Source organism: Osmerus mordax, chromosome 2, assembly GCF_038355195.1.
Source record: "Osmerus mordax isolate fOsmMor3 chromosome 2, fOsmMor3.pri, whole genome shotgun sequence".
In the NCBI taxonomy this organism is placed as follows: Eukaryota; Metazoa; Chordata; class Actinopteri; order Osmeriformes; family Osmeridae; genus Osmerus; species Osmerus mordax.
The window spans coordinates 8,111,945-8,184,033 of record NC_090051.1 but is presented as its reverse complement, the minus strand read 5'-3'; the positions used below and the strand labels follow the sequence as shown (position 1 = coordinate 8,184,033).

Here is a 72,089-nt window from a genome sequence, read left to right as displayed (position 1 = left end):
ATCAAGTTGCATGTTTGTCTGTACTGAACCACAACAGCTACACCATAGGAGTCTGGAGGTCACCTGGGACATGGTGCACAAATTTGAATGTGCTACCAGAGCACAAAGTTCATGTACTGAATGGCATCAGCTAAGGAGGCATAGATTGACGGCGTCACGTTTCAGGGAGATCTGCCAGGTTGGAGAGAACTCTGAAGAAGGTCTGGCTAACCGGATACTGCAAGGGACACGTCAGACGGCAGCTATGAAGAGGGGGCTCGAATTAGAGGCAGATGCTATTTGGGAATATTGCCAAATGAAAAGGGTCAACCACTACCCCTGTGGATTGGTAATTCACCCTGACGCTCCTTGGCTGGGGGCGTCTCCAGACGGGTTAATCTTTGACCCTTCAGAGCCATGTCAGTTTGGGCTGATTGAGATGAAGTGCCCAAATGTTAAAAGCTATGTGGACTGCCCGTATCTCAAAATGAAGTCAGGCAAATTGGAGCTAAAAGAAAAGCATGCTTACTACTGGCAAGTACAGGGGCAGATGCTAATAACAGGAATGAGTTGGTGTGATTTTGTAGTCTCAGCTGAGGAAGATGTACTCATCCAAAGAATTTACAGAGACAATGATGTTTTGGATATAATCAGAGAGAAAGTAGACAGGTTTTATTTTTATGTCTACTTGCAGAAATGTGTAATGCTTCAGGATTGAGATAAAATATTCTAAGATCTGTTCTTTAATTTTCACTTTTAATGGTACGTTTTATGATTGAGATTATTTTATGTTAATGTTTGTGCATCTTTAACTTTCAATGGCAGATGTTTTCCATGATTAACCTTGCCTTCCCAAAAAGTAAACACAATAAAATGTGTGTGTGCTGTGAGCACGCCAATAAATATTTATTATCTTGATATTAAAGGCAATTAAAATGATTTCATTTCATGAATTCTGTATGTTTAACAGAACAATAGTTATCAAATTCCTCAGAAAAAGATTAAGCTACAATATCAAACTTCATATCTCCATTTCTTGACAAGAGGTCCATTTTGGTGATTTGAGAGGAGACAAGCGACAGTGAAGAGTTGGTTTATGCTCCCTGCAATGGAGAGAGGGATGGTGGTATCAAAGAGTTTATTTTCTTTAACTCTTCTGATCATCCTCTCGACATGCACCCTCAAACGGGCGATGGACTGCGTCTTCAGAACATCCACCTCTGGCATTTGGGCCCTCTTGGAGAGGAAGGCAGGACGATGAACAGTCCCAGGTACAAGGTCATCCACCAAGAATCCCTTGTCAACCATGATGGCCATGTCAGGCGTTAAGAGTGGTGCAATCCCTGACTGACGAAACACCTCCTTGTCACTCATGGAACCCTCAAAGAGTGCTGAAACAAAACTCAGGGCTCCGTGAGGGGACATGCCCACCATGGCCTTAAAGGTGCAGTGGGACTTGTACGTCGAGAAAACTTCGCTCTGAAGGAGCATGGATGACGGTGTTTGACACCGTAGCTCTGTACAGTTGAGGACCACCTGTGTGTCACTGTAGCTGCCATCAAAGTCGCGTGGAAGATGGGCCTTCACAGCTGCGGGAGACATCCATATACAGACTGAGCCCAGTAAGCTGTAGAGGAAGTTGGCCCAGGTCACGATGATTCGGCTGACGGTTACTCGGTGGATGTTAAATCTATGACCCAACTCCCTCTGGGTACAGCCAGTGGACAGGTATGTCAGGAAGAGGAAGAGCTCATCTATTGGCAGCAGTTTCTGTGGGGAGAAGTGTTTAATGAGTGTTAGTTCAAAACCACCCTTTTAATGCTTAGGGATCTGTGTCTGTGTGTTTTTTGGGGGAATGGGTACTTACAGTTGGTCTGGTTAAAGGGCTTTCAGTTGTTGTGCTAGTGGTGTAGGTTTTCTTTGCTCTGGTGACCCTAATTATTTTGGCTGTTGCTGCCTCGATCAGGTTCCAAAACGCCATCAGATGCTCGTATGAGGGGAATCTAAAATACAGTATTACAATTGAAATCAGTTGTCTTGTCATACAAGCTTAAGAATAACATTAAATATCCCATGACATGCTGTTTTTGTATGCTTTTATATAGGCCTTAATGGTCCCCTAATATCTGAAGTCTCTTTCCCGAAATTCAGCCTTGGAACTCATTAATGTTAAATAACCTCCTAAAGTGAACATTTCATGTCAAAAAGAGGAAATAACCTGTCCACACATACGGTACCGCTGGCCCCATAGTCGTGGTCCACGACCATCGGGACCATGGCGGGTTGCTCGCTGTCCTCCTCTGGCTCCGCCGGGTCAGGTTCCGGACTTGGTGGTCGAGATCGGCGCTCCCAAACACCGGCCCGTGACTTACTGGTGTATTTGTTCCACTCAAATAAAGAAGGAACAGAGCCTGCTGCCAAAACCCGTCTACCCTTAGCAGTAGTGACGATTTCATGGTCTTCGAAATGTCGACTGCAAACCTTGGTGTGTTGGGTCACCGAATATTCCACCCTCCTTATTTTGTGCAGCCACCGCGCACGAAGGCAGGTGTCCTTCGGGAAGCAGTGGAAGCTCAAATGGTTGTTATAACGGCCTGAAGCCGAGCAAAGTGGCACACAACAGTGTTCCTTAGACCCACGCACAGTACCTTGGAACTTAAATGTATCACGTACATTATATTTCTTTTTACCTTCTTTTTTCCGTACAACTGCACCACTCATCTTGTTGTTCGTTCACTAATGCGGATGAGGACAGGAAGTAAACCGGAAACTGATTTGCCGAATTTGGGCTACGGCGGAAGTTCGTCAGTACGATTGTGCACAGAGCTTATTGTGGGCTGACCAAGCCCCCACTCATTCCTTGGTCTTTAGCAAAGGCCCATGTGGATCTTGGTGGTATTGCATTTCCGATTTTGTATGCAATGGTAAAAAGTTCTCCAAATCCTGAAACATTGATAGTATAGGCCAAGAGTAACTACCACACCACAAATGGCCCAATATCACCCATAAGTGACGCTACAGGCCACGCCCTGATACACAAAGATACAAGGCTTTCTGGAATGGGTAGGCTCACCAAGCCCCCTCCCTTCACTCCTTGGCTTGAAATAAAAGCCCTTGTGGATCTTGATGCCATTCGCATCCCATTTGTCCCAAAATTTTGAAATTCATTAGATATGCCTTATTTCTCATGAGGAACAAAAAAGCCTCAATAACCTATAACGGCCGCCATATTGGATTTTTTTGTACAATAAAGATTTAGGAAACACGTTTTTTTGCTACTTCTCCTACAAATTTTGTCCAATCTTCCCCAGAATTGGCAGGTATCATCGTCAGAGCAACCCTCACTGAATTCTTCAACAGATTTTTGAATTTCAAAACCGTTTGTCCGGTACAGCCAATCAAAATCGTCAACAAAGCAACCAAACAGGAAGTTGGATCAAATCTCAGCAAATCTTTGAAATATCAACTCCAAACTTGGTAAGATGACTCGGAACCTTCTTCTGAGGATGTCCAATCAATTTGGTGTCATGTGATCGTGTCATGTGATCGGCGTGGCCGCAGGAACCAAAAATATGTTTTGGCCAATAACTGTTGATTTGTTTGCCTTTAGTTCATGAAAACTCTTGAGAATGTTTAGTACACAAATCTCAGAAAAAGTTGACTGTAAGATGAAAAGTTGAACTTTGGTGAATATTTGAAAAATGAATGCTTGGCTAATTGTTAAGGACATTTCCAATGAAATGTCTCCACTGACCCTCAGCGCGCGCGCTCCACATTCTCACACACTCAGCCTTTCCCTTGACACACGCGCAAGCTTGGCGAGACGCATGCACAACATTTCAGGCAATTGTGGGCTGACCAAGCCCCCACTCATTGCTTGGTCTTTAGCAAAGGCCCATGTGGATCTTGATGGTATTGCATTTCCGATTTTGTATGCAATGGTAATAAGTTCTCAAAATCCTGAAACATTGATAGTATAGGCCAAGAGTAACTACCACACCACAAATGGCCCAATATCACCCATAAGTGATGCTACAGGCCAAGCCCTGATAGACAAAGATACAAGGCTTTCTGGAATGGGTAGGCTCACCAAGCCCTCTCCCTTCACTCCTTGGCTTGAAATAAAAGCCCTTGTGGATCTTGATGGTATTGCATTTCAGATTTGGTATCCCATTGGTAAGTCTGCAGCATGGAATTTTACAGTGACAATTTGTAAAGAATATACATTTTTCAGTGATTTGCAATGTTTGGAGGAATCCGCCATTGCTGCTTGCAGTTATATTTAGGATTCCTCCGTAAGGAGGAAACCTATTGTTATTGTTAGTTTTATTATTATCAGGATTCCTCCGTAAGGAGGAAACCTATTGTTATTGTTAGTTTTATTATTATTAGGATTCCTCCGTAAGGAGGAAACCTATTGTTATTGTTAGTGTTATTATTATTATTCTAGTTCCATGGGAGTCAATGGCAGCCCCTAGAACCCTTTGATAACTTTTTGTTAAATTTGGCACACTCATTAAGGACAGTTCCTTCTATACCTACACCAAGTTTCATGTATCCCATCAGACCACTCTAGCGCCACCAATGGGTCAAAGTTGGACTTGTGTTTACACACGCAACTTTTGAACCGTATGACTGATTTTCAAAAATGAGGTACCATTGGATTCCCTGGATCAAGACGAGTTCAACGCACCCTATGACGTCAATTTCCGGTTATATAGATCTTCCGCTATTTCCGGTTGTATCAAAAACCTTTGAAAGCCTACTCCTCCTACATTTTTTGTCATTTCTTCTTCAAAATGACCAGAGATGATCTTCAGACCAAGCCTAACAAAAGTTATCCCATGGCGTTTTGATTTTCTAAACCGTTTGTCCAGCACAGCCAATTAAAATCAGCAAAAAAGTAACCAAACAGGAACTTGGGTCAAATCTCAGCAAATCTTTGAGATATCAACACTAAACTTGGTATATCGGTAGACGACACTACAACATGTTACCATGTGCAAAGGCAACTTCATATCTCAAAAAATGATTGATATAAAGCAAATCGAATTTATCGCTAACGCTAAAATAATGCTTTACACATCCGCCGGTCAAAAACTGATACTTTGATTCAATCACAAGTTCATATGAAGACTCTTGAGAATGTTTAGTACACAAATCTGAGGAAAAGTTGACTGTAACATGAAAAGTCGATTTGTGGTGAATATTTGAAACATGCATGCTTGGCTAATTGCTAACGAAATTTCCAATGAAATGTCTCCCCTGCTTATCAGCGCGCGCGTGCTCCACATTCTCACACACTCAGCCTTTCCCTTGACACACGCGCGGGCTTGGCGAGACGCATACACAACATTTCAGGCAATTGTGGGCTGACCAAGCCCCCACTCATTCCTTGGCTTGAAGTGAAGGCCCTTGTGGATCTTGATGGTAATGCATTTTAGAAAAAGTTCTCAAAATCCTGAAACATTGATAGTATAGGCCAGGAGTAACTACCACACCACAAATGACGCACCATTATCCATAGGTGGCGCTACGGCCAAGCCCCAATTTTCCATTTACAAAGTGATGCCATTCGCATCCCATTTGTCCCAAAATTCTGAAATTCATTAGACATGCCTTATTTCTCATGAGAAACAAAAAAGCCTCAATAACCTATAACGGCCGCCATATTGGATTTTTTTGGACAATAAAGATTTAGGAAACACGTTTTTTTGCTACTTCTCCTACTATTTTTGTCCAATCTTCCCCAGAATTGGCAGGTATCATCGTCAGAGCAACCCTCACTGAATTCTTCAACAGATTTTTGAATTTCAAAACCGTTTGTCCGGTACAGCCAATCAAAATCGTCAACAAAGCAACCAAACAGGAAGTTGGATCAAATCTCAGCAAATCTTTGAAATATCACCACCAAACTTGGTGTGTCACGTGAAAGACACTACATCATGTTCCCATGTGAGAAGGCAAATTAATATCTTAAAAAATGATTGAAATAAAGGAAATCTAATTTATTTCTATCTAACGCTAAAATAATGCTTTACACATCCGCCAGTCAAAAAACTCTGATTCAATCACAAGTTCATATGAAGATTCTTGAGAATGTTTAGTACACAAATCTGAGGAAAAGTTGACTGTAACATGAAAAGTCGATTTGTGGTGAATATTTGAAACATGCATGCTTGGCTAATTGATGACGAAATTTCCAATGAAATGTCTCCCCTGCTCTTCAGCGCGCGCGTGCTCCACATTCTCACACACTCAGCCTTTCCCTTGACACACACGCGGGCTTGGCGAGACGCATACACAACATTTCAGGCAATTGTGGGCTGACCAAGCCCCCACTCATTCCTTGGCTTGAAGTGAAGGCCCTTGTGGATCTTGATGGTAATGCATTTTAGAAAAAGTTCTCAAAATCCTGAAACATTGATAGTATAGGCCAGGAGTAACTACCACACCACAAATGACGCACCATTATCCATAGGTGGCGCTACGGCCAAGCCCCAATTGTCCATTTACAAAGTGATGCCATTCGCATCCCATTTGTCCCAAAATTCTGAAATTCATTAGATATGCCTTATTTCTCATGAGGAACAAAAAAGCCTCAATAACCTATAACGGCCGCCATATTGGATTTTTTTGTACAATAAAGATTTAGGAAACACGTTTTTTTGCTACTTCTCCTACAAATTTTGTCCAATCTTCCCCAGAATTGGCAGGTATCATCGTCAGAGCAACCCTCACTGAATTCTTCAACAGATTTTTGAATTTCAAAACCGTTTGTCCGGTACAGCCAATCAAAATCGTCAACAAAGCAACCAAACAGGAAGTTGGATCAAATCTCAGCAAATCTTTGAAATATCAACTCCAAACTTGGTAAGATGACTCGGAACCTTCTTCTGAGGATGTCCAATCAATTTGGTGTCATGTGATCGTGTCATGTGATCGGCGTGGCCGCAGGAACCAAAAATATGTTTTGGCCAATAACTGTTGATTTGTTTGCCTTTAGTTCATGAAAACTCTTGAGAATGTTTAGTACACAAATCTCAGAAAAAGTTGACTGTAAGATGAAAAGTTGAATTTTGGTGAATATTTGAAAAATGAATGCTTGGCTAATTGTTAAGGACATTTCCAATGAAATGTCTCCACTGACCCTCAGCGCGCGCGCTCCACATTCTCACATACTCAGCCTTTCCCTTGACACACGCGCAAGCTTGGCGAGACGCATGCACAACATTTCAGGCAATTGTGGGCTGACCAAGCCCCCACTCATTGCTTGGTCTTTAGCAAAGGCCCATGTGGATCTTGATGGTATTGCATTTCCGATTTTGTATGCAATGGTAATAAGTTCTCAAAATCCTGAAACATTGATAGTATAGGCCAAGAGTAACTACCACACCACAAATGGCCCAATATCACCCATAAGTGATGCTACAGGCCAAGCCCTGATAGACAAAGATACAAGGCTTTCTGGAATGGGTAGGCTCACCAAGCCCTCTCCCTTCACTCCTTGGCTTGAAATAAAAGCCCTTGTGGATCTTGATGGTATTGCATTTCAGATTTGGTATCCCATTGGTAAGTCTGCAGCATGGAATTTTACAGTGACAATTTGTAAAGAATATACATTTTTCAGTGATTTGCAATGTTTGGAGGAATCCGCCATTGCTGCTTGCAGTTATATTTAGGATTCCTCCGTAAGGAGGAAACCTATTGTTATTGTTAGTTTTATTATTATCAGGATTCCTCCGTAAGGAGGAAACCTATTGTTATTGTTAGTTTTATTATTATTAGGATTCCTCCGTAAGGAGGAAACCTATTGTTATTGTTAGTGTTATTATTATTATTCTAGTTCCATGGGAGTCAATGGCAGCCCCTAGAACCCTTTGATAACTTTTTGTTAAATTTGGCACACTCATTAAGGACAGTTCCTTCTATACCTACACCAAGTTTCATGTATCCCATCAGACCACTCTAGCGCCACCAATGGGTCAAAGTTGGACTTGTGTTTACACACGCAACTTTTGAACCGTATGACTGATTTTCAAAAATGAGGTACCATTGGATTCCCTGGATCAAGACGAGTTCAACGCACCCTATGACGTCAATTTCCGGTTATATAGATCTTCCGCTATTTCCGGTTGTATCAAAAACCTTTGAAAGCCTACTCCTCCTACATTTTTTGTCATTTCTTCTTCAAAATGACCAGAGATGATCTTCAGACCAAGCCTAACAAAAGTTATCCCATGGCGTTTTGATTTTCTAAACCGTTTGTCCAGCACAGCCAATTAAAATCAGCAAAAAAGTAACCAAACAGGAACTTGGGTCAAATCTCAGCAAATCTTTGAGATATCAACACTAAACTTGGTATATCGGTAGACGACACTACAACATGTTACCATGTGCAAAGGCAACTTCATATCTCAAAAAATGATTGATATAAAGCAAATCGAATTTATCGCTAACGCTAAAATAATGCTTTACACATCCGCCGGTCAAAAACTGATACTTTGATTCAATCACAAGTTCATATGAAGACTCTTGAGAATGTTTAGTACACAAATCTGAGGAAAAGTTGACTGTAACATGAAAAGTCGATTTGTGGTGAATATTTGAAACATGCATGCTTGGCTAATTGCTAACGAAATTTCCAATGAAATGTCTCCCCTGCTTATCAGCGCGCGCGTGCTCCACATTCTCACACACTCAGCCTTTCCCTTGACACACGCGCGGGCTTGGCGAGACGCATACACAACATTTCAGGCAATTGTGGGCTGACCAAGCCCCCACTCATTCCTTGGCTTGAAGTGAAGGCCCTTGTGGATCTTGATGGTAATGCATTTTAGAAAAAGTTCTCAAAATCCTGAAACATTGATAGTATAGGCCAGGAGTAACTACCACACCACAAATGACGCACCATTATCCATAGGTGGCGCTACGGCCAAGCCCCAATTTTCCATTTACAAAGTGATGCCATTCGCATCCCATTTGTCCCAAAATTCTGAAATTCATTAGATATGCCTTATTTCTCATGAGGAACAAAAAAGCCTCAATAACCTATAACGGCCGCCTTATTGGATTGTTTTGTACAATAAAGATTTAGGAAACACGTTTTGTTGCTACTTCTCCTACAATTTTTGTCCAATCTTCCCCAGAATTGGCAGGTATCATCGTCAGAGCAACCCTCACTGAATTCTTCAACAGATTTTTGAATTTCAAAACCGTTTGTCCGGTACAGCCAATCAAAATCGTCAACAAAGCAACCAAACAGGAAGTTGGATCAAATCTCAGCAAATCTTTGAAATATCACCACCAAACTTGATGTGTCACATGAAAGACACTACATCATGTTCCCATGTGAGAAGGCAAATTAATATCTTAAAAAATGATTGAAATAAAGGAAATCTAATTTATTTCTAACGCTAAAATAATGCTTTACACAAAGTTGACTGTAAGATGAAAAGTTGAATTTTGTTGAATATTTGAAAAATGCATGCTTGGCTAATTGTTAAGGAAATTTCCAATGAAACGTCTCCCATGCTCCTCAGCGCGTGCGCTACACATTCTCACACACTCAGCCTTTCCCTTGACACACGCGCGGGCTTGGCGAGACGCATACACAACATTTCAGGCAATTGTGGGCTGACCAAGCCCCCACTCATTCCTTGGCTTGAAGTGAAGGCCCTTTTGGATCTTGATGGTAATGCATTTTCGAAAAAGTTCTCAAAATCCTGAAACATTGATAGTATAGGCCAGGAGTAACTACCACACCACAAATGACGCACCATTATCCATAGGTGGCGCTACGGCCAAGCCCCAATTGTCCATTTACAAAGTGATGCCATTCGCATCCCATTTGTCCCAAAATTCTGAAATTCATTAGATATTCTCTTCTCCTGTCTGGCCCCCCAGTGGTGGAATCAACTCCCCACCTCCATCAGAGATACTGACTGTCTCTCCACCTTCAAGAAAAGGTTCAAGACGCACTTGTTCCGGGAGTACAACGGTACTTAGGAATTGTTCGCTTGACCCGATGTTAGGTTCCTCAAGGATCACAATGACTCTTGCTTAGAGACTTGTTGCTCTTGTGGTTAGTGGTAACTGTTTTAAATTTTTGTTCTCGCTGTGATATATAGTTTTTATTACTGTTGCTTGCTTTTTTCCACAGGTACACTTGCACTTATAGCGGTTCATGTTGTTTAATTGTAACTTGTTTAACTACATGCTCTTATGGTTCTTCCCTTTGGCACTTACTTTGGTTGTTCACAATGTGTGCTTCATGTTTTGGCTACTCGCGATGTTTTTTGGCTATCTTGTTGTTATGATCAGTGACCTACGCACTTTGTAAAGCTCTCTCTTGGAAGTCGCTTTGGATAAAAGCGTCTGCTAAATGAATAAATGTAAATGTAATGTCTCCCCTGCTCCTCAGCGCGCGCGCTCCACATTCTCACACACTCAGCCTTTCCCTTGACACACGCGCAAGCTTAGCGAGACGCAAACACAACATTTCAGGCAATTGTGGGCTGACCAAGCCCCCACTCATTGCTTGGTCTTTAGCAAAGGCCCATGTGGATCTTGATGGTATTGCATTTCCGATTTTGTATGCAATGGTAAAAAGTTCTCAAAATCCTGAAACATTGATAGTGTAGGCCATGAGAAACTACCACACCACAAATGACCCACCATTACCTGTAGGTGGCGCTACAGGCCACGCCCTGATACACAAAGATACAAGGCTTTCTGGAATGGGTAGGCTCACCAAGCCCCCTCCCTTCACTCCTTGGCTTGAAATAAAAGCCCTTGTGGATCTTGATGGTATTGCATTTCAGATTTGGTATCCCATTGGTAAGTCTGCAGCATGGAATTTTACAGTGACAATTTGTAAAGAATATACATTTTTCAGTGGTTTGCAATGTTTGGAGGAATCCGCCATTGCTGCTTGCAGTTATATTTATTAGGATTCCTCCGTAAGGAGGAAACCTATTGTTATTGTTAGTTTTATTAGGATTCCTCCGTAAGGAGGAAACCTATTGTTATTGTTAGTTTTATTAGGATTCCTCCGTAAGGAGGAAACCTATTGTTATTGTTAGTTTTATTATTATTATTATTATTCTAGTTCCATGGGAGTCAATGGCAGCCCCTAGAACCCTTGGATAACTTTTTGTTAAATTTGGCACACTCATTAAGGACAGTTCCTTCTATACCTACACCAAGTTTCATGTATCCCATCAGACCACTCTAGCGCCACCAATGGGTCAAAGTTGGACTTGTGTTTACACACGCAACTTTTGAACCGTGTGACTGATTTTCAAAAATGAGGTACCATTGGATTCCCTGGATCAAGACGAGTTCAACGCACCCTATGACGTCAATTTCCGGTTGTATAGATTTTCCGCTATTTCCGGTTGTATCAAAAACCTTTGAAAGCCTACTCCTCCTACAATTTTTGTCATATCTTCTTCAAAATGACCAGAGATGATTTTCAGACCAAGCCTCACAAAAGTTATCCCATGGCGTTTTGATTTTCTAAACCGTTTGTCCGGCACAGCCAATCAAAATCAGCAAAAAAGTAACCAAACAGGAACTTGGGTCAAATCTCAGCAAATCTTTGAGATATCAACACTAAACTTGGTATATCGGTGGACGACACTACAACATGTTACCATGTGCAAAGGCAACTTCATATCTCAAAACATGATTGATATAAAGCAAATCGAATTTATCGCTAACGCTAAAATAATGCTTTACACATCCGCCGGTCAAAAACTGATACTTTGATTCAATCACAAGTTCATATGAAGATTCTTGAGAATGTTTAGTACACAAATCTGAGGAAAAGTTGACTGTAACATGAAAAGTCGATTTGTGGTGAATATTTGAAACATGCATGCTTGGCTAATTGATGACGAAATTTTCAATGCAATGTCTCCCCTGCTCTTCAGCGCGCGCGTGCTCCACATTCTCACACACTCAGCCTTTCCCTTGACACACACGCGGGCTTGGCGAGACGCATACACAACATTTCAGGCAATTGTGGGCTGACCAAGCCCCCACTCATTCCTTGGCTTGAAGTGAAGGCCCTTGTGGATCTTGATGGTAATGCATTTTAGAAAAAGTTCTCAAAATCCTGAAACATTGATAGTATAGGCCAGGAGTAACTACCACACCACAAATGATGCACCATTATCCATAGGTGGCGCTACGGCCAAGCCCCAATTTTCCACTTACAAAGTGATGCCATTCGCATCCCATTTGTCCCAAAATTCTGAAATGCCTTATTTCTCATGAGGAACAAAAAAGCCTCAATAACCTATAACGGCCGCCATATTGGATTTTTTTGGACAATAAAGATTTAGGAAACACGTTTTTTTTGCTACTTCTCCTACAATTTTTGTCCAATCTTCCCCAGAATTGGCAGGTATCATCGTCAGAGCAACCCTCACTGAATTCTTCAACAGATTTTTGAATTTCAAAACCGTTTGTCCGGTACAGCCAATAAAAATCGTCAACAAAGCAACCAAACAGGAAGTTTGATCAAATCTCAGCAAATCTTTGAAATATCACCACCAAACTTGGTGTGTCACGTGAAAGACACTACATCATGTTCCCATGTGAGAAGGCAAATTAATATATTAAAAAATGATTGAAATAAAGGAAATCTAATTTATTTCTATCTAACGCTAAAATAATGCTTTACACATCCGCCAGTCAAAAAACTCTGATTAAATCACATGTTCATAAAGACTCTTGAGAATGTTTAGTACACAAATCTCAGAAAAAGTTGACTGTAACATGAAAAGTAGAAATTTGGCGAATATTTGAAAAATGCATGCTTGGCTAATTGTTAAGGAAATTTCCAATGAAATGTCTCCCCTGCTCCTCAGCGCGCGCGCTCCACATTCTCACACACTCAGCCTTTCCCTTGACACACGCGCAAGCTTGACGAGACGCATACACAACATTTCAGGCAATTGTGGGCTGACCAAGCCCCCACTCATTGCTTGGTCTTTAGCAAAGGCCCATGTGGATCTTGATGGTATTGCATTTCCGATTTTGTATGCAATGGTAAAAAGTTCTCAAAATCCTGAAACATTGATAGTATAGGCCAGGAGTAACTACCACAAATGACGCACCATTATCCATAGGTGGCGCTACGGCCAAGCCCCAATTTTCCATTTACAAAGTGATGCCATTCGCATCCCATTTGTCCCAAAATTCTGAAATTCATTAGATATGCCTTATTTCTCATGAGGAACAAAAAAGCCTCAATAACCTATAACGGCCGCCATATTGGATTTTTTGGTACAATAAAGATTTAGGAAACACGTTTTTTCGCTACTTCTCCTACAATTTTTGTCCAATCTTCCCCAGAATTGGCAGGTATCATCGTCAGAGCAACCCTCACTGAACTCTTCAACAGATTTTTGAATTTCAAAACCGTTTGTCCGGTACAGGCAATCAAAATCGTCAACAAAGCAACCAAACAGGAAGTTGGATCAAATCTCAGCAAATCTTTGAAATATCACCACCAAACTTGATGTGTCACGTGAAAGACACTACATCATGTTCCCATGTGAGAAGGCAAATTAATATCTTAAAAAATGATTGAAATAAAGGAAATCTTTTTTATTTCTAACGCTAAAATAATGCTTTACACATCCGCCAGTCAAAAACTGATACTCTGATTCAATCACAAGTTCATGAAGACTCTTGAGAATGTTTAGTACACAAATCTCAGAAAAAGTTGACTGTAAAATGAAAAGTAGATTTTTGGTGAATATTTAAAAAATGCATGCTTGGCTAATTGTTAAGGACATTTCCAATGAAATGTCTCCCCTGCTCCTCAGCGCGCGCGCTCCACATTCTCACACACTCAGCCTTTCCCTTGACACACGCGCAAGCTTGACGAGACGCATACACAACATTTCAGGCAATTGTGGGCTGACCAAGCCCCCACTCATTGCTTGGTCTTTAGCAAAGGCCCATGTGGATCTTGATGGTATTGCATTTCCGATTTTGTATGCAATGGTAAAAAGTTCTCAAAATCCTGAAATATTGATAGTATAGGCCAAGAGTAACTACCACACCACAAATGGCCCAATATCACCCATAAGTGACGCTACAGGCCACGCCCTGATACACAAAGATACAAGGCTTTCTGGAATGGGTCGGCTCACCAAGCCCCCTCCCTTCACTCCTTGGCTTGAAATAAAAGCCCTTGTGGATCTTGATGGTATTGCATTTCAGATTTGGTATCCCATTGGTAAGTCTGCTGCATGGATTTTTACAGTGACAATTTGTGAAGAATATACATTTTTCAGTGGTTTGCAATGTTTGGAGGAATCCGCCATTGCTGCTTGCAGTTATATTTATTATTATTCTAGTTCCATGGGAGTCAATGGCAGCCCCTAGAACCCTTGGATAACTTTTTGTTAAATTTGGCACACTCATTAAGGACAGTTCCTTCTATACCTACACCAAGTTTCATGTATCCCATCAGACCACTCTAGCGCCACCAATGGGTCAAAGTTGGACTTGTGTTTACACACGCAACTTTTGAACCGTATGACCGATTTTCAAAAATGAGGTACCATTGGATTCCCTGGACCAAGACGAGTTCAACGCACCCTATGACGTCAATTTCCGGTTATATAGATTTTCCGCTATTTCCGGTTGTATCAAAAACCTTTGAAAGCCTACTCCTCCTACAATTTTTGTCATATCTTCTTCAAAATGACCAGAGATGATCTTCAGACCAAGCCTCACAAAAGTTATCCCATGGCGTTTTGATTTTCTAAACCGTTTGTCCGGCACAGCCAATCAAAATCAGCAAAAAAGCAACCAAACAGGAAGTTGGGTCAAATCTCAGCAAATCTTTGAGATATCAACAAGTAACTTGGTATGTCACAAGGAAGACACTACAACATGTTACCATGTGCAAAGGCTATTTCATATCTCCAAAAATGGTTGATATAAAGCAAATCGAATTTATCGCTAACGCTAAAATAATGCTTTACACATCCACCGGTCAAAAACTGATACTTTGATTCAATCACAAGTTCATATGAAGACTCTTGAGAATGTTTAGTACACAAATCTGAGGAAAAGTTGACTGTAACATGAAAAGTCGATTTGTGGTGAATATTTGAAACAGGCATGCTTGGCTAATTGCTAACGAAATTTTCAATGAAATGTCTCCCCTGCTCTTCAGCGCGCGCGTGCTCCACATTCTCACACACTCAGCCTTTCCCTTGACACACGCGCGGGCTTGGCGAGACGCATACACAACATTTCAGGCAATTGTGGGCTGACCAAGCCCCCACTCATTCCTTGGCTTGAAGTGAAGGCCCTTGTGGATCTTGATGGTAATGCATTTTAGAAAAAGTTCTCAAAATCCTGAAACATTGATAGTATAGGCCAGGAGTAACTACCACACCACAAATGACACACCATTATCCATAGGTGGCGCTACGGCCAAGCCCCAATTGTCCATTTACAAAGTGATGCCATTCGCATCCCATTTGTCCCAAAATTCTGAAATTCATTAGATATGCCTTATTTCTCATGAGGAACAAAAAAGCCTCAATAACCTATAACGGCCGCCATATTGGATTTTATTGTACAATAAAGATTTAGGAAACACGTTTTTTCGCTACTTCTCCGACAATTTTTGTCCAATCTTCCCCAGAATTGGCAAGTATCATCGTCAGAGCAACCCTCACTGAATTCTTCAACAGATTTTTGAATTTCAAAACTGTCCGGTACAGCCAATCAAAATCGTCAACAAAGCAACCAAACAGGAAGTTTGATCAAATCTCATCAAATCTTTGAAATATCAACACCAAACTTGGTGTGTCACGTGGAAGACACTACATCATGTTCCCATGTGAGAAGGCAAATTAATATCTTAAAAAATGATTGAAATAAAGGAAATCTAATTGATTTCTAACGCTAAAATAATGCTTTACACATCGGCTAGTCAAAAATTCTGATTCAATAACAAGTTCATGAAGACTCTTGAGAATTAGTACACAAATCTCAGAAAAAAAGTTGACTTTAAGATGAAAAGTTGAATTTTGGTGAATATTTGAAAAATGCATGCTTGGCTAATTGTTAAGGAAATTTCCAATGAAATGTCTCCCCTGCTCCTCAGCGCGCGCGCTCCACATTCTCACACACTCAGCCTTTCCCTTGACACACGCGCAAGCTTGGCGAGACGCATACACAACATTTCAGGCAATAGGCTCTGCACAATCGTACTGACGAACTTCCGCTGTAGCCCAAATTCGGCAAATCAGTTTCCGGTTTACTGGAGGCGATCACCCGCTTTGCCAAAATGTCCGGCTTTAGTAGATGTCTCCAAGACCTGCCTAAAATAAGCGTCAGTGACGTCCATCGCATCGTAAATGCTTGTTCCCCTGCTCCAACAAGCAAGCGGGACAAGGGATTCAAACTTTACATATCCAGTTATCTGCACAACTATGAGGGTAAGTAATTTAATGTGGTGTTCCGGCCGGCTAGCGGCTAAGCTAGTTAGCGATGTGTTCATTTTTAGTGTAGTATAGAAGCTTGTTTTTCTTTATTTTAAACGCTAACTGTCCGTTTTTATGTATTATCATTTGTATTTCTGCCCCTCTCAGTTTCTAATAAAGATCAGGACACAGGGGAAGTCGTGGTCAGGGCATTGTGCTACAGGTCCATGAGGAAAGCTGAGAAACCTCACAGTTTGAGTGTATGGTGAAGTTAGGATTGATAAATTCAAGTTCAGGTTCAGCCAACACTTAAAAGCTTGTTACTTTAATAACCCGGCGTTCCTAACGTTCCTGGGGATTTAGCTAAGGTCATTTACGTTTATTATAACTCTCAAATATAATGATCTTCATTTGGCAGGTAAGTTTACTTAGCTGATCCCCTCCGGGTTAAATGTGTTCTTATTCAAGTTTCCCCCAACTGTCATTCATTTAAGATGCAATCTTGTGGTTAAGGTATTAGGCTATCATGTTTCAAAGAAAAACGATTATGGATGTTGATTTAATGCAGTTGGCATATTATACAACATACTCTAATCCAACATATAGAAATACATGACATTTGATCTGTGATTCTAGAATATTACATTTAGTCATTTAGCATTTAGCATATTAGATATAGAAAATATTGTAAAAACAAGATTGTGTCCTAAAAGAATGGTTAAACAGTGACCAAGCTAAGATAAGTATTTACTATGACATTTTACTTATGCAGGTGGTACTGAAAGATTCCAGTCCTGTGGAGCTGCTTCATCACAGCTGCACATGCGTTGCTGGAGCAGCTTTATGCAACCACTGTGTCGCTTTGCTGTTCCAGTCAGCACATTACGCTCAGCTGAAGGTGCCAGTGGTCCCTCCTGTGCTAAGCTGTACTGAAGGAGAACAGCAGTGGCACAAGCCCAGAACGTTGGTAAGTTTGCACTGTAATTACAGAGCTGTTGGATATATTTTCTAACTATATTTAACTTCTAACTGTATTGTGCTTAACTTGATAGGGTGTAAAGCCAGGCCCTGTGGATAAGATGGCTGTGCTTTCTGCTAAACCAAAGTGTAGAGCAACCAAAGATGGTGTAAGGTAAAACCTGAATATTGTCGATGTATTCCAATATGTTGCCTGTTTGAATTAAAATACCTGTGTGGATATGCCACTTTCCACTCATGAAAGTGTTATGTTCCACACATGAGCACACTCTACAAAGGCCTCAGTGGGGAATTGCCTGATCTTACTGTCCTTCGGGTTAGTAGGGATTTCATATCAAACAATATACTAGTATTTCATGATTTTCTTTTTCCTCTCCTTTTGATTAAATGTACTATGACCCATCAATTATACAAACAAGTATTCTGCTTTTGAAGAAAGAATTGATTGAACTGAAACAAAATAAATGTTTACACAAGGGTTCTTTATTATGAACTTATTTGTAATGGTGTCTGGCGTTGTGCATGATGCGCAACATATTGTGGCCATGAAAATGTATGGTATAATCATTTTGTTTGATATTGCTAATCATTATATTATTACATCCCTAGGTGACAGAGGCGTATAAAGATTTTTCTACAGCGGAGGCACCAATGATCTGCAGCATGGGCATTAGCTGTGAAATTCCCCTGGTTGACTCTGCCCGTGGCAAGGTTCAAGCCGGAAGTCCATTGTCCTACCAACAACCAGCAACAGCAAAGAGAGATCTGTCCTTCCATGCTGCCCCACCACGTCCATCTATGCCTCTTCAGAATTACTGCCTACAGCCATCAAGTTGCATGTTTGTCTGTACTGAACCACAACAGCTACACCATAGGAGTCTGGAGGTCACCTGGGACATGATGCACAAATTTGAATGTGCTACCAGAGCACAAAGTTCATGTACTGAATGGCATCAGCTAAGGAGGCATAGATTGACGGCGTCACGTTTCAGGGAGATCTGCCAGGTTGGAGAGAACTCTGAAGAAGGTCTGGCTAACCGGATACTGCAAGGGACACGTCAGACGGCAGCTATGAAGAGGGGGCTCGAATTAGAGGCAGATGCTATTTGGGAATATTGCCAAATGAAAAGGGTCAACCACTACCCCTGTGGATTGGTAATTCACCCTGACGCTCCTTGGCTGGGGGCGTCTCCAGACGGGTTAATCTTTGACCCTTCAGAGCCATGTCAGTTTGGGCTGATTGAGATGAAGTGCCCAAATGTTAAAAGCTATGTGGACTGCCCGTATCTCAAAATGAAGTCAGGCAAATTGGAGCTAAAAGAAAAGCATGCTTACTACTGGCAAGTACAGGGGCAGATGCTAATAACAGGAATGAGTTGGTGTGATTTTGTAGTCTCAGCTGAGGAAGATGTACTCATCCAAAGAATTTACAGAGACAATGATGTTTTGGATATAATCAGAGAGAAAGTAGACAGGTTTTATTTTTATGTCTACTTGCAGAAATGTGTAATGCTTCAGGATTGAGATAAAATATTCTAAGATCTGTTCTTTAATTTTCACTTTTAATGGTACGTTTTATGATTGAGATTATTTTATGTTAATGTTTGTGCATCTTTAACTTTCAATGGCAGATGTTTTCCATGATTAACCTTGCCTTCCCAAAAAGTAAACACAATAAAATGTGTGTGTGCTGTGAGCACGCCAATAAATATTTATTATCTTGATATTAAAGGCAATTAAAATGATTTCATTTCATGAATTCTGTATGTTTAACAGAACAATAGTTATCAAATTCCTCAGAAAAAGATTAAGCTACAATATCAAACTTCATATCTCCATTTCTTGACAAGAGGTCCATTTTGGTAATTTGAGAGGAGACAAGCGACAGTGAAGAGTTGGTTTATGCTCCCTGCAATGGAGAGAGGGATGGTGGTATCAAAGAGTTTATTTTCTTTAACTCTTCTGATCATCCTCTCGACATGCACCCTCAAACGGGCGATGGACTGCGTCTTCAGAACATCCACCTCTGGCATTTGGGCCCTCTTGGAGAGGAAGGCAGGACGATGAACAGTCCCAGGTACAAGGTCATCCACCAAGAATCCCTTGTCAACCATGATGGCCATGTCAGGCGTTAAGAGTGGTGCAATCCCTGACTGACGAAACACCTCCTTGTCACTCATGGAACCCTCAAAGAGTGCTGAAACAAAACTCAGGGCTCCGTGAGGGGACATGCCCACCATGGCCTTAAAGGTGCAGTGGGACTTGTAGGTCGAGAAAACTTCGCTCTGAAGGAGCATGGATGACGGTGTTTGACACCGTAGCTCTGTACAGTCGAGGACCACCTGTGTGTCACTGTAGCTGCCATCAAAGTCGCGTGGAAGATGGGCCTTCACAGCTGCTGGAGACATCCATATACAGACTGAGCCCAGTAAGCTGTAGAGGAAGTTGGCCCAGGTCACGATGATTCGGCTGACGGTTGCTCGGTGGATGTTAAATCTATGACCCAACTCCCTCTGGGTACAGCCAGTGGACAGGTATGTCAGGAAGAGCTCATCTATTGGCAGCAGTTTCTGTGGGGAGAAGTGTTTAATGAGTGTTAGTTCAAAACCACCCTTTTAATGCTTAGGGATCTGTGTCTGTGTGTTTTTTGGGTGAATGGGTACTTACAGTTGGTCTGGTTAAAGGGCTTTCAGTTGTTGTGCTAGTGGCGTAGGTTTTCTTTGCTCTGGTGACCCTAATTATTTTGGCTGTTCGATCAGGTTCCAAAACGCCATCAGATGCTCGTATGAGGGGAATCTAAAATACAGCATTACAATTGAAATCAGTTGTCTTGTCATACAAGCTTAAGAATAACATTAAATATCCCATGACATGCTGTTTTTGTATGCTTTTATATAGGCCTTAATGGTCCCCTAATATCTGAAGTCTCTTTCCCGAAATTCAGCCTTGGAACTCATTAATGTTCAATAACCTCCTAAAGTGAACATTTCATGTCATGAGACCTTTAAGAAAAAAAGAGGAAATAATCAAGTTAAGAGAAGATGTTGATCTAATAACTAGCTTACCTGGTGTAAAATCTGATGTCTTCAGGAGACGAAGCAAACCGTTTCAGTCCAAAGTTGGAAAGATGATACGTTTGGACCTGCTCTCTCAGCGCCTCGAGTTCCCTCAACATATCTCCATACTGCTCCCTGTCCACACATACGGTATCGCTGGCCCCATAGTCGTGGTCCACGACCATCGGGACCATGGCGGGTTGCTCGCTGTCCTCCTCTGGCTCTGCCGGACTTGGTGGTCGAGATCGGCGCTCCCAAACACCAGCCCGTGACTTACTGGTGTATTTGTTCCACTCAAATAAAGAAGGAACAGAGCCTGCTGCCAAAACCCGTCTACCCTTAGCAGTAGTGACGATTTCATGGTCTTCGAAAAGTCGACTGCAAACCTTGGTGTGTTGGGTCACCGAATATTCCACCCTCCTTATTTTGTGCAGCCACCGCGCACGAAGGCAGGTGTCCTTCGGGAAGCAGTGGAAGCTCAAATGGTTGTTATAACGGCCTGAAGCCGAGCAAAGTGGCACACAACAGTGTTCCTTAGACCCACGCACAGTACCTTGGAACTTGAATGTATCACGTACATTATATTTCTTTTTACTTTCTTTTTTCCGTACAACTGCACCACTCATCTTGTTGTTCGTTCACTAATTCGGATGAGGACAGGAAGTAAACCGGAAACTGATTTGCCGAATTTGGGCTACGGCGGAAGTTCGTCAGTACGATTGTGCACAGAGCCTATTGTGGGCTGACCAAGCCCCCACTCATTCCTTGGTCTTTAGCAAAGGCCCATGTGGATCTTCATGGTATTGCATTTCCGATTTTGGATACAATGGTAAAAAGTTCTCCAAATCCTGAAACATTGATAGTATAGGCCAAGAGTAACTACCACACCACAAATGGCCCAATATCACCCATAAGTGACGCTACAGGCCACGCCCTGATACACAAAGATACAAGGCTTTCTGGAATGGGTAGGCTCACCAAGCCCCCTCCCTTCACTACTTGGCTTGAAATAAAAGCCCTTGTGGATCTTGATGGTATTGCATTTCAGATTTGATATCCCATTGGTAAGTCTGCAGCATGGAATTTTACAGTGACAATTTGTAAAGAATATACATTTTTCAGTGGTTTGCAATGTTTGGAGGAATCCGCCATTGCTGCTTGCAGTTATATTTATTAGGGGCCAAGCAGCGAAGCTGCGAGGCACCTATTGTTATTGTTAGTATTATTATTATTATTATACTTCTTAAGACTGGGTGTCTATGGCAGGCCCTAGAAGCGCTTGGTCGAAAGTTGTGAAATTTGGCACACTCATTGGGGACAGTCCCCTGGTCCAATTCACAAAGTTTCATGTCCCATACTTTGGCACTCTAGCGCCACCAATGGGTCAAAGTTGGAGTTGTGTTTACACACGCAACTTTTGAACCGTATGACCCATTTTCAAAAATAAGGTACCATTGGATTCCCTGGATCAAGCCGAATTCAATGCACACCATGGCGTCAATTTCTGGTTTATAGATTTTCCGCTATTTCCGGTTTTATCAAAAACCTTTGAAAGCCTACTCCTCCTAGAAATTTTGTCAAATCTTCTTCAAAATTACCAGATATGATCTTCAGACCAAGCCTCACAAAAGTTATCGAAAATAATTTTGATCCTCACAACCGTTTTTCCGGTACAGCCAATCAAATTCTGCAGAAAAGCCACCAAACAGGAAGTGAAACCATATCTCAGCAGTTCTTTGAGGCAGTGACACCAAAGTTGGTACGCCTACTCGGACCTTTATTCTAAGGATGTCCTCCAAGAATTGTGTCATGTGACTAAAAGGGGGCGTGGCCGGAAGCATAAACGTGTTTTGGCTAATAACTGTTGAAGTTTTTACCTTAATAAAGTAATTTCTTTGTCTCTTGATGTCTTGTGAGATATCAAGCCTGACTATTAATAACTTTTCATAAACTTCGAATGGACTTGGCCGCCATTTTGGATTTTATGGAAAAGTGTAAAAACCTTTTGCACGCCCCAATTTTTGTCCAATGTTTACCAAATTTGGCAAAGATGATCTTTAGACCCAGTTTCACAAAAGGAATCAGATGAATTTTCAATTTTCAAAAACGTTTGTTCGGTAGAGACGATCAAAAGCGGTGGCAAAGCCACCAAACGAGGCGCAAGAGCATATCTCAGCAACCATTTGCGCGATTGTCACCAGACTTGGGTTCCATTGTTCCCATGAGGAGCAGAGGAGGCCTGCAGTGTTATACCAGAAAAATAACTTTGAACTCTCAGTACTCTTGAACGCAAACATATATTTCAACCAAACTTGGTGTGTTGCATGAGTGCAACAGGTTGTTGTGACTTAATTGTTGCACAAGTGCTATGGAGGCCATGTCCTGCTCTGGACTGCTTGGCCCCTCCATTGCTGCTTGCAGCTATATTTATTATTATACTTCTTAAGACTGGGTGTCTATGGCAGGCCCTAGAAGCGCTTGGTCGAAAGTTGTGAAATTTGGCACACTCATTGGGGACAGTCCCCTGGTCCAATTCACAAAGTTTCATGTCCCATACTTTGGCACTCTAGCGCCACCAATGGGTCAAAGTTGGAGTTGTGTTTACACACGCAACTTTTGAACCGTATGACCCATTTTCAAAAATGAGGTACCATTGGATTCCCTGGATCAAGCCGAATTCAATGCACACCATGGCGTCAATTTCCGGTTTATAGATTTTCCGCTATTTCCGGTTTTATCAAAAACCTTTGAAAGCCTACTCCTCCTAGAAATTTTGTCAAATCTTCTTCAAAATGACCAGATATGATCTTCAGACCAAGCCTCACAAAAGTTATCGAAAAGAATTTTGATCCTCACAACCGTTTTTCCGGTACAGCCAATCAAATTCTGCAGAAAAGCCGCCAAACAGGAAGTGAAACCATATCTCAGCAGTTCTTTGAGGCAGTGACACCAAAGTTGGTACGCCTACTCGGAACTTTATTCTAAGGATGTCCTCCAAGAATTGTGTCATGTGACTAAAAGGGGGCGTGGCCGGAAGCATAAACGTGTTTTGGCTAATAACTGTTGACGTTTTTACCTTAATAAAGTAATTTATTTGTCTCTTGATGTCTTGTGAGATATCAAGCCTGACTATTGATAACTTTTCATAAACTTCGAATAGACGTGGCCGCCATTTTGGATTTTATGGAAAAGTGTAAAAACCTTTTGCACGCCCCAATTTTTGTCCAATGTTTACCAAATTTAGCAAAGATGATCTTTAGACCTATTAGATGGATTTTCAATTTTCAAAAACGTTTGTTCGGTAGAGACGATCAAAAGCGGTGGCGAAGCCGCCAAACGAGGCGCAAGAGCATATCTCAGCAACCATTTGCGCAATTGTCACCAAACTTGGGTTCCATCGTTCCCATGAGGAGCAGAGGAGCCTGCAGTGTTATACCAGAAAAATAACTTTGAACTCTCAGTACTCTTGAACGCAAACATATATTTCAACCAAACTTGGTGTGTTGCATGAGTGCAACAGGTTGTTGTGACTTAATTGTTTCACAAGTGCTAGGGAGGCCATGTCCTGCTCTGGACTGCTTGGCCCCTCCATTGCTGCTTGCAGCTATATTTATTATTATTATTATACATCTGCAATGGGAGTCTATGGCAGCCCTCATTTCAACCCTCTAGCGCCACCAATGGGTCAAAGTTGAAGGTGTGTTTACACACGTTACCTTTGAACCATATGCCGCATTTTCCAAAATGAGGTATCATTGGATTCCCTGGATCAAGACAAGTTCAACGCACACTATGACGTCATACCCAGTCATATAGATTCTCCGCCATTTTGAATGTTAACGAAAAGCGTTTTTTCGCTACTCCTCCTACAATTCTTGTCGAATCTTCTTCAAAATTGCCACAGATGATCTTCAGACCAAGCCTCACAAAAGTTATCCCCTGGAGCTTTGATTTTCTCAACCGTTTGTTAGTTACAGCCAATCAAATTCAGCAACTGATCCGGAAAAAGGGAAGTGAGGTCATATCTTAGTGAATCTTTGATGCATTGATTCCAAACTTGGTGTATGGATTCATGACCCTGTTATTAAGAGGTCCGAAAAAGGTAGGGTCATTTGAGCTCTAGGGGGCGCTACAATAGGCAAAATTGTGTTTTGACCAATAACTGTTGATTTGTTTGTTGTATTTCAGTGATTCCTATGTCTCGTGATATCTTAGGAGATCCCATGTCTGACGCATGTTAATGCGTGATACCAGACGAATTGATGAGGCCGCCATTTTGAATGAATGAATAAAAAAAATTTCCCTACTCCTACACAATGTCTCCAATATTCACCAGATTTGGCACAGATTATCTTCAGACCACAATCACCTTGACATGTCAAAATAGGACTGAATTACAGCTCTTGGGGCAACAATTTGGGCCAAATCTGACCACGCGTGCCACAGGAGAAATGGCTTACTTTTTGTATACAGTAACTGTACACAGCAATTCCCAGCGCTGAAAATGGCTCACTGGGATAAGATGGGCTCCTTTGAAGTGCAAGGTCGTAGGTTCGAATCCAGCCAAAGTCTCAGAATCAGAATGGGATTTATTCGCCATGAAAGTTTGCACAGACAAGGAATTTGCTTTGGCAGGAAGGTGCATACAATAAACAAATACCTAAAATTTAAATATGTGGACTATCTATACTAAGGGTACATAAACTAGCAGTATTAAGTGGGATTAGAATAGAATTAAATATACAATAAAATACAATATAAGTTAAATTACAATATAAAAATACAAAAGTATTACAAAAAATACAAATGTACAAGATACCATTATTGTAATGCAGTGCAAAAAGCAGTGTGCTTTAAGCAAGAAGTCATTAGTTATTATCAGTGTGGTCCCTTGGCCTTGTTGAAGAGGCCAACAGCGGAAGGGAAGAAACTGTGTTTGTGGCGTGAGGTATTGGTCCTGATGGACCGCAGCCTTCTGCCGGAGGGGAGTGACTGAAACAGGGAGTGTCCAGGGTGGGAGGAGTCGGCCACAATCTTCCTCGCTCGCCTCAGGGTCCTCGAGGTGTGCAGGTCCTCGAGGGTAGGCAGATTGCAGCCAATCACCTTCTCAGCAGTGCGGATGATACGCTGCAGCCTGCTCTTGTCCTTGGCAGTGGCAGCAGTGTACCAGACGGTGATGGAGGAGGTGAGGATGGACTCAATGATGGCTGAGTAGACGTGCACCATCATTGTCTTTGGCAGGTTGAACTTCTTCAGCTGCCGAAGGAAGTACATCCTCTGTTGTGCTTTCTTGATGAGGGAGCTGATGTTCAGTTCCCACTTGAGGTCCTGGGAGAGGATAGTGCCCAGGAAGCGGAAGGACTCCACAGTGTTGACTGGGGAGTGATGAAGAAAGTGTTTTGTCCGTCTCTTCATAAACGGAGTGACTAAGTTCAGTTGAGTTCTGGATTTTAATACGTATTTATCAATCTGCAGATTGGGAGAGAAAACCAGTCTTCTGACCATAAATGACAACACAACACCAAGCTTAGGTCTCAACAAGGTCTCTCTCCGCTCCGAAAGCCGGAGGACCATCTTTTATAGGGCACAAGAATGTAAACATAGATTGTGACAGTCAGGCAGGAATGACGTTACAACAGTCTCAGAGAAAAAGATTCACTGCTCCCAACACATGACAACTCTCACACTAGAGAGTTCATAGTTGGAGCTCTCCTTGTAGTCATGACAAGGACCGTTTAGCCAGTACTTTCTCCTGACCCCGAACATCTATTAACCTGACACATAGACACAATATACTGTTATTAATAGCAAGCTTACATGATAAACGTACTAACTAGTATCCAATGACTAATTCTATTGATTAGTGATTAATGTAAGCTCACAGGAAATCCCAATTTCTTCCACAGTCCCCCCTTTTGACGTTTAACGTCAACACAACAAACAAGTTTCATAACATTTCAAAACCTTAACAATCAAACAATACTTTATCTGCTACTACTCAGCACAGCATACATGATTATAGGATTTGAAGAAGTATTAGGTAGTACCCCATCAGGTGAAAAGTACAAAGTCCATGAAGTGAATAGCATAATGTTTAGCTCTCTAGCTAGGGCACCCAGAAATGACCTTAACGCTCCTTCTATTTTCCTTGTTCAAAGTTGCATGGTATTATACACTTTGGTGATATTGTGACCTCCGATTCGTCCTAGTAACACAGGAACCCCCTAGGATCCCACAAAAGAACTATCTTATAGCTATTCACTTCATAAGCAAACAGCATTATGACAGTTTATCAATGATACCAGAAACAGAGGCATATTTCTCTCCTGGACATAACCAAGGGCCATGCTCTCATGAGCTCAACACAGCATGGTATAGATCAAACACTGTTCATAAATTCAGATTATTTCAAACAGTATAAAAGTAATAAAGTAACCACTATCTTTAATTATTGTTCACCGATCTGTGGTTAAGGACAGATCTATTCAGATTGCACACAGCATTGTATATCAGTTGGAAAATAGAAGGAGGCAAATGGCCATCTTTATTACACTGGCAAAATAGTCACTTGGTACTTGAGATTACATATCCGACATATCAATCATTCTCAGGGCAATGCAGTAATCCTCATTTTTGCTTGCTTTTGTCTGTGGCTTGATTTGGGCTACCATAATCTTACTGAGAGCCTACTGCATAGCACTGTACACAGCAGGCAGTACACATCTTCAAGCACAAACCACAATCAGCACAACAACGATTAACATGCCCAATCCAGTGATTCCCATTTGAATGATAGTCGAAAAGAAACCCCCCACAGAGGAGGTCAGCCAGTCAGCAAAATTCCAAGCTTCAGGTTCCCCCAAAGATGAAATTATGTTTTAATGTGAGCAGCCATACTTGTGATATTTGCAGATTCATCGTGGATAAAAGTACAACAGTCATGACTTATCACAGCACAGGTACCTCCCTGAGCTGACAACAGATAATCCAGTGCCATTCGGTTCTGTAGCACTACCTGCCTCATGGCCTTCATCTCAGAAGCAGCCGCAGTTAAGGCGTCGGCTGTCTCATTAGCAATGGACTCCAACCCTACTGCTAAGCTCCTAATATCTCTAAAGGCAGTGATAACACCATACACAGGGAGAATGGCAGCTGAAAACGTGAAAAGTGACTGTGTACTATTGAATCTACGTGATGTGATCCCAGCTTCTTAGCATCTGCATTAATAATACTTCTCTTGTTGCGGTGCCACCATTGTTTGGGAAAGGGGTGCAGGGGCAACCCATCTACAGGTCTGAGGGCTCCTACAATAAACCCAAGGTAACACTTTCCTGACCAGTCGGCCGGCAGGAAATAATAAGAACTCTTACCAGATACCCACATGGTGCCATTGTTAGCTGCATGAGGAACCCAAAATGGTGATGCCCTTATACTTACAGGTCCATCTGCAACAGGCAAATCATGCAACAGGCTGTTAGCATACATACCACAGTGTGGTTACATGTATTTTTCCAAATACCTTCACATAATTATTTAAACATTTAATCAACCATATACTACATCTTCTGGAGTATGCTAAAGGTGTAGGAATAACATAGTTAGCAACATCAGGAATTTATGTCACCCGCCCAAATGGTATACAGGACAAGTAACATTGAACTCAAGATACAATTGAACTTACAAATCATCCAGTAGAGTGTGATCATAAATAGAAACCGTATCCTCACATGTATTTTTTATTTTTTCACTCTCACTGTACCGTACACATAACCATGCAGGTGGGGCATATTCAAGAGATGACTGACTCATTCGACAGAACAGTCACATTTGTAACCTCCAACCCTACACAAGGCCACTTCTTGACCTTACACATATCAGCCATTGACAGAGGGACAGATCCCTGGATAACCTCCAGAATGCTTGGGACTCTAACCACAAACCCTGCAAGGTCTGTCCCCTCTAATGCTGCGTCCAGTCATTTTTTCCGTCCACGGTAAGGTGTTGTTGTACAGATTGTTCTTCATGTGTGCTTTATGATGAATCTCAATGTTCACATCAGTATAATTGGGAGCGTGCAATAGTGACTCTCGGTGTGGCTCATGTATGCGATGTCTGTGGACTCGTGCGTCCAGTATCAGTAAATGTCTGCCAGGTGTGTGCGTCAGTATGTCTGGATCTCATCTCTCATCGTAGCTCAGGCAGTGGCCACGGTTTCCTTGAAACACAGTATCCTCTCGTCCCCGTTCTGGGTTCTGTCATCTGCTTCATGAATCACACATGGGGGAGAGAGGCATGGTAGCAACAGCAACCCCCCTCTGGCTTTCTCCACATGTGACTCACCTTTCGACGTCTTCAACACCTCCGGGTGGGTGCTCTTTGGGACCTCCTTCTCGGCGCCCCTGGATTGGAGTGCTGGATGGCGGGGTCCTGGTTCTGGCTCAAATCTGTCCGCTGGACTGGAACCTGCTTCTGGATCAGCCGCTGCAAACGGGTCTCCACCCCCCTTGGTGTACTCCTGGAGGAGTAACCCAGTGGGGATGAGACAAATGACAAGTTGGAGCAGGCACCATGTGGAGGTGCACCTGCTCCTCCACCGGCCCCTGGCTCTCAGTTGGGACCCTCCACCGTGTTGTTGGATCCATGTCGGACGACCCTCCACTCTCACAGCTGGGTGAGTCACAAAGAGAAACCAGGTATGGACCGGTCCATCTCGGTGAGAGGGCAGTCCTCCGTTTGTGCACTTTCACGTACACGTAGTCTCCCGGTTGATAGGGATGCCATGGCTCCCCAGCGGGCAGCTTTCACCTATGAATGCACAACCCTGGCTGCTCTAGTTAGGGCAAAACAAAAGTTTAACATTGTATCATCCATCTGGTGGATATCCATCTGTTTCAATGATAGTGATCCCTAGATTCATTAAATCGAGGAGAGGTCTAGCCAACACAGCATAATCAAGGATCCACTGACGACAATACCCGGCTGAACCTAGAAAAGATTTGAGTTGTTTTGGTGTTCTAGGCTTCGGTATCAATCGGATGGCCTCCACTCTATCAGGAGTCAAATAGTCGCTCTGTACCTTTGAGTGTATGGCCCAGATACTTGACCTCCTCAGACCATAACTGCAGTTTTGCCTTTGAGGCCTCGTGGCCCTTCTCAGCCAGTGCATGTAATACAGCAATAGTGTCTTGTTGGCAGGAGGCAAGATTCTTAGAACATATCAAAAAGGTCATTAATATACTGCACCAGAGTAGAGCCGGGTGCTAAAGTGACATCCTGGAGGTCCTCTCGTAATGCTTGACTAAACAACGTAGGTGATTCGGTGTATCCCTGTGGTAGAACTGAAATGTATAGTGGACCTGGCGAAACGTGAATGCAAGCAGATACTGGCTCTCTTCTGCAATGGGAACAGAGAAGAAAGCAAACAATAGTCATTCACAGAGCAAGGAAGTGACAAGGTTACTTGCTAAGTATCGTAACAGGGTTAGGCACAACAGGATGTATAACACAGGCATTACCTGCTTATAAACCCATAATAAACTTCCAAGTATTTTATTAGCCTTAAAGGATCAAATTGACCTTAAATCTACCTATGACTCCTTGTTTCAACAAAGCATCAATAACTGGGACAATACCTTTCCCTACTTCTCTATTACTAGCATACTGAGGTACGGTTCTCAAGAGTTGTACTACAATCAATGATAATAACAACTTGGGTAGCATTCTTAATGCGCCCAATATGATTAGTGTGTGTGGACCACAGTAGCTCAGGCCCAGCTTCTAGCAAGGCCACATCTGCGGTCGCTAAAATCTCTGCATTCCACTGCTGGGGGATGTGTATGGGATTGCTAGGCCAAGTGTTCTTTATCCTAAGGAATAGATAAGAAAAAGTCAGTAGTGCATTTCATTTCGGTTCAGTTTGCACAACAAATTCCTTTCCAACAGATTTACTTGTTACTTACTTTTACATAGTTGAAAGAAATACATGTTCATCTTTCAAAGATCCATCTATCCACCCATAAGAGCTAACTGACAGTTGTGTCCACAAGAATCCTAGAAATTACCACTATCATCTCATTGATTTGGGTACTGTGTACTGTTGAACTAGCTAACCTAGTAGCTCTGTGTCTTACTTGAAAAAATAAAAATAAAAAAAATAAAGAGGAGCTCTCTGCCTCCCCTATTCTTGATTATTATTATTTTGATGGTGGCTGTTTACTGTCTGAGTGTCCTTGAGCAGGCCACAGCAAGCTCTTCGTTCTGAAGAAAACGGGAGGGGTTGAGTGCAGTAGTATGGAGTATATGACTGAAGGGTACTGACTATTTCTGTATACTGTGACAATAACCTGCCCTTTGGCGTATCTGTTTACAGAGTATGCACATATCCCTGTCTATCTCTTACTCCCCTTGCTGCCTGCCCCTGGCTCTCCTTTTTCCTTTAAACATATTATTTTCTTTCTGTAAGACATTCATTTGCAATGTCATTAATTTCTCAACTTTCTTTTCTGCATTCTCCAGCATCAATGTACAATTATGTTTGACATAATCCATAATCATATCAACAGTTTTGTTCTCCCAATGTAGAACCTGTTTCTTAACTTCTACCTTGAGTTCAGGAAGCAATCCACATATGAACACATGACAAAGTGGCATGGGGATGCAGCTGCTGTAAAACCAGAATGTTTTTCAAAAATCCTAGTAAATCTTTCCAGATAATCTGTAGGATCCTCATCTTTTCTCTGTTTGCAATCATACACTTTGCTCCAGTCAAGCAACACCCCTTCGGTATTACTGCCATTAAACACCATCAGGAATCTATTTCTCAACACACCGGGCTGGAGTGCAACCTCTAACCCTTGATTCAAATCAATAAAAGTATGTATGGCATTGATAACTATTTGCAAATCTCTTAGAAATGTTGCTGAGTCCTCTCATGTCAGGAAATCCCTTTCCTAGCTCCCTCAGCTCAGTCACTGACCATGGGCGACAAGGTACATAGGCTGTTATACATCAGGACGTGGATATGCACACATAGGGTTCATTGATACCTGGGGGTTCAACTGATAGTTACAGGCCTTTCATGGTTGGGGCTCTCTCTGCTTGATTGACCTGAACCCTTTCCTCAACCTCATAAGCAGTAGTGCTTCTTCTGTTCTTAGGCCTTCCTGACTAACTTCACCAATCATATTTTCTGTGGTATGAACCTCAACCTTCTCTTGTAGATTCTGTGCTGGTTGCACCTGACCAGCTGCTTCCACTAACACTGCATTTTCCCTATCTCTGGCTCTCCTCTGCATAGCCACAGCTATAGCAACAATCTGACCACGTTTTAACCATGACTCCTGGACGCTCTGTCTCTCAAACTGCTCTAGTTCAATTCTAGCAGCCTCTTGTTTGTCTCGCTCGAAACGTTCTAACTCACTTTTCTGTGCATCTTGTCTCTGTTTCTCAAGACGCTCCAGCTCACTCCTAGCTTCTCTATCAGACTCAGTTTTAACTTGATCTGACCGTATTTTCTCAAGATAGCCAACGCCACGCCGTCTCGTAGCTTCAGTTAACCATATCGTAAACATTGGCCAGCTGACAAATTGTTTACACTTCCGACTTGTTTCCTTGACTTTCAAAACCGCTTTTAGACTCTCTAATATTTTTACATCAAACGTTCCCTCCAACGGAAAACAATGTGTCGGGTCATGATTTGTCCACGCATGCCATTTCTCAATGCTTGACACTGCTTGAATTCCATGTAGCTCAAACATATATCTGGCTGGACTGTTCGCAGGTAACAACGTCTCTATCGTTCTCGTAGTGGAAGCTGAGTTACCCATACTGAGTTACAATGTAGGCTATCTGTAACAAATCTCCTAACGGTATGAAGCCAACTCTATTGATTTACTGCAGCAAGAATCACACAGCACTTTTAGAAACAGTCACAAGATCATAGAGCACTGTAACACGGTCACATAGCACTATTGAAGAATAAAAAGAACTACAATATAACTCGCTAGTGAACTACATATATGGCCTTTTCAAGCCAAACTATCCTCGCCTTCCGGGCGCTCAAATCATGGGACGCGCCTACAAAGACCCAACCCTTTTGGGAACGCGCATACAATAATTTCCTCAACTCCGTTACCTCATAAGTAACAAAATAATCACAATTCGTGCTTAAGAGAGACGAGTTAATCCATAAACTGCCAGTCTATCTTTCCCTCAGTATTTGATTGTGTCCCTCGCTGATCATTTAAAGCCAAGTTTGTCAGTAAAAACCTAACTGTCCCTTTACATTGTCAAAGTATCCCTAACTTGTTTAAAACACTTTACCCTTAAAAGTCGGTCTCTCGCATAAAGCCTTTGACCCTAATACATTATGACCGCCCACCTACTGTGCTTGGTCTTTAAGAAAACTCAAAACAACACTTAATACCGTTACAATAAATAAAAAAATAAAAAAACAACAAGATCTCTGTTCAAAAGAGAAAAAAAAAAAAAAAACTTTAAACATGCATCTTAAAACATATACATTTGGTTCACCCCTGGCTGTATATATAAAACCATACACTCTGTTAACAGACCCCTCCCAGGTCAAGAGTATGGACCGTATTCTCTGTCAACAGATCCTTTGCCTCAGATCAAGAATACAGATTTTTACATATTTCTTTAAATACTTCACGTGGCCAGAGTGCTTGTACGCTATCAGAGTTCGCCAACTCTGACCTAGACAAAGTAAAAATAGCAAGTCAATTAATGACCCAAATTTACTAAACCAATACTCTAATATTATCTTCCTCCTGTTGAGGCCTAGCAGACTCTGGTCTGCTAAGACCAGGATCCTGAACGTCACAATAAAAGGTTCTTAAATTGTTTACGTTACCAGCATCGCAGAGGGACAGCAGGCGCACCAAGCATAAAGCAGTCCGTGAATGGGGTTTTGGAAAAGGATCCCCTTACCTTTTAGTTTTGTGCACCACGGGTTCTGCTTTATACTGGTGCCGCCGTGGGTCTCTCCTGGATCTGGTTCTGTAATCCTGCTGCTCGACAACGCCAATTGATGAAGAAAGTGTTTTGTCCGTCTCTTCATAAACGGAGTGACTAAGTTCAGTTGAGTTCTGGATTTTAATACGTATTTATCAATCTGCAGATTGGGAGAGAAAACCAGTCTTCTGACCATAAATGACAACACAACACCAAGCTTAGGTCTCAACCAGGTCTCTCTCCGCTCCAAAAGCCGGAGGACCATCTTTTATAGGGCACAAGAATGTAAACATAGATTGTGACAGTCAGGCAGGAATGACGTTACAACAGTCTCAGAGAAAAAGATTCACTGCTCCCAACACATGACAACTCTCACACTAGAGAGTTCATAGTTGGAGCTCTCCTTGTAGTCATGACAAGGACCGTTTAGGCAGTACTTTCTCCTGACCCCGAACATCTATTAACCTGACACATAGACACAATATACTGTTATTAATAGCAAGCTTACATGATAAACGTACTAACTAGTATCCAATGACTAGTTCTATTGATTAGTGATTAATGTAAGCTCACAGGAAATCCCAATTTCTTCCACAACTTGTGATACCAGCCAAATTGATGTGGCCGCCATTTCGATTGAATATAACATTTTTTCGCTACCCCTCCTATAAAGTTGTCCAATCTTCACCAAATTTGGCACAGATCCTCTTCAGACCAAGCCTCATAAAAGACATCAAGTTTTTTTGATTTTCTAAACCTTTTGACTGGAATAGCCAATCAAAGTCGTCAACCAAGCCACCATAAAAGAAGTGAGGTCATATCTCAGCACCTCTTTACTGCATTGACACCAAATTTGGTATAAGGACTAGGGACCCTGTTCTAAAGAAGTCCAATAGGTCATGCCATTTCAACTCTAGGTGGCGCTGCAATAAGCAAAAATTTGTTTTTCCGGTAAAGCTGATCAAAGTCGGCGATGAAGCCGCCAAAACAGGAAGTGAGATATCTCAGGAAATATTTGCTGAATTGACATCAAACTTGGTACAGGTACTCGGGACCCTGTTCCAAAGAGGACCACAAAAGGTTGTGTCATCTAACCGCTAGGGGGCGATCCCTTGACTGACACATGTTAACTTGTGATACCAGATGAATTGATGCGGCCGCCATTTTACGTTTCCTAAAACGTTTTTTCCCTATTCCTCCAACAAAATGTTCCAATATTCACCAAATTTGGCACAGATTATCTTCAGACCACAATCACATTGACATGTCAAAATAGGACTGAATTACAGCTGTTTAAACTTGGGCCAAATCTGACAACCGCTTGCCAGTTGAAAAACTGCTTATATTTTTACACAGTAACTGAACACAGTAATTTCCAGTGATGTGACTCAATTTATACTTTTTTATAAACTTGGACTCGCCTCAAACACATATTTAGACTTAATTTCTCCCTCAAACCAACCTGCTGCTCTCCTTCAGAGTAAGTCTCCATGGAAACTGCAGCTGCTGCAAATACTGAAGCATTATAGATATGTGGAACATTGGCAGACCTTAACAAATTCACAAACACATTTAACTTACTTTCCCCCCAACTTACATTTTCCAAGAAAATATGGTCACACCAATAATAATAAATCTAGATGTGAATCAGAATCAAAACACCTGCAGGGTTTCCCGCAGCACTTTTCAGTTAAGCCTTAACTACGGCGTAAAAAAAACAAAAAACACTGGGAATCCCTGACCTGTATTGGCCAAGTACGTTACCAGTGTCTCTGCCTGCATGGTCATGTATATTGGTTGGATGCGAGTCTCATGAAATGATTCATATATCAGATGTATTAAGTTTGTCTTTATTACCTGTTGGATAAATCGTAAATATGTAATTACTGAATGTTAACTAACCTACTTAAGTGACAATTAAATTAACAAGTAAGACATCATTGGTAAACCAGCTACCCCACTGTGCAATATGACGTCAGAGTGACGTCTTGTCTATGTAATTTTTGGACGTCAAATTTCGGTCTACTGAAGAAGTTGTTTTGTAACGCCAGGTGACGTGATTTTTTGAACGTCTACCGCACATCTAACAGTGCGTTCACACTGCAGCGGAGCGGGCGTCGCGCGACGTCGGCTTCCAATTAATTTTCAATGAAACCAGGCGTTGATGCTCGCATAGGGCATTGTGGGAAGGCGAGCGGAGCGTTGCAAGTTGGATTTTCTCAACTTTATGTAAATGAGGAGCGTGAAAACGCTAGCGTTGGCCAATCGGATTGGTTTCTTGTGTCTTGTAACGTAGCAACCGTTGGTCATGATAAACATTTCTAGGTTTCACAATTTCAAGATGGAGGAGAAACTTTTCGTATGTGTCTGCACACCCAGTTCTGTTCAGAACAAAGTTACTAATGTGACGAGCCTGAATTTAAAGATTACATTAAACTAATAATGCATGGTGCATGGTTGCCGATGTCGTCATTGTTCCTACTGTGTTTTTATAGCCTACTTTTAAATTCAGTCTCGTCACATTACGTGACTGTTCTGTGCCACTGCTAGCTCGCTAGCCCAGCCTACAAACGACTGGTTGAGTGACCGGTGGCGTAACATGTATTCTACTGTAATCTTGCACTAGTAAAATCTTGCACTTACATAAATGTTGTGTAAAAGTGGTTTTTTGATCGATATTGTGAGTACATGAACCCAAATCTGCACGCTTGGCCATGACTACAACAGTGACCTTAGAGAACTACAACTCTGTATTAACTTGTCTAACACGCCCCCGTGCGTGGTGTACTGTGGGAAGGCAAGCAATGCAGAGCGTTAAAAAACGCTGCAGTGTGAATTATTCTACTTCTATAACTGTAATCCTATGTTTCAAGAAGGTGGAGGACATGTTTTCTGTACCATGTGTTAATTTTCCTGTAGCTTTGTTTGGCTCAGCAGCTAGTTGTAACAGGAAATGCATTTCACCTTTGTAAGCGTCTCCAGTTATCACCTGCTGCCAATCAAATTGAGTTTTGGGGAAATGATCTGGAATAGTATGCCACCTTCTGAAATGGGACTAGATAATTTTCCAAAAACGTTGTCTCAGCAGCAGATGGAGACGCATTTAAAGGTGTAATGCATTTCTAGTTCAAACTAGCTGCTGAGCCAAACAAAGCTACAGGAAAATTAACTGGCACAGAAAACATCCACCCTCTGGAAACATGGGACTACAGTTATACACATCAATCACAATTCAATACCGCCATTTCCATTTTTTTTCAAAAATACAATGTAGGAGAGAATTATGAACAAATAATTAGATTAATAGAATTGAACTCTTAAAAGTCCTGTCGGGCTCCTCTGGGCGTAGTAAATCCTCCACCTCCAAGTCTTTGCGGTGCGTGCTTTAGGTGCTCGGATACGTTAATTTTGATGTATTCCTCAGTGGCTGCAGTGTCGAATTTCACAAGCAGAATAAGAGAAATGATTTAGATATATGCAAAGGCAATCTGCAGTCATACACCCAAGGCGCCACATTTGTAAGCAAAAATATGTTTCCTGTACATCCACTACCAATACTGGATTAATACAAAGCCATCTCAGCAACTGTTAACTGTAACACTTCTACAAGAAGGGACTAAGCAGACTGTACTTTTTGAGAAAGCTTAGATCCTTTAATGTGTGCAGTAGAATGTTAACAGTGTTTTATCAGCCTGTTGTGCTTAGTGCAAATTACAAAAGCTGGCTCTGTGCTTGGAAACACACTGGACTCCATAGAAATTACTATTGAGTAGAGTTTTGCAAAAACAAATACAGTTAAGTATTCTGTATAATACAACACATCCACTACATTTACTTGTCAGACAGCAGACTGTTTTCAGTTGGAGGCTACTTCAGCTTCTGTCACGGCCACAGCCGGGCACCCCTGTTGTATTAGGTTTTTCCCTGTCCTAGTGTTTCCCTGTCATTGTCTTCACCTGTCTCGTTAGCTTCATTGTGTCCACCTGTGTGTCGTTTGGTTCTGTGTATTTAGGTTTCTATTTTGTGTCCAGTTTTTGTCTAGTCCTTACTACCTGTCCGTGTGAGTACCCTAGCTGGTTTCCCGTTTCTGACAATAAACCCTCTGTTCAACGCAATGCCTTGCAACTCCCTTGCATTTGGGTCCAACCCCACCTCACACCCTGACAGAAGGACAAGACCAAGAAAGGACCCAGCGGAGAGTTTTCCCAACCCTTTCATAGGGACACGACTTGCCTTTGGTGGACCCCGAAGCTTGCAGCTGAAGGCCCACCCCAAGTCCTGGCTGCAGCCCCGGCCCGAACCCCGACTCCAGCCTCGGTCCTGCCCTGGGCCCCTGACTCGATCCTGCCCTGTGCCCCTGCCTCGATCCTGAGGTTGTGCCGCCCAGCACCCAGACCACCGAGGCTGTTCCTGCCGGGGAGTCTCAGCCACCTGCCGCCGGTATCCAGCCCCGTTCCTGCCCTGTGCCCCAGCCTCGTTCCTGCCCTGTGCCCCAGCCTCGTTCCTGCCCTGTGCCCCAGCCTCGTTCCTGCCCTGTGCCCCAGCCTCGTTCCTGCCCTGTGCCCCAGCCTCGTTCCTGCCCTGTGCCCCAGCCTCGTTCCTGCCCTGTGCCCCAGCCTCGTTCCTTCCCTGAGGTCTGGCCACCTCCTCCTCCGCCCGAGGACTCCTGGCCGCCGCCTTTGCCCGCGCTCCCATGCACCCCGGTGTCCGCGCTCCCAGATGCCCCCTCGTCCGTGCTCCCAGGCGCCCCCTCGTCCCCGCCCCCTCGTCCCCGCACCCTCGTCCGCACCCCCTCGTCCGCGCTCCAAGGCACCCCCTCGTCCGCGCTCCAAGGCACCCCCTCGTCCGCGCTCCAAGGCACCCCCGTGCCCGAGCCCCCGGACCTGCCCCGACCCTCTGCCCTGCCTCCGGGCCGCCCCCCGGACCTGCCCCGACCCTCTGCCCTGCCTTCGGGTCGTCCCCCGGACCTGCTCCGACCCCCTGCCCTGCCTTACGGGACGTCCGGTGATGTCCCTTGAAAGGGGGGTACTGTCACGGCCACAGCCGTGCCCCCCTGTTTTTGTTTTTTTCATTGTCTTCACCTGTCTCGTTAGCGTCATTGTGTCCACCTGTCGTTTGGTTCTGTTGTATTTAGGTTTCTGTTTTTGTGTCCAGTTTTTGTCTTGTCCTTACTACCTGTTGATGTCGTGCACTAGTTTGAGTTGTAGTTCAGTAATGGCGGCGGAGAAAGATGCGAGCGAAGCTATTCTGCGGTTGTGGCAACGCTGCCGAATAGCCATAAGTTAAAGCCGGAGCAAGAAAAATCCTTGCTGAGTTTTGTTGGTGATGTTGTGGCCCTCCTCCCCACGGGGTTTGGGAAAAGTTTGATTTTCCAGCTACGGGAGCTAGCTCCGTGGAGAAGGACTTGGCGAAGGCGAACGCTAGCGATTGGTTATGGCAGATCAGAGTGGCTCTGGGCAGATCCAATAGTTTTAAACTTCAACAGAGTACCCGCCTTCAAGGAAGTTAACTCTTGTCAATGGAGCGATCCCAAACCCTCTGTACAAATGAAATGTACGAGGGTCTGGTTAAGACCAGGCTAGTCATTCATACCCACTGGTATAACAATTTTTTATGACTCACCTTTGTGCCGTGAGAGAATAATATTTTGAGGAAATTGTGACTATTATTTACCATCTTTTACTTTCAACTTTGCTGTCTTTTGTTTCTTAATGCTGTAACACCTTAATTTCCTGTTGTGGATAAATGAAGTGTATCTAGAGGATTGGCATTGCTTTTTCTTTTTTTTAAGTCAGAAGGGAAGGAAATGTTTTGTCCAAAGTTATTATTTATAGACTGGTCAACATGAAACTTGGGCTTACCTTTGTATTGCTCTATAAACCTTTGTTCCCTCTAAAGGGCGTTTTCCCCTTGCCCTTTCAAATTAAATTTGGCCATGAGGCTGTTGGTGAAGAGCCTAAAGAAAATACATTTTAATAAATTAATGTGAAGGATATATGTAGGAACAACATAACACATGCAATAAACCCTTTACACTAGTTGATCAGTGTCCCCTAGGGTGGTCCTCCTTTTATCCCTTTACTTATCTTCTGCTGGTCTATAATCTCACAATGCATTTGGTTTTGAACTTGTATTTTCATTTAATTTTAACCTATTCTGACATACTCAGAAAGAAGGCAAACAAGAACATGCAGAAAATGTTGTAAATACCTGTCCAACACTTTGTGGACACAGTCCTTGGTGTTCCGCCCACCAATTCTTGAAATTTGCAGCACCTATTGGAATAAGTCCATAATAAAGTTGACTGACACTCAAGGAATCAGTGTGCGAGTGCACTGTATTTTATTTCTAGGCTAGGCTATCCATTACTTCCAGACTTGTAAAACCTACCAGGGTATCAAAGGCCTGTGCATCAGAGAGGTGTTGCTAGTTTAACTCAAAGTCCTCCAGGATGAGTTTCCTTCAGGCGATGGCGGATGTCGACCAGTAGGCTCAGGACTTTTTTCTGGAACACTGAAATAAATAAACACATTTGTTGATGATTACAATGCTCTAATTAGAATAGCAAGGTTAGCTAGCTCACAATTGTTTTTGTAATCAGCTTCAGTGTTTGTTGTTAGTACAGCAGTGTTGGAGAAAGAAACAAAAGTCCAAAGAAATGTCATCATCTGACATGATGGAAACCAAGCCACGGCTATAATTGAAAAGCAGTTTCTGTGGACAGAGAGAACAGTGCAGGAAGAGAGAAGGTGGTACTATTAAATTGCTACTACGGGATCGGGCATCGCTGTGTCGTGACCAATCATGTCTGGACCTGAAGATGTGCCTCGAACAATCACTGTGCCAAGACCTGATACTGGATCCACCGCTGGACCTAATAACATTTAAATTGATTCACTTGGCCATACATTTATAACTGACAATAACATGCCATGTTTTAACACTGAAACAGACTAACCTCTACTGGTTGACCAAAAATAAGGGCTGGAGACCAACCAATAGAAGCCAGCCACTACTGATGCTGTGCCCTGTCCTGCTTCTTTACCTGGAGCGATAGCCATCCCTTCCATGACCTCTTGCTGCATGACGAGATCCTGAAAAACACAGAATATTCGTACATTTCACAAGGCCTGACAAAATACAAAAGTGACTGTTTCAAGTGTGATGCAATGAATACTCACTGGGTGTCGACAGGTCTCTGCTCCGAGGTGCTGTGCTTCGCTTGAGAGCAAAGAAAACAAAGAATATTCAAAGATGTACAATTATTGAAATTAAACAAAAATAATTGGCACTCTGCTCCTCTAAGCCAGACAAGTCTGAAACATTTCATTAAGCCTGTAAAATAAATCATTACCAAATTTGATTCTCAAGCAGTGAGTAACACTTTGTCCTGAATAGACTTTTGGTTGATGCAACGGATAAAGTGAATACTCACTGGACATTTCCTTGCACAGAGATCTGGCAGCAAATTTATCTTAGAAGGCTTTCACAAGGCCATCCAAGGTTTGACTTACAGAGTCTGAAACACATGAGTGATATACTAAATTAATAATTAAATACTTGAGTCATAACTATGCTTAATTCACAAGGCGTGAGAAACTACTCATCTTGAATGGACTATGACTTTGTGCAGTGCGATGGTTGGTGCGAGGCGAAAAGCAAATACTCACTAGGAGTGGACATTTCACTGCCCCGGGGACTGTCCGCACGCTCCACTTGGCCAGACATGGCTCCTTCTTCATGGGCTGAAACACATGAATGAGCCTGTGACTCTTGTTGTACACAACACATTATCATGCTTCTTAAGTTGTCATCAGTATTCACAAGTATTGTCCCACATGGCACAATACTTGGTGTCCTCAATGGGCTGCAGCTTCCTTGGTGCAGTAGGGAAGGTGGGTAGCTTGATGCCTATACTACGGTGGCCCTGAAGTGCAAATCACACCCCCTAATATGAGTGCATCCCCCAAATGAAAACACTCCCCCCAATTACGAATCAACTCCCCCCAAATAGGATGACTTGTTCACCTCCCCCCAATACAAAAACACGCTCCCCCAAATGGGAAACGACATTACATTAACTCAAAAACACATTACATTAACTCTGAACAGAAAGGGTAGGTACTACAACGCTGATGCACAGTTACTAACAGGAAATAAGAAATTTATCGTTTTGGAGAGAAGAAAAATGAGTAATTCAGAGAGTCGCGTAGAGCTAATTGCAGCAATTACCCTTTATTTTAATCAGGGACATTCATATGATGTAATACTAGATATGCTGTTAACGTTTAACAACATTACAATAAGTGCGCACGTTAAAAACGAAGTTAAAGGAAGCAGGACTTTTCAGACGAAAAAACTACTCGTCCACGACAGAAGTCCGACGTGGCATAATGACCGAGTTACGTGGACCAGGGCAGTTGTTTGGATATAGAACCATGTGGCAAGTACTTGTACAAAAGTATAAATTGCGTGTTAAACGTTCCGATGTGATTGCTGAAAGAACTTAATCCACGGGGGACTGAATGTAGGGCACACCGTCGATTTTGTAGACGCATATATCACTCCATGGGTCCAAACTACGTATGGCATGTCGAAGGATATGACAAGCTTAAACCCTTCGGTTTGGCTGTATCTGGCTGCATCGACGGCTTTTCTAGACGAATTATGTGGCTTCTGTGTGGACCAACGAACAACAATCCATCTGTTATTGCACACAACTTCCTCAACTGTGTGAAAGGTCTTGGTGTGGTCCCCATGAGATTACGAACTGATTGCGGTACAGAAAACGGGACGATGGCAGCCATACAATGTACTCTTCGCCATCATCACACAGACCATTATGCAGGGTCAGCAAGCCATATGTATGGTTCTTCGATGAGCAATCAACGTATTGAGTCCTGGTGGTCCATATTGAAAAAATCAAGGTAGGCTTATGTGCAATTCTGCTATTGACAACAACATTTCCCATTCCATCTTTATATCATAGCCTATAATTTACGACGGCTTAGAAATTAGAACTAGCATTAAAAAAGTCTGAGCAAAGTGTAAATTAAAATGAACAAGTAGCCTAATTTAGATTATCAATGTAAACGCTGTGCTCTTCATGGCTAGAACTCTCACAGTAAAATAATTCCTAATTAAGGTGCAGGGGGAGAATGTCCCTGTACTTACTGTAAGTCGCTCTGGATAAGAGCGTCTGCTAAATGACAATGTAAATGTGCAGATGATCACACTAGCATACTGCTTTTGTTTTACAAGAGCTCAGTTTTGGATGCAGTTGTTTGGGGACCTGGCAGATGCAGGACACTTTAATGGCAGCCACGAACACCAGTGTCTACTCAGATTCTGCTTCACCAGTGTTATGCAAAAAGACCTTGATGAGTGTGCTGATCTCTGGAACAAGCCAGGATTCGGCGCTACCGACTTGCATCATGTCCTGGAGGAATACCAAATGAACTCTACCTTTTACCGCACAGGTAATCTATATTAATTAAAATTCATTGTGAGGATATATATTATGTATATATTATGTAAATGTAACTATGCTGGGTAAGTGTACCAATCTAGCCTTAAACAGAACAGTAAAAGTTATGTATTCCTTTCAATTTTCACTGTGTACCGCAGGTTTGCTTCAAGGGACTGTGGATTTGCGGTTGATGAAAGTCAATTAATGATGTTTCCTGAGTCAGTCCAGACCATCAACTCATGCACAACACCATGCTCTTTATATTAGAGGACCCATTCATCTCAATAGTATATATGTATATCATATATAATAGCAATATATGTGATCAATGTAAAACGGCTCAAGTTTTTTGTAATACTCCATCTAAGACTCAGAAATTAATGTTCTTCACAATCTATAATGGCATTATCCAAAGACTTAAAATTTGAGCGAATGTGGTTGAGCTTCATTTTTCTGTATAAAATAACATTTAATCAATCCTTCCATTAAATGTATTTTATTGCTGCAACACATAAACATTTTCAATAATGCAAAAGCCTGCCAGAGGCTGTCAAAGGCCTTACATGCCAGAGTCTTACAGATAGAACTTGACAAAGAAGATGTTGCTCTAATTGAGAGAGAAAAAAAAGTTAACCAGGTACTGCTTAAATGCATCCAAATCCAGGAGAATTTTGTATCCCAAAGTCCATGTTTGTCTTAAACATGGCATATGATTGCAACAGAGGTAGCTTGACAGTATTCGCACAAGTGTTTGCCATTGGGAATGGTGAGTTGGTTAAAAACTCTATGCGTGGCTGTGGTACAATTCCAGCAGGTGGAAGTGATGACAGCCCTGTCAAAAACATCAGCAAATCCTCGAGGGACACGGTAGTTTGTTGTTGTTCTGCAAGAAGAAAAACAACAACATTGTATTGCATTATTCACATGTCCACTTAGTCTGACAAATATAGAAACTTTAAGTAGAAACTTAAATTTAATGGTTAAAGGTATGAAACCAGGAAGATTACATCAGAATTGATTACTGTCAAAATCCCTGACATACCTTCGCAATCAAGCAGATAGTCTGCCCAGAAGCTTAGTGCTTTGGCTTCCTCCAGCCTCCTGTTGCTTCCTACTGGACTGAGGTCTGCTCTGAACAGGTTTTCTATGTCTTGAGCGGTCAGCTTCTTGTCTGAGTGGCACAGGATAGGGGCCAGCACACTGGAGTGCTGTCAAAAACTGCAGGCTTCGAAGACCATCTTTGAATCTATGCAGGCCAATCATGATGATGTATTTTATGAGGTTCAAAGTTAAACGTGTGACTGAATACTGTAAAAAACGTTTACAAAACTGTAAATAATGGTGTATTAATTACACTTGTACATCATGAACAAGGAGGGTCTCATAACTATGGCAATTTTAAGATTTAAAAATATTTGCAAATTTTCTGCTTTCAAACATTACATGATTTCAAGTATTAGATGGTTAATGGAACATTGGGAATATTACCTCTCAATTACACCAAGGTTTCTGTGGATAATGTACCACATCAGGTACTCCTCCACAATTGCATCCTTCTCTTCGACAGCGCTCACACGCCGGAAACACCCGGCGGTTTGAAGAAGTGTGCTATTCTTCAGAAGGAGGTCTCTCAAAGATTTCAAAGAATCTGCGTTTTGAATCTTCCCAAAAATGAACGAAATTCAGACCTTGAATTTATACATCAAAAAGACTACACTGTGCCATACTATGCTTCCACACAATATACTGAAAATGAATCCTCTTTCTTGCTTATCTCCTCTACACTGTAGCCCCTAATTCGGTTTGATCTGGAAAAAAGATGTAATACTTAAGTGGAAGTAGAAATTTCAGGTCCCCTTTAATAAACCCCATAGATCACAGAATACTTTATTTAAGAAATCTTAATATTATTTGCTGATGCCTTTTTCAGATTATGTACGATCTTGTTCAAAAACTAGCGCCGCCTTTTTGCAGGGTCCCTTTTCCTACCTCCCGCAGGACTTTTCCTATCTCGTCATCTGTAACATCTTTTACAGTGGCGTTGAAACCAGCCTTCCCTATGATGTGATTCACAAGGTCCTTTGAGAGGAAACCTGGCCCTGGTCCTCCATGTACTACTGACACAGCAATCATCTTGCCTGCCAAGAAATACTTGTGTTCCCTAACAGCTGTTATGCAAAGTATAGAAGTTCACATACAATCAATCACTATCTCGTTTGTGAATGTTACATGACAATTAAACAGTTAGGATAAGAAAAGCATTACATTAAGCGGTTGCTTAACAATTCAAGGGTTTCATAATTACCTGTAGAAGTGTGAACAAGGTAACGGCTTTCTGGAGGCCCATCAAAAATCGAACGATTTTTTATGAGATTCATCAGGAGGGTAAGAAATTCTCTTCTTGGACCACCTAAATCTATGCCCTCTTCAAAAGTGCCAGCATTGTCGGTGAACTTTACAAGCATGTCTTGATTTTCAGAGAACGTGCCACGTTTAAACCCTCGGACAGCTCCATCCCATACATTTGACCTGGCTATGTTGAACCTGCTGATTTGTTTGTGGTCGATGGCAAACGCCAAATTTTCAATGATGTCAGGCACTGATACACTTGTATGCCTAAAACATAAAAATGGTTGTTAGTAATATGTTTTTAAAAAGCTGTTAAAAGCTCATCTTAGTATATCACAATTTAAGCACAAAAGAAAGTAAGATTACTTCAATATAATATGCATTCATTACATTGTATTAAACTAACTGACCACACAGACACCAGTGTTAAATAAAACGTTTTTAAAAAGTTGTCTTGTTCATTTTGGTTTGTGTCAGTTAATCACTTAGTCGGGTTCTCTAGGACATCCAGACTTCTTCCAGTATCACTGAGATCCTCATCCTCGTCACTATCATTAATGACAATCGGTGCATAGAGATCTGTGTATATGCTACAAAATGCACACATTTAGTACACGTCTTTATGCATACACTCCCCCTTTCTTTCACTACAACTAAAACACACCTGTATGACGTGGTCTTGGTTGCTAAATGTCCTGAAGTACTTGGAATGGCATCATCTGAATTAGGTATTATCTAAAAAATAAAGAAACAAGATCAAATCATGTTTAACATTGTGGTTTTAACATTGTGGTAATTTGTTTAATTGGTGTTTGTCAATATTGACTGCAGATAGAATATGGAACATTTCAGGTCAGATGGTAGAGTGTGATTTCAAAAATATAGTTTAAACAAATTTATGAAACTACATTTGGCCTGTAAACGATTAATAGCATAATACACACAAACATAGTTTGAATTGGAGTGTGACAAGTAAGCTCAAATAATAAATTACTACCTTTGGTGCTGCACTCTCAAGAATCTCTTTCACATTTGGAGTGCTTTCAAGCTGAGGTTCAAATGGCTGAAAGTGAATCCATAGTTGGAATCACATTATATATTTTTTTTAATATGTTTTGTATTTGCTGTATTGTGAATAATATTTCTGAAAAATATCACCTAAATGTAAGGCGACACTTACCAGTGTGTCAGCATGATCAAACTCAGCAGAAGTCCTACTTCTAATGACAACCTCATTGTCAGATTCAGAATTCTCTGAGTGAGAGGTGTTCATGATCTGCAAAACACACAACCAAATGTGTGGGTATGCCTAATTGTGTTAATTATAAACTATGTAATAGAAAATAGTACAAATGACTAAATTTGTCACTGACCTTTCAAGTCTTTTTCAGGACATATAAGAAGTTCAGTCGTTGATAGGTCTTGCCTATTTCTTCTTTGTATTCCTTTAGTATAAAAGGTTTTTGTGTCCCTGGGACAGTAACGACTTGGGATCCGTCTGGATATAGAAGGACGTACGGCCCTTCATCCATGTCTTTGTTGAAATTCCTTATTTTTTTCACAGCTTGCGTGAGGAGTTGTAGTCCTGTGATTTCAGTATGTGTGGGAAATACAAGAGTTCTCCCACGTACTGGCTTTAACCCCCCATGCTGCATTGCCATGACTCCAACGTTTATCTGCAAGAAAAACCATAAGCACTAGCAGCCACTGCATCGTATAACTGATTCATACACAGCTTTGTTAACTGAACACACTGCTCACCTGTACGTTCTTCTGTTTCTCCTGTTTTTCCCTTCCTTTCTAGGCAAGGAAAAGTTTGATCTTTCTTCCGATTTCTTCTTGCGGTAGCTCATAAACAGGTGTAACGTTGGGTTCAGTAACACTGTTAAAGCAAAACAATTGTTGCTAGCTATCGTTAAAATGACCCAGCTAGAATGATAGCTAAGTATACCCTAGCCAAGCTAATTTAGTTAGCTTAGTTTGTTCATCGTTTCAGTCGTTTCTTTTGGCTTGCTGTCTTTTAAAATCTGCAATCCTTTGCCACATTCACTACACCCCCCCCCCCCCCACCACCACCACCACCACCACCACCAAAACAAAAAACTTTTAACGTTGCATCATTATTAGACTATTGAATGAATTACACAAAATTGACCAGAAACAGGAGTTGTTACTTATTTATTCATTACATATTCATTTATTACTTTTTTGTATTTATTCAGTTTTCAGCACATTCACAACAGTCGCCTGTGCTCAAGGTTCGCGTGACGTAAACAGAATCATTTTACCGTTACATTCATAGCTATGGTTACATTGTTAACGCTTTGTAGCCTAGGTGATCAATCGGAGAAACTGACCATTTTAATTTTTCACTATGTGACGACATCCGCGCCAGTAGAAATTTCTCCTGGTAGGCGACACTTCTAAGCGACGGTTAAAAGTGTCGACCGAGACGTCATTTCTGTCGGCGACCTTTTCAAAAGTGTCTGCGACCTAAGTAGAAATTGGGCTTTAGAGGCATCAAACATTTCCATGGAGGGCCCCACTGTACTGATCCGAATGAGGTCCTCGGTGGTGGATGGATTCAAACTACTCATTATGGGAAATTTAGTTTTTATGTTGTAGCTGTTCGCACCAGTGTTCATGTAGGGTCGCAACTGCGCTCTTGTTTTCAGCATGGCTTGCAGCAGGACAGAAGGGGACTCAGTTGGGGTGTTCATTTTGTTGACGGAAGCATTGTTTAAGTTTCTATTGTTGAACTCGTTTGATATGTGTAGTGTTGGATGTTAGTTTGGTTAGTTTGATTGTTCACACTGAGGGTGAAGGTTAGCTAGGTAGATCGCTAGCCAGGCTGTTACAACGCAGGACAGATTCAGTAGGTTATCACAGGACGCAGCCTATGATGTTTGTCCGAGTCGCGATTATTAGGTGTTGAAATCTCAGAAAAAATGTTTCCCGTTGCAAATAATGGTTTGAGCATTTTCGGGTTCTATCATTTCTTTTCACGTAACTGACAGCTGCAATAGGTTAAAAACATAACTCGCTCGCACCCGTGCGCCCAAGTACTTTTCCATGCACACATATTTAAATGGGCACACTGTAGAGCCCTGCCTATGTGCTCTTAAATGGACACAATATGCTTATTTTATTGGTGCAAATGGTCACCCATCTGTAGATTATTATATATTTTTTCACTTTTTAATGATACAGCACAATTCTACAATTTTATAATTTATGGCAAATTATTTCGCGGACCCCCTGGCTATGGCTCGCGGACCCCTAGGGATCCGGGGACCCCACTTTGAGAACCACTGATTTAGAGTTTCTATTTTTCTTGACGCCGTGCAATATTGTGCATCCAATCAGCGTTGTACCCTTTCCGTTCAGAGTTAATGTAATGTGTACTCAAAATGCCAATATACAGTAACAGTATATTCTATATTCAACATATATATATATACAACTTTTCCCAGTTGTACAGCCGAAAAAGATACAGAGAAAACATATATATATATATATATATTCTGCAGCACTTAATAGGCTATAAATAAAGTGCTTTCCTCCTTTATGCAATTATTAGCTACTTTTCTTTTGATTTCTTATTTAAATGAACCAAAAACAGACCTCCGTCTATCATTCACAGAGATGAACTGTTGGCATATCTCTTTAAGATCAATCTTGTCCAGAGTAGCTTGATGCACATGGCATACAGAGACATTGTTCAGCCGCTGCTGGGACATGGTTGACCTCAGCCAGGTTTTTAACCTTTTTAACGCACTGAAACTCCGCTCAGCTTCAGAAACAGGCACAACCATCAAGATTCTTATCAGCTTCTCCACTTCGTCAAAGAGGCCCCTTACCTCTCTTGGCATTGCCCTAAGAATGTCTACAGCTTCCCTTGTGGTGCTGACTGGATGCTTTAATCTGAACATTGGGAGCTGAGTTTTCAGAATCTTCCTGTCAATTTCAAGGTATGGTTCAATGGCATCATCCAAAATGCCAGAGAGAAGAATATTCTCAATTTTTCTGAGTTTCTCCAAATCCGGTTGGTTAAACCTTTCCGTAAACAGCAAATCCAAGCAGTCTAACAATTTGAAAAATTCAACCCTGTAATATTGCTTAGGGGTTTTTGCCTTGTGGTGACTAGCCTTACCTGTGAATCGTCTGGGGGGAGCTCTCTGGTGTGGAATTTGTACTGGCTCTAATCCAAGGTTTTCAATTATTGCCTCTGCCTTCTCAAAAAACTCTTGCAACTTTGCATCATTTCTTTTTTCCTGGAGATTTGAGGTGACATAGGCAACCGCAGCCTGCATACCTCCAACCGTTTCTGACTGCTTTTGCAGTGACCTGTTCAGACACTCAAGCTCTCCCAACACCTCAGAGGCCACTATCAGTCCAAGAACTGTCTTGCCCTTCAGGAAGCGTTCCAGGAGACCATTGGCTCTGGGACCAGAGTCAGAAACAGCCGAAGCCATTTCCTCCAAGCTAGTCAATATAGCCTCATACTGACTAAGAACTGTGTCAACACTTTGGCCACGCACTGTCCACCTAGTTGGACAAAGAGGTTTCACACTTTTAGTATGCCCCTCACCTATTGCATTTCCAGCCAGTACCCCTTTGAATTTGCCTGATTGGTTACTGAGAGTTCGAAGATCATGGACCCACTTCAATGCGTCGCGTACTAAGGGAGAGGCACTGCATGCACACTGTGTAATAAGATTCACACAATGTGCACCACAGTGCACATACAATGCTAGTGGTTGTTCTCTTTTCAAAACTGCCTGTGCCCCATTGAACTTTCCTGCCATATTGGCTGCTCCATCATAAGTTTGACCTCGCAACCTTGATATTGGTAAGTTTAATCTCAGAAGCACATCAACCGCTAGCTTTGCCATCTGTTCCCCAGTTGTCCCTGGCACCTCGTAGAGTCCCACAAATACCTCATGTGGCACGAGTTCTTTGTCCACATACCTTAGGCATATGGAGACTTGTTCTTTACCCTGAACACCTTGAGTGCCATCCATTATGACAGAAAATTGAACCTCTGGCAGGGACCTGATGTCTGAGGCTATTTCCCTCACAACTGTGTTGCCAAACAAGCTAAGATACTCATTTTGGCTTTGTGGGCTTACATAGTCGAGGCAACGTGTCAGCCCACATTGGTGTTGCCATACATTTGACAAGGTGGTACAAATTACCCTTGTCTACCTCATGTCTTCTAAAAGCAAGCCCCTGTCTAGCAAGATACCTCATGCATCCCATAATTTTAATTAGACAGTGCCTTGCCTCCTGCTGTGTTTTAGTCATTGCACTTAGTAGTTGGGTGTGAACTGGTGTTTTCTCCAATGCATTTGTTGTTACAGCATGATGGTGTGCTTTACTCGCTTGATGGCGATTAAAGCTTTCAACAGCATTTTTACAATTACTGAAACCATGTAAGCAGAAGGCTGGGTCATTCTTTTTCCAGAGTGGTCTTTTTGATTGTGTATGATTTGACACACTCAAAACAAAGTACCTTTTTCAAAGTAGGGCTATAATGCAGCCACTGATACTGACTATACCACTTTGCCTGAAACCGTAACTTCCTGTGCTGAAGTTGCTGTACTTCAATGAATTTGGGATCAGGCTGGTATGGTTCACTCCCCATGTCCAGGGCACTGCTACTCTGACATCCTTGAAGGTCTCTGGTGATTTCCAGCCAAACAGCAGGGCAGCAGTGCTACAGATGCTCTCGGACAATCCTCGCCACTCAAGAGGGAACACTGCCTCTCTTTGGCTCTCAACGAAGGCAGTCGCATTTTCTTTCCCTCTCCTCCCCCTGACCTTCCCTGCTTGCTTCCCTGCTTGGCTTCTATCGTATTGTCTAGTTATTCACAGAGAAATGCTCTGAAGTTTCAATCATTTGGATAGTTTTTGATGATATTACTCAAAATCAAATACTTCGGATAGGGGCAAAGTGGATCGACTACAACCACAAAAAGGAACAACCAGAGAGGACTGAAGCCCAAGGAGAACAGAAGTATTTTGGGCTGCTCTCCCAGACTGACCACAGGCAAGCAAGCTAAAGCTTGTTCCCTGTAGAACTATGGCTTGCAACGACTGCAAACAACTTACTCAGAGGATAGTCGAACTGGAGCTAAGAGTCAGAACCCTCTTAGATATCAGAGAGACCGAAGACTTCCATGCTACCTAGCCCGGAGGCTAAGTTATCGGCTAATGAGCCACCCTTGGAACCAGCTTTCTCTCCACCGGCCGGTGGACCGGATAAGTCATGGTCTGCTCTCGGCGCTAAACCAAAGAGGCCTAGCGCCGCTTCTACCTTCATCTGAGAGGGGACTGGCACCAAGGATAAACAGCAAAAAAAGCGAGGCAGAAACTCTTCCAGCATCACCTCTCCTCCTGTCACACTCAGAAACAGATTCGAACCACTGGGAACTCTCTCTCCCTTGTGTAAAATCCAAGCAGGAATCCAAGGCGAAGAGGCACAGGAGTGCTAGCCACGCAGCTAACAAACATGAAGGGCCCAGATCGCCGATACACCATAGTGGTAGCTACTACACACATGCAAATCCAACACATCATCGTCTGCTGCGACCGGGAGTCCCCCATTTCACTCCAAGCCCCTCTCGGACCACTCGGGGCGCTGTTCGACCCCCTATCAAGCCTAATCAGACAACAATACCACAGGATTATCAAGATCCAAGGTATGCTAAGACTACCCACAGCCCATCAACACTTAGAGGAGCTAACGCTGCTAGCACTATAGAATCTACTGCTAGCACTGACACAGTGGCTAACCTTGGTCTAGCACAAGGTCCTATCAGTAGGTGGTGGGCCGAAGCTCAAAATCGTGCATTTGAACGATCCCTGGCGATGGAGGAGCTGGATTTTTCTGTATCGCTTTAAAACTTTTCTACAACCCTTAAAAAATGTGTTGGCATGTCCAGTTCTTGCACATTTTTCAAGGAACAAACATTTTGTTCCTTTATCGACACAGGCATGTTTTCTGGACAACTATGGTCCGCATCCAATAAGAGCTCATATACATGACACCTTCATAAAATCCACCAATCGTATATCCCGATATTCAAGGCGAGTAAAGTGGGAAGTAAACATTCACATGTGCATTTTGGTGAGCCGGTATATTGTCAGTGGTCGACTGGGCTTCAAATGTATGGAAAAAAGTAAAACAAATGGCTAATTCAGGTATTCTCTAAAGAAACATTGCAACATTCCACTTAAACAAGAATATTTGTTATATTATTGCGCTGCTATTAGTCATCAGAGCAAGTTAACCGTTTAGTGAAAATGACATGTGCAGAACATTATTCAAATAAATGTACAGTATTGTTTTATGTGTGTGTTGCCTAAACATATAATAATGACATGAATCAATGACATACGTAATTATAATTAGCCAAGAGTAGGTATACCACATCAGTAACACTTATCAATACATATTGACAGCTCTGCAGAAGCCTGCTTATGAACATTCATTTGAATCAGGTGTGTTGGAGCAGGAAAACAACTAAAACATGCAGGACAGGGGTGCCCTGAGGACCAGGGTTGGGAACCACTGTGCTAGGTAATACTGGATTTCACAGGGGTGTTACAGTAACTTCACCAACACAACAAATAGCTAAAGCACGTAAGAGTGAAAATGCAGCTCTGGAGAGTATGGCAAGATGTACAGTGGGGTCAGTGTATACAAATAACCTACTGCAAAATAAATTTTGCTGTTACAATCTAAGTGCACCACATTTTATTTGAAAATTAGTTGACAGACATTGCATGCTTATTAAAAGCACAGACAGGACGGGCAGGGTGTCAGGGTGAGTGGTGGGGTAGGACCCAAATGCAAGGGAGTACGCAGCCATTTGATGACCAAAGGGTTTAATCGTGAAAACGCCAGGAAAACAGCTAGGGTACTCACAGGGACATGGGTAGTAATGACAAGACAAAGACTGGACACAAAACAGAAACCTAAATACACAGAACGAAACGACACACAGGTGGACACAATGACGCTAACGAGAACGAGACACAGGTGAAGACAATGACAGGGAAACACTAGGACAGGGCAAAACCAACAACAACAAGGGGGCACGGCTGTGGCCGTGACACAGGGCAGACGAGAGGATGGGCAGGACAAAGAAGACCTATAATCTGATGTGGAATACCATTCCCCTCTAGTCGTCCGAGTGTCTGCTCCCATGTTTTTTTTTCATACGATAAGGTAAACTATGCAGGATGCCTTTTTTCTTACTGGCTGGAGATGAACAGTCTGGAGGATACACATTTTGCATATACCTACAGGTACAATCTGGGGATTTTGTTGCTCAGAGACAACAGGAGTATGGTTTTGCAAACACTGCCTGTCCAAAACTAAAATTGGACTGACTGGATTCTCCCGAAACAAAGATGCAGTGCATAGATGCACCACATCACTCCAACACAGTGAACTGCATGGATCATGAAAAGATGAAAAGGATATTCAAAACATCATGTCAACAATCAAATGTATGATCAACCCTATCTATAATCTATATTAATTAAAATTCATTGTGAGGATATATATTATGTATATATTATGTAAATGTAACTATGCTGGGTAAGTGTACCAATCTAGCCTTAAACAGAACAGTAAAAGTTATGTATTCCTTTCAATTTTCACTGTGTACCGCAGGTTTGCTTCAAGGGACTGTGGATTTGCGGTTGATGAAAGTCAATTAATGATGTTTCCTGAGTCAGTCCAGACCATCAACTCATGCACAACACCATGCTCTTTATATTAGAGGACCCATTCATCTCAATAGTATATATGTATATCATATATAATAGCAATATATGTGATCAATGTAAAACGGCTCAAGTTTTTTGTAATACTCCATCTAAGACTCAGAAATTAATGTTCTTCACAATCTATAATGGCATTATCCAAAGACTTAAAATTTGAGCGAATGTGGTTGAGCTTCATTTTTCTGTATAAAATAACATTTAATCAATCCTTCCATTAAATGTATTTTATTGCTGCAACACATAAACATTTTCAATAATGCAAAAGCCTGCCAGAGGCTGCCAAAGGCCTTACATGCCAGAGTCTTACAGATAGAACTTGACAAAGAAGATGTTGCTCTAATTGAGAGAGAAAAAAAAGTTAACCAGGTACTGCTTAAATGCATCCAAATCCAGGAGAATTTTGTATCCCAAAGTCCATGTTTGTCTTAAACATGGCATGTTTGTAGTCCTGTGATTTCAGTATGTGTGGGAAATACAAGAGTTCTCCCACGTACTGGCTTTAACCCCCCATGCTGCATTGCCATGACTCCAACGTTTATCTGCAAGAAAAACCATAAGCACTAGCAGCCACTGCATCGTATAACTGATTCATACACAGCTTTGTTAACTGAACACACTGCTCACCTGTACGTTCTTCTGTTTCTCCTGTTTTTCCCTTCCTTTCTAGGCAAGGAAAAGTTTGATCTTTCTTCCGATTTCTTCTTGCGGTAGCTCATAAACAGGTGTAACGTTGGGTTCAGTAACACTGTTAAAGCAAAACAATTGTTGCTAGCTATCGTTAAAATGACCCAGCTAGAATGATAGCTAAGTATACCCTAGCCAAGCTAATTTAGTTAGCTTAGTTTGTTCATCGTTTCAGTCGTTTCTTTTGGCTTGCTGTCTTTTAAAATCTGCAATCCTTTGCCACATTCACTACACCCCCCCCCCCCCACCACCACCACCACCACCAAAACAAAAAACTTTTAACGTTGCATCATTATTAGACTATTGAATGAATTACACAAAATTGACCAGAAACAGGAGTTGTTACTTATTTATTCATTACATATTCATTTATTACTTTTTTGTATTTATTCAGTTTTCAGCACATTCACAACAGTCGCCTGTGCTCAAGGTTCGCGTGACGTAAACAGAATCATTTTACCGTTACATTCATAGCTATGGTTACATTGTTAACGCTTTGTAGCCTAGGTGATCAATCGGAGAAACTGACCATTTTAATTTTTCACTATGTGACGACATCCGCGCCAGTAGAAATTTCTCCTGGTAGGCGACACTTCTAAGCGACGGTTAAAAGTGTCGACCGAGACGTCATTTCTGTCGGCGACCTTTTCAAAAGTGTCTGCGACCTAAGTAGAAATTGGGCTTTAGAGGCATCAAACATTTCCATGGAGGGCCCCACTGTACTGATCCGAATGAGGTCCTCGGTGGTGGATGGATTCAAACTACTCATTATGGGAAATTTAGTTTTTATGTTGTAGCTGTTCGCACCAGTGTTCATGTAGGGTCGCAACTGCGCTCTTGTTTTCAGCATGGCTTGCAGCAGGACAGAAGGGGACTCAGTTGGGGTGTTCATTTTGTTGACGGAAGCATTGTTTAAGTTTCTATTGTTGAACTCGTTTGATATGTGTAGTGTTGGATGTTAGTTTGGTTAGTTTGATTGTTCACACTGAGGGTGAAGGTTAGCTAGGTAGATCGCTAGCCAGGCTGTTACAACGCAGGACAGATTCAGTAGGTTATCACAGGACGCAGCCTATGATGTTTGTCCGAGTCGCGATTATTAGGTGTTGAAATCTCAGAAAAAATGTTTCCCGTTGCAAATAATGGTTTGAGCATTTTCGGGTTCTATCATTTCTTTTCACGTAACTGACAGCTGCAATAGGTTAAAAACATAACTCGCTCGCACCCGTGCGCCCAAGTACTTTTCCATGCACACATATTTAAATGGGCACACTGTAGAGCCCTGCCTATGTGCTCTTAAATGGACACAATATGCTTATTTTATTGGTGCAAATGGTCACCCATCTGTAGATTATTATATATTTTTTCACTTTTTAATGATACAGCACAATTCTACAATTTTATAATTTATGGCAAATTATTTCGCGGACCCCCTGGCTATGGCTCGCGGACCCCTAGGGATCCGGGGACCCCACTTTGAGAACCACTGATTTAGAGTTTCTATTTTTCTTGACGCCGTGCAATATTGTGCATGTTGTGCATCCAATCAGCGTTGTACCCTTTCCGTTCAGAGTTAATGTAATGTGTACTCAAAATGCCAATATACAGTAACAGTATATTCTATATTCAACATATATATATATACAACTTTTCCCAGTTGTACAGCCGAAAAAGATACAGAGAAAACATATATATATATATATATATTCTGCAGCACTTAATAGGCTATAAATAAAGTGCTTTCCTCCTTTATGCAATTATTAGCTACTTTTCTTTTGATTTCTTATTTAAATGAACCAAAAACAGACCTCCGTCTATCATTCACAGAGATGAACTGTTGGCATATCTCTTTAAGATCAATCTTGTCCAGAGTAGCTTGATGCACATGGCATACAGAGACATTGTTCAGCCGCTGCTGGGACATGGTTGACCTCAGCCAGGTTTTTAACCTTTTTAACGCACTGAAACTCCGCTCAGCTTCAGAAACAGGCACAACCATCAAGATTCTTATCAGCTTCTCCACTTCGTCAAAGAGGCCCCTTACCTCTCTTGGCATTGCCCTAAGAATGTCTACAGCTTCCCTTGTGGTGCTGACTGGATGCTTTAATCTGAACATTGGGAGCTGAGTTTTCAGAATCTTCCTGTCAATTTCAAGGTATGGTTCAATGGCATCATCCAAAATGCCAGAGAGAAGAATATTCTCAATTTTTCTGAGTTTCTCCAAATCCGGTTGGTTAAACCTTTCCGTAAACAGCAAATCCAAGCAGTCTAACAATTTGAAAAATTCAACCCTGTAATATTGCTCAGGGGTTTTTGCCTTGTGGTGACTAGCCTTACCTGTGAATCGTCTGGGGGGAGCTCTCTGGTGTGGAATTTGTACTGGCTCTAATCCAAGGTTTTCAATTATTGCCTCTGCCTTCTCAAAAAACTCTTGCAACTTTGCATCATTTCTTTTTTCCTGGAGATTTGAGGTGACATAGGCAACCGCAGCCTGCATACCTCCAACCGTTTCTGACTTCTTTTGCAGTGACCTGTTCAGACACTCAAGCTCTCCCAACACCTCAGAGGCCACTATCAGTCCAAGAACTGTCTTGCCCTTCAGGAAGCGTTCCAGGAGACCATTGGCTCTGGGACCAGAGTCAGAAACAGCCGAAGCCATTTCCTCCAAGCTAGTCAATATAGCCTCATACTGACTAAGAACTGTGTCAACACTTTGGCCACGCACTGTCCACCTAGTTGGACAAAGAGGTTTCACACTTTTAGTATGCCCCTCACCTATTGCATTTCCAGCCAGTACCCCTTTGAATTTGCCTGATTGGTTACTGAGAGTTCGAAGATCATGGACCCACTTCAATGCGTCGCGTACTAAGGGAGAGGCACTGCATGCACACTGTGTAATAAGATTCACACAATGTGCACCACAGTGCACATACAATGCTAGTGGTTGTTCTCTTTTCAAAACTGCCTGTGCCCCATTGAACTTTCCTGCCATATTGGCTGCTCCATCATAAGTTTGACCTCGCAACCTTGATATTGGTAAGTTTAATCTCAGAAGCACATCAACCGCTAGCTTTGCCATCTGTTCCCCAGTTGTCCCTGGCACCTCGTAGAGTCCCACAAATACCTCATGTGGCACGAGTTCTTTGTCCACATACCTTAGGCATATGGAGACTTGTTCTTTACCCTGAACACCTTGAGTGCCATCCATTATGACAGAAAATTGAACCTCTGGCAGGGACCTGATGTCTGAGGCTATTTCCCTCACAACTGTGTTGCCAAACAAGCTAAGATACTCATTTTGGCTTTGTGGGCTTACATAGTCGAGGCAACGTGTCAGCCCACATTGGTGTTGCCATACATTTGACAAGGTGGTACAAATTACCCTTGTCTACCTCATGTCTTCTAAAAGCAAGCCCCTGTCTAGCAAGATACCTCATGCATCCCATAATTTTAATTAGACAGTGCCTTGCCTCCTGCTGTGTTTTAGTCATTGCACTTAGTAGTTGGGTGTGAACTGGTGTTTTCTCCAATGCATTTGTTGTTACAGCATGATGGTGTGCTTTACTCGCTTGATGGCGATTAAAGCTTTCAACAGCATTTTTACAATTACTGAAACCATGTAAGCAGAAGGCTGGGTCATTCTTTTTCCAGAGTGGTCTTTTTGATTGTGTATGATTTGACACACTCAAAACAAAGTACCTTTTTCAAAGTAGGGCTATAATGCAGCCACTGATACTGACTATACCACTTTGCCTGAAACCGTAACTTCCTGTGCTGAAGTTGCTGTACTTCAATGAATTTGGGATCAGGCTGGTATGGTTCACTCCCCATGTCCAGGGCACTGCTACTCTGACATCCTTGAAGGTCTCTGGTGATTTCCAGCCAAACAGCAGGGCAGCAGTGCTACAGATGCTCTCGGACAATCCTCGCCACTCAAGAGGGAACACTGCCTCTCTTTGGCTCTCAACGAAGGCAGTCGCATTTTCTTTCCCTCTCCTCCCCCTGACCTTCCCTGCTTGCTTCCCTGCTTGGCTTCTATCGTATTGTCTAGTTATTCACAGAGAAATGCTCTGAAGTTTCAATCATTTGGATAGTTTTTGATGATATTACTCAAAATCAAATACTTCGGATAGGGGCAAAGTGGATCGACTACAACCACAAAAAGGAACAACCAGAGAGGACTGAAGCCCAAGGAGAACAGAAGTATTTTGGGCTGCTCTCCCAGACTGACCACAGGCAAGCAAGCTAAAGCTTGTTCCCTGTAGAACTATGGCTTGCAACGACTGCAAACAACTTACTCAGAGGATAGTCGAACTGGAGCTAAGAGTCAGAACCCTCTTAGATATCAGAGAGACCGAAGACTTCCATGCTACCTAGCCCGGAGGCTAAGTTATCGGCTAATGAGCCACCCTTGGAACCAGCTTTCTCTCCACCGGCCGGTGGACCGGATAAGTCATGGTCTGCTCTCGGCGCTAAACCAAAGAGGCCTAGCGCCGCTTCTACCTTCATCTGAGAGGGGACTGGCACCAAGGATAAACAGCAAAAAAAGCGAGGCAGAAACTCTTCCAGCATCACCTCTCCTCCTGTCACACTCAGAAACAGATTCGAACCACTGGGAACTCTCTCTCCCTTGTGTAAAATCCAAGCAGGAATCCAAGGCGAAGAGGCACAGGAGTGCTAGCCACGCAGCTAACAAACATGAAGGGCCCAGATCGCCGACACACCATAGTGGTAGCTACTACACACATGCAAATCCAACACATCATCGTCTGCTGCGACCGGGAGTCCCCCATTTCACTCCAAGCCCCTCTCGGACCACTCGGGGCGCTGTTCGACCCCCTATCAAGCCTAATCAGACAACAATACCACAGGATTATCAAGATCCAAGGTATGCTAAGACTACCCACAGCCCATCAACACTTAGAGGAGCTAACGCTGCTAGCACTATAGAATCTACTGCTAGCACTGACACAGTGGCTAACCTTGGTCTAGCACAAGGTCCTATCAGTAGGTGGTGGGCCGAAGCTCAAAATCGTGCATTTGAACGATCCCTGGCGATGGAGGAGCTGGATTTTTCTGTATCGCTTTAAAACTTTTCTACAACCCTTAAAAAATGTGTTGGCATGTCCAGTTCTTGCACATTTTTCAAGGAACAAACATTTTGTTCCTTTATCGACACAGGCATGTTTTCTGGACAACTATGGTCCGCATCCAATAAGAGCTCATATACATGACACCTTCATAAAATCCACCAATCGTATATCCCGATATTCAAGGCGAGTAAAGTGGGAAGTAAACATTCACATGTGCATTTTGGTGAGCCGGTATATTGTCAGTGGTCGACTGGGCTTCAAATGTATGGAAAAAAGTAAAACAAATGGCTAATTCAGGTATTCTCTAAAGAAACATTGCAACATTCCACTTAAACAAGAATATTTGTTATATTATTGCGCTGCTATTAGTCATCAGAGCAAGTTAACCGTTTAGTGAAAATGACATGTGCAGAACATTATTCAAATAAATGTACAGTATTGTTTTATGTGTGTGTTGCCTAAACATATAATAATGACATGAATCAATGACATACGTAATTATAATTAGCCAAGAGTAGGTATACCACATCAGTAACACTTATCAATACATATTGACAGCTCTGCAGAAGCCTGCTTATGAACATTCATTTGAATCAGGTGTGTTGGAGCAGGAAAACAACTAAAACATGCAGGACAGGGGTGCCCTGAGGACCAGGGTTGGGAACCACTGTGCTAGGTAATACTGGATTTCACAGGGGTGTTACAGTAACTTCACCAACACAACAAATAGCTAAAGCACGTAAGAGTGAAAATGCAGCTCTGGAGAGTATGGCAAGATGTACAGTGGGGTCAGTGTATACAAATAACCTACTGCAAAATAAATTTTGCTGTTACAATCTAAGTGCACCACATTTTATTTGAAAATTAGTTGACAGACATTGCATGCTTATTAAAAGCACAGACAGGACGGGCAGGGTGTCAGGGTGAGTGGTGGGGTAGGACCCAAATGCAAGGGAGTACGCAGCCATTTGATGACCAAAGGGTTTAATCGTGAAAACGCCAGGAAAACAGCTAGGGTACTCACAGGGACATGGGTAGTAATGACAAGACAAAGACTGGACACAAAACAGAAACCTAAATACACAGAACGAAACGACACACAGGTGGACACAATGACGCTAACGAGAACGAGACACAGGTGAAGACAATGACAGGGAAACACTAGGACAGGGCAAAACCAACAACAACAAGGGGGCACGGCTGTGGCCGTGACACAGGGCAGACGAGAGGATGGGCAGGACAAAGAAGACCTATAATCTGATGTGGAATACCATTCCCCTCTAGTCGTCCGAGTGTCTGCTCCCATGTTTTTTTTTCATACGATAAGGTAAACTATGCAGGATGCCTTTTTTCTTACTGGCTGGAGATGAACAGTCTGGAGGATACACATTTTGCATATACCTACAGGTACAATCTGGGGATTTTGTTGCTCAGAGACAACAGGAGTATGGTTTTGCAAACACTGCCTGTCCAAAACTAAAATTGGACTGACTGGATTCTCCCGAAACAAAGATGCAGTGCATAGATGCACCACATCACTCCAACACAGTGAACTGCATGGATCATGAAAAGATGAAAAGGATATTCAAAACATCATGTCAACAATCAAATGTATGATCAACCCATTTGACCAGACATTGGAGGGAGAAAGTCACATAACATCATGAAAACTAGCTTCAGATGCTGTTGTCAGTGACCTTTTTGAGGCTGAAGAGAGAGGAGACAATGCCTTTGTAGAGTTTGTACAATAAAGGCTATAGAGTGAAGAGATTAAAAAACATAATTAGATACCTTTAGATGTTTAAGGAAACAATGACACGGCAACAGCAACTTTGATAGAAGCGTGTCCGCCCGATTACAGCTTTCACCAAGTTTCTAGGAAATCAAAAAAAGGTGGAGGAGTCGCAGCTATTTTCACCTCTAAACTGTTGTTCAAAATCACTGAGCTAGGTGAATTCACATCATATGAATATCTTGCTATAGAGCTCAAAACCAAATCAATACTTTTTCTTATTATATATTGGCCACCCAAGCACTCGCCAATATTCATACAAGAATTCTCTGAACTATTCTCACTATGTGTCACTAGATATGACAAAGTAGTTTTAAATGGAGACTTAAATATCCAAGTAAATAAAAAAGCAGACCCAACAACTACTGAGCTCTTAAATCTCCTCGACAGTTTCAATCTAACTCAACACATAACAGACCCAACACACCGGCACGGAAACACACTAGATCTAGTGATAACAACTGGACTAAATATCAATAATATTTCAATAACTGATCTACCCCTCTCAGACCATCATTATATACTTTTTAATGTGGAAATTATCCTAACAAAAAACAAAAAAGAATTCTTAGTCCATAGAAGATATTTAGACGATACAGTTGTGATGACATTTTCTGAACAATTTGCTCTATATGAGCCGACTAATCATGATTGCTCTCTGAATTAAATGGTAGACAACCTCAATGATGCACTATTATATGTGTTAGACTCTGTTGCGCCACTGAAAACCAAAAAGAAGTACACAAGCAGAACCTCCCCATGGCTGAGAAATAAAAATGTTAGTGAAACGAAAAGAAAATGCCGTGCAACAGAGAGAAAATGGAGGAAAACAAAGATCACTATCCACTACATTATCTACAAAGACACACTAACCACCTATAACAAAACCATCCGTCTAACAAGGAGAGAATATTTTTCCAACATTATTACAGAAAATGCCAGAAATTCCAGAGTTCTTTTCTCCACCATTGACCACCTGCTAAACACTGTCCCTGCCCCACCTCCATCCTCAGCAGTTAAATGTGAAGAGCTTGCTTTGTTCTTCAAGAACAAAATAACTTTGATCAGAGCTAGTATTATTAATAGTGGGGTCGAAACTGACATCAGTAGATTCTGCAACATAACCATGAGCACATTTACCTGTATCACACTTAGTGAACTTTCCAAAATTGTCAGCGAATCTAACTCCACAACCTCAGATATTGATCCTATACCCACAACATTCTTTAATGTGTGAGTGTTTGATAGTGTGTCAGGTCCGGTGCTAGAGATTATAAACACATCCCTTAGAACTGGCGTCTTCCCAGATGCCTTCAAAACAGCTGTTGTAAAGCCCCTATTAAAGAAACCCAAATTGGATAACAGTCTACTTGCAAATTACAGACCAATATCAAACCTTCCATTTATTAGTAAAGTACTGGAAAATATAGTTTTAGTCCAATTAAATTACTTTCTTGAAGAAAATAACATCCTGGAAGTCTCGCAGTCAGGTTTCAGGAAATATCACAGTACTGAAACTGCTCTCACCAAAATAATTAGCGATCTCAGACTAAACTCTGATGCAAATAAAGTCTCTATCCTTATCCTGTTAGATCTCAGTGCAGCATTTGATACCATTGATCACGACATCCTAATCAATAGACTGGAAAAGCTTATTGGGTTCACGGATAGTGTATTGAACTGGATGCAATCATATATCACAGGAAGGAAGTTTTATGTTAGTTTAGGAGACCATAGGTCCAAGAAACATGAGAACTGCTACGGGGTTGCTCAAGGAAGCTGCTTAGGTCCATTACTTTTTTCTCTTTATATGTTACCACTCTGCGACATAATCAGAGAACATAACATAGATTTCCATAGCTATGCGGATGACACACAACTATATATATCCACTGAACCCAACGATGCAACGGCCATCAATTCCATTACCAACTGCCTGTTGGCAATAAACAAATGGATGAATGATAACTTTCTTAAATTAAATGAAAACAAAACCGAAGTCCTACTATGTGGCCCCAAATCCAAAAGAGAGATTGCTTACTAAGAATCTAGGAGGCTTAACCCCCTGTCTGAAACCAGAGGTGACGAGTCTCGGTGTAATCCTGGACTCAGATTTGAATTTCAACTCACTTTAATAAAGTGACCAAAACAGCTTTCTTTCACCTGAGGAATATAGCAAAGGTACGACCATTCATAAACCAAAATGATGCAGAGAAGTTAATTCATGCTTTTATATCCAGCCGGCTGGACTACTGTAACACACTTTTCACTGGTCTTCCCAAGAAAACCACTGAAAGACTACAGCTCATTCAAAATTCTGCAGCTAGATTATTAACCAAAACTAAAAGGAGAGAACACATTAGTCCTGTCCTAGCTACTTTGCACTGGCTCCCCATTACCTTCAGAATTGACTTTAAGGTCCTTTTCCTCACATACAAAACTCTACACGGACAAGGACCTAGCTACATTGCTAACTCCCTTATGAACTACACACCAGCTAGAACACTGCGATCATCAAATGCAGGCCTATTAGAGGTCACCAGAAGCAGTCATAAGAAGATTGGTGATTCGGCCTTTGTCAATTACGCCCCAAAACTGTGGAACAAATTACCCATAAATATTAGGGAAGCAAACACGCTAGACATTTTTAAAAGACAGCTTAAAACCTACCTTTTTACCGAAGCATTTAAGTAATTTTATATCAGAAGGGTTTTACTACTTTTATTAGTTATATTATTGTTTTTATAGATTTGCTAATTTAATTATTACTTTTATCACTTGTATTTTTGTTTTTATTGATTTTATGTAAAGCACCTTAAGCTACAATTCTTGTATGAAATGTGCTATATAAATAAAGTCTTACTTACTTCTAGTGTTAAACTCTGTACATCATTTTGCACAGTGAAAGTCAAACATTCAACTGTAGAACAAGAAGAACATTTTTTTGTGGAGAACGGTTGAACATTGAAACATTGAAAACAGCATGTAGGCTGCAAGGTGAACCACGAAAAGTCTTTTAGAAAATGATTCCCGTTCCACAGTCTGGCATCTACACAATCTTTAGCTCATAAAAAAGAACGATTCGTGCTAAGCTACCCAAAAAAAGTTTGTTGCTGAAATTCCAGTCGATTATCGTTGCGTCTATGTTTTATGCAGAACTAGTTTCTTCAGAGCGTCATAGGATTTTGGTGGCACGGTTCGACAAGTGATCGTTCGACACTGAAGGATTCAAAATCTTTGTGTCTATTCCAATATGTAATGATGGTATTCAATTACACAAATCTGTGTTCTAGAAAGAGTGGTCTGGAGTCGCAGAGGTCCGATAATATCAGCTTTAATGCAGCAGTTGGAAATCAACAAGTACAGAGCTCTGGGGTTGTCTACGTTTCCCTACCCGCAACGGAGTTTGGGCTGGTTCACGAGTCCAACTGGCTATCTTTCCCTGCCCCAGCATATCATATACAATGCAATTGAAAACACAAGTATCAAAAAGGGTTGAGCTTGTTCTCTCGTGCGTCAGGGAGTTGTTCTTGCCGCCGCGTCCCACCTGCTTGGGTGCCATCTCCACCCAGATTCAAGGTTGTTTCTGAAAATGAAAAAGATAGACACAAAGAACAGCCTGCTTCCCACACTCAGTGTGAGACCCTATGTTTAAGCCTGAGCACACTTCTAAGTTTCATAAGACATAACTTTAATAAGCACAATACATAACTTTAAGACATGCATCCTTCATAAATCCTGTTGTTATATTCACTCGTGCACAGTGCCCGTGATGCATTCAGTGATTAAAATGCCACACATATTAATAACTGGGATCATAGTTAGTGCCGTGCCTGATATGCAGCTGGTGATTACAGTTCTAGAATATGTGTTGTAATGTATTATACATTCTTTAATCCCTCTTTTGATCTCTGAAAACACCAGAGATCAATCAACATAGCCCGGATATGATATGTATATGATATGCTGGGGCAGGGAAAGATAGCCAGTTGGACTTCGTGAACCAGCCCAAACTCTTGCGGGTAGGGAAACGTAGACAACCCCAGAGCTCTGTACTTGTTGATTTCCAACTGCTGCATTAAAGCTGATATTATCGGACCTCCGCGACTCCAGACCACTCTTTCTAGAACACAGATTTGTGTCATTGAATACCATCATTACATATTGGAATAGACACAAAGATTTTGAATCCTTCAACTGGTCACCCCGACGCTGAAAAGAGGGAGTCCAGAGGGTTCCGGCCCGACCGACGGATCGGGGGAGAGACCCATACACCGGTGCGAGGAGACAGACGTAATCGTCAGAGGCCTCAACATAAAAAAAGAACTGAGAACCAAATTTAGACGATTACTATTTTTCATCGTACCTAATCAGACCAACAGTGGTGGGAAATCAACCATGTTTACTCGTTGTCTTTGTCCAAGGGGAGGTTAGAGTCCTCTCCAGGGGTTAGAGTCCCTAAACTCGTTGTCTTTGTCCAAGGGGAGGTTAGAGTCCTCTCCAGGGGTTAGAGTCCCTAAACTCGTTGTCTTTGTCCAAGGGGAGGTTAGAGTCTTATCCAGGGGTTAGAGTCCCTAAACTCGTTGTCTTTGTCCAAGGGGAGGTTAGATTTTGGGTCGCACATGGTTGCTTCAGACATTTTCTCAGAATCAGAATTCGGTTTATTCGCCATGTATGTTATACAAACACAGAATTTACTGTGGCAGGGAGGTGCAAAACACTGAGCAGCGTGAATGGTCAACATAGTGCAAACGGATACTGAGATAAAGTGGTTTATGCATACTGAATTGCCATTAGATGGACTTGTAATAGTTAAATAAGTGAATGAATGTCAATGGGAGTCCTTGGCCTTGTTGAAGAGGCCAGTAGCAGATGGAAAGAAACTGTTCTTATGGAGTGAGGTTTTGGTCCTGATGGACCGCAGCCTTCTGCCAGAGGGGAGTAGCTGGAACAGGGAGTGACCAGGGTGGGAGGGGTCGGCCACAATCTTCCTCGCACGCCTCAGGGTCCTCGAGGTGTGCAGGTCCTCGAGGGTAGGCAGATTGCAGCCGATCACCTTCTCAGCAGTCTGCTCTTGTCCTTGGCAGTGGCGTACCAGACGGTGATGGAAGAGGTGAGGATGGACCCAATGATGGCTGTGTAGAAGTGCACCATCATTGTCTTTGGCAGGTTGAATTTCTTCAGCTGCCGTAGGAAGTACATCCTCTGTTGTGCTTTTTTGGTGAAGGAGCTAATGTTCAGTTCCCACTTGAGGTCCTGGGAGAGGATGGTGCCCAGGAAGCGGAAGGACTCCATAGTGTTGACTGGGGAGTCGCACAGGGTGATGGGGGTGAGTGGGGCTGTATTCTTCCTGAAGTCCACAACCATCTCCACTGTCTTAAGAGCATTGAGCTCCAAGTTGTTCTGGCTACACCAGGTTGTCAGCTTCCCTCCTATAGTCAGGGTGGTGTCATCCGGAAATTCATAAGTTTGACAGACGGATGACTGGAGGTGCAGCTGTTGGTGTACAGGGAGAAGAGCAGAGGGAAAAGGACGCAGCCCTGAGGGGATCCGGTGCTGATGGACCGGGAGTCAGAGACTTGTGTTCCCAGCTTAACGCACTGCTTCCTGTCAGACAGGAAGTCTGTGATCCACCTGCAGGTGGAGTCGGGCACGTTCAGCTCGGAGAGCTTGTCCTGAAGCAGGGCAGGGATGATGGTGTTGAAGGCAGAGCTGAAGTCCACAAACAGGATCCTGGCATAGGATGCTGGGGAGTCCAGGTGCTGTAGGGTGAAGTGGAGGGCCATGTTAACGGCGTCATCCACAGATCTCAATGTTTCTTGAGGACAGCAACCCTTGGCTCTGCAAGGCATTGGTCATGAATTGCAAGTTCTCATGTTTTTTGCAGAGACATGTGTCAAGGTCAGAGGAAGAGGGGGTTACCACCCAAAAGGGTCTGAGACGGCAAAAGGAGGTGTATGACACATGGCCAATGTGCTCAGAGAGAAACCTCCTATGCAAGTTTTTCATTGTATCGGTAAGCAACCTCTCCTGCATCTTTTTCTTCAGCCGTGTGAGTGTTTGTTTGCGGCCAGTTGTCATTCGACTAACATCATCTTGAAGAAAAAACGATGTGATGTTCTTCTTAATCTCATTTTGACTGACGCACCTCCTCCCATGGTAGGTCAGATCCACAGAATACTTTGCTCTCTTCTTAGAGTAGCCAAAAGCAGTCTGGGCATGCTTTTGGAGCTTGTACTTCTTTAGAATGTTTCCACTGAGCACTTTTGCCATCAACTGCTTCTCTCTGTTTGTTTTAGCATTTTTATATTTATTTCTAATGTCTTCAATCAGGGATGTATGGAACAGAAGAGCTCTTTTGATGGGTGAATTCACTTTTTGACGTCCCAACAAAGAATTGACTTTTGCACGTGGTGATTTTGTAGGGCTGTTTTGGCAGCCCCTTTGTCACTGGTCACCCAGACACTCGTCTGGGACAGTCGTTGATTTGCATGAATGCTAAAATGACAATCACACCTTAATGACACACCTCTGGAAAGGTGGTCTCAACAGTTGAAGAGGAAGGTGGACCGAGGAAGACTCTGAAATTATCATTAAAAGTTGTGTTCTTGTAAATATTGTTCTAAACAGCTTTTAATGTCATGTTTGATATGATTTTGTTTCTTATTTTATGTATTACAATCTAGTAATAATTCTAATACTGTAACATGTAGATTTACAGGGTTTACAGAGTTTGTGCTTGCAGCAGACCAACGTGTTAACATATTCCCTTGTCTTGCAAGGGCACCACTTGATCTACTGCAGCCTTGATTAATGATCCAATTTGAATTTGTATGCGTTAGACAACTTTTCAGTCATATGACCGGTGTCCCCATTTTAGTCAGGTTTGGGTGTATATAGGAAGAAGTTTTTACCAATAACTTTGAGTTCTGTTTATGATACAGCTCTGGTGCGTTAGGTGCCTAGTCTTCATTGTGAATACCTTTGTTAACCATTGCTCTGAAGGTATGTTTTGTAGTTGATGATATTTCATTATCATTGTATTGATTATCTTACTATTTAGATAATAAACTATTATTGTGCATTTTAAGTTACTTGTTCTCCTTGAAACGTATCTATCACGCTACAGCGGTGAAAACTTTGATCTAGTCTGGTTGATGCGGCTAATACTGATTATAAACATAAACAACTTTTTAAGTAGGTTTTAACTTAAGGCCTCTGAGTTACTTACGGTGGATCTCCACGCTCCGAAGAAATTTACCGGAGCCTCTGAGTGATTGGTTTACATACTAGGTCTACTATGGTTAAATCCATATTATAGTAATGATAAACGACTGATTAGTGAACACGCATACTTTAGGATCGATGCTCTGATCAAGCAGACGATTTTTACCTACGCCAGAGTTTCATGTCATTAACTGTTTAGCGCTCAAGGTTACAAGTAGTCAGGTGGCTGAGTGGTTAGGGAAGTGGGCTAGTAATCAGAAGGTTGCCGGTTCGATTCCCGGGCTTGCGAAATGACGTTGTGTCCTTGGGCAAGGAACTTCACCCTACTTGCCTCTGGGAGAATGTCCCTGTACTTACTGTAAGTCGCTCTGGATAAGAGCGTCTGCTAAATGACTACATTTAAATGTAACACACTTGTGCACATTTCTAAAATCGGAGTCATATTAACGAGTCAATTATCTCCCTGAACATCTAACCAGAATTGAGTGGGTTTTCCAAGCCGGGGACAAACACCAAGCGTCTCCGGCCTTAATCAGAATCAGAATGGGATTTATTTATTCGCCATGAAAGTTTGCACAGACAAGGAATTTGCTTTGGCAGGAAGGTGCATATAATAAACATATAGGGACCTAAAATAAGATCCTCCCTACCTACAATTTGGACGCAAGGATTTTTAGTATGATTTTAACGAATTAGTTATCAATATGTCATTTTTTGTCCTTCAAATAAATCTAAACTTTCTCATCAGCTAAACTTCCAATGATCTAACCTGGAGGGCCCTGGCTGAGGCTGATTTTCAGGAGTTTCAGGAGCTGCAGGGGAGTTGGGTGGTGTCTGACTGTAGCAAAGCACTGGCCCTGTTTCTGGCTCTCGCTTGACTTTTTGCCTCTCTCCATTTCTTTCTTTTGGCCCTCTTCTCTCTCTCACTGAGCTCACTGACACCCTTCTTCTTTCCAGTCTCTCTGTCTTTATTCCATTTATCCCTCTCTTTCTCAAGGTAATTTCTGTCCGGGTCAGCATCACGACGTTCCCGATATCTCCTTGCTATCTCAGCTCCTTTTGATCTCATTCCTTTCTAAAAGACAATTCAAAATGTTCCCTACACACTTTAATTGGCTGTTAAAGTGTTGTAATATACATATTACAACAGCTATTACCCACATGTATCAACATGTGGCATAAACTATGTGCATGTCCTTCCTGTCACGAATCATGTCCACCCTGTCATGGAAGGCTTGCTGACAGGGTGGACATTTTTGGTTAATGTTAGCTTTTAATGAGCACATGGTGGACCTTCAGTTAGCAACATGATTCAGTTAGCAAGGTGACAGTGTACTGTTTCACAAATATATTTCGAATTTCTGAAAAGTTTTTATATTAATTCATATTTCACTATGACAGAGTGGACATGTTAAGCTTGACAACATCCGACTACACACATAATACGATGACAATTAAGAAATATAAGTGTAAATACTTACTCTGCAACAAGCCACTGTTTCAGCCTTGATTGAAGAAAGACAAAATGATGGTAGTGATGTCACTGAAGACATCAGGGGGTGTCTTAAAGGGTCAGTTACCCCATAATGACAGGGTGGACAGCAATTTCAGGGACACACGCAAAATGTTCAATATAATTATGAAAATAGAATATATATGATCAAAATTACGCATTTTATCAAATAACTTGTTGTGGACAATAAAACTATATATATATATATATATATATATATATATATATATATATATATATATATTTTAATTTAGTCTAATTTAAACACTTATTACACATACTGTAGTTAGCAGAGCAGTGTGTAGGACATGCCAAAATCACGTACATCCAATGAAGAAAAACTGTATAAAATGAAGGAAACACATTTCAAGAGACTAATCATTGTATTGATGTGTGTAAATGTTTGGTCATTTATAATAAGACCTCAGAGTTTCATTAGTCTGCTACATTTTCATGCTTATTGAGTGATTCTGATGAGGACACCAAAGGCACCTTATGGTGATATTGACCCAACTATGACATTAATGCGATTAATCACGATTAAATATTTTAATCGTTTGACAGCAATAATAAATATATATACACATTTTAATGCAATTTGAAAATCACTCTCTCAGTCCTGACAGCGGATGTGTGAAATTATTTTGAAAGGATCTAGTTAGCTAGCAGTGAGAGCATCTTTACCCAGCAAGAGAGAAAATAGGTGCGTTCGACATCGACTGCATGAAACGACCGGCGAGAGTTGCCGTTTGCAGTCAGGGAGGAGTTAAAAACAGCTCTGTAAAGTCGGACATTCCTGCTTCTTGTGGTTTGCTGCGTTGACATCAGTCATGGCCGATCAAGTGCTGTTTGCTTACTTTATCGTTGACAAACTGCATGGTCGCAAATGTAATTGTTTGCGCATCAGAACTTGCACAACCCAATGCAATGAAATTTGTCATTTTATGTATTGGGCTATGTTAAACTCCTTTTCCAATATGCAGATTGTTAATACAACCAGAAATAAGCGCAGCTAGTTCAGGCAGGACAATCGGGCAGCGCGTGTCAGGCATCGGGAACGTAAGGCGTCTTACTCCACCTTCCTTTCCCCTACCACACCCATGTTAGCAGTGCATATCCATTGGGCCACGTCCGATAAGGCGTCTTTAAAAGACGCGCGGATATGCACACACTCACCCCGGTTGTTGTATGATCAGTGCTGCTGCCAATGTGTTCGTATTCCTGCGTTGTTGGTTGTTGCTGTCAGGGTGTGAGGAGGGGTAGGACCCAAATGCAAGGGAGTACACAGCCATGCTGAAAACAAAGGGTTTATTTCTCAAAAAAGCCAGGGACACGGATAGGGTACTCACATAGACAGGTATGGTAATGACAAGACAAAGACTGGACACAAAACAGAAACCTAAATACACAGAAACAAACGACACACAGGTGGACACAATGACGCTAACGAGAACGAGACACAGGTGAAGACAATGACAGGGAAACACTAGGGCAGGGCAAAAAACTGAAACTGGGGGGGGGCACGGCTGTGGCCGTGACAGGACCCCCCTCTCAAGGGACGTCACCCGACGTCCCATAAGGCAGGGCAGGGGGTTGGAGCAGGTCCGGAGGTCGGCCCGGAGGCAGGGCAGAGGGCCGACGCAGGTCCGGGGGACGACCCGGAGGCAGGGCAGAGGGCCGACGCAGGTCCGGGGGACGACCCGGAGGCAGGGCAG

The 72,089-nt window shown here is 42.1% G+C and overlaps 2 long non-coding RNA genes across 2 annotated transcripts; one reads left to right on the top strand and one right to left on the bottom strand.

Moving 5' to 3' along the window:
• The first annotated feature begins 41,893 nt into the window (after positions 1-41,893).
• On the top strand, positions 41,894-43,327 carry LOC136967915 (uncharacterized). The gene is made up of 3 exons (XR_010879547.1): positions 41,894-42,378; positions 42,713-42,930; positions 43,079-43,327. It is a non-coding gene; the product is annotated as an uncharacterized lncRNA (long non-coding RNA).
• A 2,049-nt stretch (positions 43,328-45,376) lies between these two features.
• On the bottom strand, positions 45,377-46,049 carry LOC136933524 (uncharacterized). Its single transcript, XR_010874810.1, has 3 exons — positions 45,934-46,049; positions 45,755-45,859; positions 45,377-45,536 (listed from the first exon to the last, which is right to left on the bottom strand). It is a non-coding gene; the product is annotated as an uncharacterized lncRNA (long non-coding RNA).
• Between the last annotated feature and the right edge of the window lie 26,040 nt (positions 46,050-72,089).